The sequence below is a fragment of the Anomaloglossus baeobatrachus genome (assembly GCF_048569485.1).
Source record: "Anomaloglossus baeobatrachus isolate aAnoBae1 chromosome 5 unlocalized genomic scaffold, aAnoBae1.hap1 SUPER_5_unloc_14, whole genome shotgun sequence".
Lineage (NCBI taxonomy): Eukaryota > Metazoa > Chordata > Amphibia > Anura > Aromobatidae > Anomaloglossus > Anomaloglossus baeobatrachus.
The window spans coordinates 599,424-671,512 of NW_027441789.1; the positions used below are offsets into that span (position 1 = coordinate 599,424).

The following is a 72,089-nucleotide window of genomic DNA, read 5'->3' on the forward strand; positions in this document are numbered from 1 at the left end:
AAACGTGAGCTTCTGAATATTCTCGCATAAGAGGCACTGCCATAGGCACCAATATCTGCAAAAAGGAAACAGTAGTTAGGCTAGGAACGCACTTTGCGTCGTCCAAAACGCAGGTCAAAACGCCTATGGTGTAATTAATTGATTTGACCAAAGTTGCCTTTTTTTAGAAATTTAGCGCTGAAAACACATGCGTATTTACCGCGTATTTGATGCGTTTTCATTGCTTTTTGCATGCTTTTCCACCTGCGTTTTGACATGCGTTTTGAACAACAAGACACTGCTAAATAAAGTTTAAACAGTCAAACACAATGAAAAAAGAGAAAAAAAAAGAACAAATATATATTTTTTATTTTAATAAAGAAAAAAGATATATTTCAAAAAATTATAGCGGTAATATAATATTTATTGCAAAAACAGCTATAAATTCTTATTTTTCTTAAATTTAATTGTCGGACTATGTGTGTGTAAAGGGACATATGAAATCATTATTTTGTTGTCCAAAAAGCATGCGTTTTGGAAGTCCAAAACGCATGTTTTCTGCACTGAAAAAGAAGGTAAAATGCAGAAATTTGAAGGAATCTTGGTTTTTGCCATTTCTTATTGACTTCAATGTTAGCAAAATGCACCCAAAGTGGCAAAAACAACTGACATGCTGCTTCTTTGAACGCATGTTTTTTGCCACAAAATATGCAAATTAAACGCAGCGTTTAGAAACGCAAAGTGCGGTCTGAAAATTACCATTTTCCATTGACTTTGCTGGAAAACCAAAACGCATGCCTTTTTGGCATGAAAAAGGTGCTTCTCAAAACGGACCTAAAACGCAGCTGAAACGCAGGTAAAAACGCAAAGTGCGTTCTTAGCCTTAGTGTCTACCAAAGCCAAAATATCTACAGAAAAAAACTTATGGAAATTAAAAAATCTTGAGCCAGAGTTAGGTGGTTTCTTCACTCTAATGTGCTTTCCGTCTATGGCGCCAATACAGTTCGGAAATGATGTAATCTGAAAAAACTCTTCTGAAATGCGCAGCCAATCCTGTGATGTAGGCTGCTTCATGACTTGATGTTTAAGGGTTTCCCATAGCACAGTGCAGGTATGCAGTATTATCATGCCAATGGTCGATCTTCCCAATAAAAATTCAAAATATAGACTGCTGATGGATTGGCCAGTTTGCAAGGTAACTAAAAATGAGAAGGACATGACATTACTATGTATATTTATGAAAGTGGTATATGGTTAACTTACTAATGTTTAATACATACATACATACAATGTGTGTCAAATTTATTATGTTTATTTTTGAAATCTGAAAGAAGTCGTTTTTTTCCATATTGGAAATTTACTTAAAATTTTGTTTAATAAACATGATATTTTGAGTGTTGAATCTGGTATCCTTTTTCTATTGCATGTTTGAATGGGAAAATTAGGCAATGTGACCATGTTATTTGACTCCAAAGAGCAGTTATGGTATATTAAAAGGTAGTATCAATCATACATTGAGGTATGTGTTTACATCTGGGTTTTAGCAGCAGGTGTGAACATAGAAACACATTTCAAACCAACACATTAACATCTGTGTATACATTTTGACACCTACCGTAAAGTAACCAACAAGCGTTCCTCAGAGGAGATGCTGAGCCGCATACAGGTGTCTTGATGCTTCATTTGTTGATACACTAATCCAAGGATGTTGTCAAATGATGGGATGGTGATATGGCAGTATGCTTGGAATTTAGGTGGAAATTTACGCATTTCTCCATAAAGAATATTAAAATGGCCATGCGTCTTCCTTAGTTTGACAAGGAGGTGGATCCACATCCTCTTTTCAACAGGTGGTTCTTCTTCAATCATATGTCTCCTAACCCCAAATCGCCTAGATATCAACCACAGCAAATACATGGTTGCTTCATTGGAGAGAGACATTTTGCGGCGAAAATCAATGTTTTGAAGAGTTTTTAAACCTTATCCAACGATGTGGGACCTCAATTGACCAATTTAGAACACCAGGATCTCATGATGAAGGCTTAACAACGTTATTTGGTTACGAATGCGGATCTGTAAAAACGGACGTCACACGGATGAGATACGTACGTATTGTATGCTAATACGGACCCTCCACACGTACACTCGGAGAGCATATGCCATCATGCGGATGCCATACGTACCGGAGAAACACCCATAAAAAACGGAACACGGACCCGAAAAACGGACAATGTCACACGTACGCTTTTTATGCGGAAGTGTGTTTTAGGCCTAACACAGCAATTAATCTGCAGAAACTATATCACGCACCCTGATAATACGCTGCTTTTTATAGTGTTATTTTTAGTTCTTTTTGCTGCTCTTTTGGTGTTACGCATGCAATATCTTACATACCTCTTGTGTGACCGCTGTTTATAATCACTATCTTTACTCTGCTGTAAGTGCGAGTCCTTTTTTTGCCATTTTTGCAAAAAGTGCAACGTCCCTTTAAGACATTGAACTTTGAATTTATGGGCTACAAATTGTGATACAGGTCTATTAAGACACCCTGATAACATTCCCAGGGTATGATCAGCAGTTCATAGGGTTTTGGTTGTTCTGGTCCTCTCATTAGCTCCATTTTGCTGCTGTCTTTGATGTTTTCAGTACCTAACATCCCTCCTGATTGGGCATTGATTATAGTCATTACCTGCCTTACAATATTTACCTGCTTTCTCTGCCATAGAAAAAAATGTTAAGTGATTTAAGGGTTTTCCAGTGTAGCGTGCTGTACAGACACTCACATGGAAAACCAAGGGGGGAGAAGGGCCCTATATTATTATATTACCTACTCTGTGATACTGGGATCCCAATTCTAGATATTAAGTTACTGCAGTAAAGTAGAGTGGCTGCTGGTGTGCCACAGACGTGAGGTACCGGCAGTGCAGTCACTCTTGAGTGGCTTCTGGTGTGCCACAAAAGCGTGGTACCGGCAGTGCAATCACTCAAGTGGCAACTCGTGGGCCCCAGACGTGGGGTATCACGTAGTAGCCACTATTTACCTTGCGCAGTGTCGAGTGGTGTGGTGCAAGGTAAGGTCCTACCCTTGAAAGCAACATAGATGCAGAGACATAGTTCTTTGTCGTGTGGTTGTTGTCATTCCGAGTTGTTGCAAGGATAAGAACTACACAGAGTAGATCCTCATCCAGTAAGGATGAGGATGTGGAGATATGGACTCCTGCAATTGATGTTGTACAACACATAAAAGGCGCAGAATCTATCAAAGGCTGTAGACCAAATTGGAAAAAGGTGAATGCAGGTATGAATGGAACACTGGATGAACAAATGTGGCGCCCCTGACCTGGTCAGGCACCACTGAGTACTGCACCCAAGTCGGGTCAGTACAATACACGTAATCCTGATGGCTGATAAGCGTGTGGACACACGGAACACTAGTAACTAGGAACACACACACAGCTAGAGGGGACCCCTGAGCAGACTCAGGGAGGGGGCGGGGCCCTCGCCTCCCAGCTAGTGGTGGGTGGCATCACTGGGAACAAGGGAGTTGTGCAGAGGCAGCCAAAGGAGAAGGAAGTGGAGGAGTCGCGTCTGGAGGGCAGAGCAGTGAGCAGGGCCCTTACAGACACTGCACCGTTCGTGGCTGCTGGCGGGGGAGAAAGGGCTACCTGGTAGTGCCGCCCGAAAACTACCTGAGGCCGGAGTGCAGAGAGGTGGCCGAGTACGGGGACTGCCAGTAGACCCTGCCCGCACGGGGTTACAGGTCCCCAGAGCAGGGGCCCATTCAGTTGGCCTGCTAAACCTGCAGGTGGGGGGCACTCCATGCCCTTCACCAAACTAACACAGAGTCCGGAGCCACGTAGCAACGAGAGGGCCCATAAGTGGAAGAAGGCAGCAGCCAGAAACACTTGGTCCAGGCTACAGACAAAGGGCCAAAAAGGGGAGAACTGGCAGAAGCAGCTTCCCTGGGAGAGCCCCACACGACTTCAGGTCGGGGCCACCTCAAACAAAGAGGGCTAGGAAGGCGAGCTAGCAGCCACCCCGACGTCAGCCAAAGGGATACCCGGTTCCCCTCCTGGTTCATCACAGCATCGCCCCAGATACCTCACTCTTCTAACAACAAACAGTTAGTAAAACCCTGAAAGACATTACTGCTGTGTGTGTGGATTACTCTGCGACTTGCTGCACGATACACCTACACCGGGCCCTGGGGCCAGCCTCACTCTCGGGAGGCCACCACATCTGACTGCACCTACCATCAGCCCCAGGTGTCCCTTAAACTGCAGTGGCGGTCGTCCTGACCGCAATACCGAGAGTGGCGTCATGAATTTCCCATTGAAGTTAACCTACCTGTTATCCAGCACTGTGGCGTCCCCGAACAGGATCAGCGCTCCTGGGGCGTCACACAAACATGGCAGGATTTCCTGACTAACTGTAAAGGATGGCTAGAGGACCATAATAAGTTTGACCAGGCCATAATGTGGTATGAAGTAGTCCAAGAAATTACTAGGACTGAAAATAAGCAGAGGCGTATCTAGGGGGGATGCTGGTGGGGTATCTGCCCCGGGGGCGCAACAGTCAGTGGGATACTGTCGGGCTGCCTGATGCGGCTGTGTGAAAGTCTGCCCGGGGGCTGCGTTTACGGCCCCGTAGTGGGAGACGGCCATTCTCTAAGCGCAGCTGTCACACTGACAACCACACTCGTAGAAAGTGCAGCGCGCGGCTCCCAGTACTCAATTGTCCTTGTATCTGTCAGATGCGAGGACAATTGAAGCGGTGATCGCTAGTGCTGACTTACGGGTCAGAGCGACGGCTGTTATGTGATCAGGTCAGCTTATCACATTGCTGACCCGGAAGTCAGGGCCGCAGCGCGGAGGTGAAAGAGAACGCTGATAAGTGTTCCCGTGGAGCTGTGAAGACAAGAAAGAGGGTGGGGGAGGGAACTATCTGTGGACAGAATATGGTGGGAAGAGAGGATGGGGAGGGGGAAAAATCTTGGGACACAGTATAAAGAGAGAGAGTATGAGGGGTGATGCATGGGGAGAGAGAAGATGAGGGGTGATGCATGGGGAGAAAGATGAGGGGTGATGCATGGGGAGAGAGAAAATGAGGGGTGATATATGAGGAGAGAGAGTGTGAGGGGTGATGTATGGGGAGAGAGATAGAGGGTGACGGGTGATGTATGGGGAGAGAGAGGATGAGGGGTGATGCATGGGGAGAGAGAGGATGTGGAGCAAACTGGAAAGAAGTTTGGAGGACACAGAATACACAGGGCACCGTATAAAGACTGGGCAGTATAAGGGGACATGGTGTCAAGGACAGTGTGAAGAGTGTGCTCAGTATGGAAAGAAGTGGGCAGTGTGGAGGGCATGTACCATAAGAGGGAGAGTGTGTGGGTCATTTTTTGTGCAGAGAACACAGTGAGGGGCCATTATTTATTCTGGGGCACAGCATAGGGCAGATATTTTTAAGTAAAAGTATTATCATTCTGCTATATTTAGGGGCATCGTGTCGGGATGTGCTGCAGAAGATCGGAGAAGATGGAAATCTGCAGAAACGAGATGTGAATGTGAAAAGTAATCATGGCGTCAGGATAAGATAAAGAATAGAAAGAAACAACTCAGAGACAATCATCTATAACGTACCTGAATGTAAATGTTTATTTGTGATACTGACTATGTCTCATCATTAGGCCTCGGTCCCACTTGCGCATTGCTTCTAAAGCCCGCTTTACACGCTACAAGATATCTTACGATGTGTCAGTGGGGTCACGTCGTAGGTGACGCACATCCGGCATCGTAAAGTATGTTGTAGCGTGTGACAGCGATGTGCAATTGCGATTGAACGAAAAACCGTTCATCACATGCACGTCATTCATTCCTGACGAATTGAACGTCAAGTTGTTCATCGTACCCGGGGTAGTACACATCGCAGCGTGTGACACCCCGGGAACGATGAACTGCAGCTTACCTGCGTCCTGCAGCTCCCGGCTGGCAATGCGGAAGGAAGGAGGTGGGCGGTATGTTTACATCCCGCTCATCTCCGCCCTTCCGCTTCTATTGGCCGGCTGCCGTGTGACGTCGCTGTGACGCCGAACGTCCCTCCCACTCCAGGAAGTGGACGTTTGCCGCCCACATCGAGGTCGTATGGAAGGTAAGTATGTGTGACGGGGGTTAATCGTTTGTGCGGCACGTTCAACAAATTGAACGTGCCGCATACACGATGGGGGCGTTGCAAATCGCATACGATATCGTATGCGAAATTGCAATGTGTAAAGCAGGCTTTATGTGAGTGAAATTGGACCCCCACTGATCAACTGTTCTTGGTGCAGGTGGCCAGAAATTCTTATTTCTGAATCTGCTCCGTTCTCTGATAAGTGTCCGCGGCCGGGTACTCCACATCCACCTCATTGATTTTAATAGTAGACTGCTGCCACTATCAGAAGACAGAGCAGATCCAGAACTGAGCACTTCCGGCCATCACCAACACGGCACCTAGAACAGGCAAATGGCTGGGGAGCCAGGTGCCAGACCCCGACCAATCAGTCATTGGTGACCTATCCTAAGGAAAGGCCTTCAATGTTAAAGTAGTGGACTATCTCTTTAATAAAGTCTTGTGCCATGTGACAAGTTAAAGGTCACTATGTTTTATTTATGTTGTTAGGAGCATTAAAAGGGTTGTCCAAGTTTGTAATGAGTCTGCAGTCACTCCATGTGTTACTCTGTGACTGCAGCCTTCTAAGTTCTCATAGTGTGCACACTGACAGTTTCCCAGAGTCATAGAGTCCGCTGCTGCATTAACAGAGAACTGTCAGTTAACAACACGTTCTGCAAATCTCTGGGATTTTCCAACACTTTTGCCACTGGATTGTCCACCGGCTGTGACACCTCTGTGACATCCCCTTACTATTTTTGTGTGAAATGCCTACAGCTCTGCCTCAACTCCAGAGGTTCTGAGGCAAAATCATCACATATAAACAACAATAAACAACAGAGAAAGACAGGCATGAAGAATATATATTTACATATGTACCACCCCTGTGTCAGCAGCCGGGCTGCTCGGATCCGGATCCGCGGTGGCTCGAGGGTTCTCCGGACCCGGGTGTCGTGCGGCCACTCGAGTAAAAGGGGGTGTATTTACAGGGGATGATGTGGAAAGTTTGTGATGCCACCCACGGTGTGTGGTAAGGGGGAATACCACCACTGCTGATGGGAGTATCCGGTGGCGATGGAGTGGGCAGCCAGGTGTTTAACCCCTCCGTGGGTAGGGGGGAATGCCCCGGGACTCGGTGAAGGCGACAGGAGGGTGCCGTTGGGGGATAAGGGTCACTTGCATACTCACTCAGTCTAATAACGCTGACACCGACAATTGTAGTAAACCAAAGTTCTGGACACCGCTGCCGCTGGGAGGGAGCACGCCTGGATCCCGTGCTTGTTGGTGTTGCCTGTTAGTCTGTGACCTTTGCCTTGGCACCTTTGTCTTCTAGTTGGTCCCTTTAGTGTAGAACTAATCGGGTCCCTCTCACCAGTATGGCTAACTGGGTGAGCTTGCTCTCAAGGTTCACGCTTGGGATTTTCTTGATCGTGTAGTGGAAAGTTCTAGCCCCCTCGTTGTGCTAGTACCCCGATTTTGGAGTGGGTGGAGAACGGATCTTAAAGGCTCCGTCCTCGTCGGGTAAATTGTCAGGACGCCTGAAGCTACTCCCTGACCTAGGGTCACGTACCTCACCGTGCCCTGGCCCCTGCCCGGAGATGGCACAAGGCCGCCAGCTGTCCTCCTTGACAGTCCGTGCCCCTTGTCACGATCCCCTGCGAGCAGGGTTCCAGCTCCTACCAGGTCCAGACCAACGTCTGTCACCTATTAGTCTCAAGGAGCCGTGCTCCTAACCTCTCCTCTCGAGAGTCACTCCACAACTGAACTGCTCCTGACACTGCTGATCCCCCCTTAACCAACCCCCCAAGTGGGCGACCCTATTCCACTCAGGCCGTCCACTGGTGTGTCTGGTGGGTGTGGTGCAGAGTGTTCCTAAGATTTTGATTAGCTTGTTCTTGGCAACACCAAAGGTTAGGGATCGGTAACCAAGGAGGTGGATACTGCACAGAAGGGCAGATTGCACAGTACCCGGTGACGTCCTGATAGGCCTGGGCATCACATTCCCCCTTGGTTAAGCGTAGCTCATCCCCGACCTACAGGACATCAGAGGTTTATTTTTTTTTTTCAATTGGAAGAAAAAAGGGTAAAACATTTACTTACAAATACATCCCACATTAGGGAGGCTGGTTACTTAAATGTTACTAAACTTTATTAAGAGTTCATCTCCCAACGGTGGAACGCTACCAGTTTCAGTAGTAGCGGGGACTCAACCTGCTCTGTTGCAGCCCCTTCCTGCGACAGTCCAGTCCCAATGTCCCGGATCCCAATAACCCGCCACCCAAACAACCTGACCTCTGGATACCTATCCACGGGTCCATGACCAGGTTAAGGTCCCAGGTCTTGTGTTAGATGACTCTGGTTGGCACAGGAGGCGCAACTATGTACAATACACAAGTTCGTGTTGATCACGCCAGTCCTGTGAAAATGGTCCATTTTTACTATATATATATATATATATATATATATATATATATAAACAAAGTCCATGTACCGGGTGTACACACTGTAAAGAATCTGGTTGCAAATTAGGTAACTTCTGCATTAATTTAAACCCTGATTGACTATGCACTTATTCACTAACCTTTTCTATATGGAAAATAACAAACTGTGAAAAACAATAAACGAAAATACCAATACCTAACAGTTCTATGGCATCGTTAAACCACTGGTATTTTTCAACATTCTTAAACTACCGGGTCCCGTAGCCACGCCTCTTTACGGCCACGTACTACCAAGCTCTAAGCACGAGACACTGCTCTCTCAAATAATCCAGCACAGTCACATATTTTTTTAAGGTTTTACTGAACTGGTTAAGAAGGATGCTGCAGAGCTGGGGTCGTAGAGCTCACTCTTTCACTGTGAGAGTGATCGCTGAGGGTTGTGGGATCTCACAACCTGGAAGTTCCTTTTGGGGGACATTAGGGACACTTTTGGCACTGCATTATATTTAAAAAATTCACTAATCTGTGGCTCTTCACTGTTTTAGTAAATAATAAAAGCAGCCACAGATTTGTTATAAGCACTATTTAAGGGGAAAGTCATCAAACACATTGCACTAGAAACTGGGGGATATTACCCCTGTAACAGTGTCAGCAGCAGATCCCCCATAACAGTGTGTCATGACAACATTTTTGCTTCAATCGTTTTCCCTATTTTTCTCCTTCAAAACCTAGGTATGTCTTATGGTCCGAAAAATACGATGAGTTTAAAAAGAGAGAGAATTTTTCTTTCCCTCACCAATTCTTACTTGAGCAATTGTAGCTGATTTTTGGATAAACCCTTTGAATTATAGTACATCATGATGGCTTCTCCCATGTGACTCATCTGACAACAGGACCTGATTAATGATACAAAAAACATTTGGCAAATTCTGAAAACAAGAGAGGCTGCTCCGCTCTGGTGGTTTTCTGATTGTCGGCAAGACTTGATTTACCAGTTACACATTTCAATTATTGCGGCTTCTTCACATGTTTAACAAGATGTGATTTCTGACAATAACATTTTCCACATTCACAACATAAAAATGGTTTATTTTGTGTGATTTTTTTTCATGGTAAACAAGACCTGATTTCCTAGTAAAACATTTACCACATTCTGGGCATGAAAATGGCTTCTCCACTCTGTGACATCTTTGATGAACAACAAGGTGTGATTTCTGAATAAAACATTTCCCACACTCTGAACATGAAAATGGCTTCTCCCCTGTGTGATTTTTCTGATGTCTAACAAGGTTTGATTTCCGAATAAAACATTTCCCACACTCTGAACATGAAAATGGCTTCTCCCCTGTGTGTTTTTTCTGATGTTCAACAAGCTGAAATTTCCGAATAAAACATTTCCCACACTCTGAACATGAAAATGGCTTCTCCCCTGTGTGAGATCTTTGATGGAAAATAAGATCTGATTTCCAACTAAAACATTTCCCACATTCTGAACATGAAAATGGCTTCTCCCCTGTGTGATTTTTCTGATGTCCAACAATGTGTGATTTCCGAATAAAACATTTCCCACACTCTGAACATGAAAATGGCTTCTCCCCTGTGTGTTTTTTCTGATGTCTAACAAGGTCTGATTTCTGAATAAAACATTTCCCACACTCTGAACATGAAAATGGCTTCTCCCCTGTGTGATTTTTCTGATGTCTAACAAGGTGTGATTTCTGAATAAAACATTTCCCACACTCTGAACATGAAAATGGCTTCTCCCCTGTGTGATTTTTCTGATGTCTAACAAGGTTTGATTTTTGAATAAAACATTTCCCACACTCTGAACATGAAAATGGCTTCTCCCCTGTGTGAGATCTTTGATGCCAAACAAAATCTGATTTCCGAATAAAACATTTCCCACACTCTGAACATGAAAATGGCTTCTCCCCTGTGTGATTTTTCTGATGTGTAACAAGGTTTGATTTCCGAATAAAACATTTCCCACACTCTGAACATGAAAATGGCTTCTCCCCTGTGTGTTTTTTCTGATGTTCAACAAGCTGAAATTTCCGAATAAAACATTTCCCACACTCTGAACATGAAAATGGCTTCTCCCCTGTGTGTTTTTTCTGATGTCCAACAAGTTGTGATTTCTGAATAAAACATTTCCCACACTCTGAACATGAAAATGGCTTCTCCCCTGTGTGTTTTTTCTGATGTCTAACAAGGTCTGATTTCTGAATAAAACATTTCCCACACTCTGAACATGAAAATGGCTTCTCCCCTGTGTGAGATCTTTGATGGAAAATAAGATCTGATTTCCAACTAAAACATTTCCCACATTCTGAACATGAAAATGGCTTCTCCCCTGTGTGATTTTTCTGATGTCCAACAAGGTGTGATTTCCGAATAAAACATTTCCCACACTCTGAACATGAAAATGGCTTCTCCCCTGTGTGTTTTTTCTGATGTCTTACAAGGTCTGATTTCTGAATAAAACATTTCCCACACTCTGAACATGAAAATGGCTTCTCCCCTGTGTGAGATCTTTGATGGAAAATAAGATCTGATTTCCAACTAAAACATTTCCCACATTCTGAACATGAAAATGGCTTCTCCCCTGTGTGTTTTTTCTGATGTCTTACAAGGTCTGATTTCTGAATAAAACATTTCCCACATTTTGAACATGAAAATGGCTTCTCCCCTGTGTGAATTTTTTCATGTCTAACAAGGTGTGATTTACAAATAAAACATTTCCCACACGCTGAACATGAAAATGGTTTCTCCCTTGTAGGAGCTGTCTCATGTTCCACATCCTTTCTGTAACTTTTATTTTGATTACAATTCTGTGATAATTCGTAATTTTGGACTTGTTTGAAAAGATCAGATGATAAAGCTTTCCAATGAAGGACTGGAGGTATATCTGGGACAGCAGCATGCTCTTCATATGTATTATGTGTGATAGTTTGATCATCTGTTTTAAATTTTGAAGATATTAGATGTCCATCTGAACTCCTGATACAGTCATCGGCTATAAATAAACACAATGTTATTATTTTTTAATCATATAATTTCGAAAGTAGATTTAGTTTTTTAACCATAACATCAGAAATTAAATTAGGAAACAAATTATTCTGAATTTGTTTTCCAATTTCGAGATCTAAGAGTTACATCTTCGTTCTCTGGAATGTGCTACAGTAAATAATCTGATTGATTGTTGCAATGTGACTGTAGGATAATGAGGGACGGGGGCTCCTATACTTTCCTCATGCTAGGAGACCTTAGCTATCCCTAACCTCTGGATTACCCCTGAACGTGGAAGAAGGGGTAGGAGTAGGATGGAAATACAGATTAAGACAGACGGTAAAACCAAATTTCAGACACACCGCAAACTCACAGAAATAAACAGTGAGATACTAAGGAGAAAAGCAAGAGCAGGAAGGCAAAAATAACAAGGGTTAACACCACAACTGCTCACAGCAATAATGCACAACAACCACTAGTTTGTATCACAACACCTCACCACACTTGTATAGGTAAATTATAGCTGGCGTTAATGGAATAGTCCAGCCAGCATATACAGAAGGGGAGCGAAAGATACTGGCTCCCCTACAGCATGTAATCAAAGACATTAACAAGGAGCCCAGCAAAGAATAACTCTTGCTAGTTTTACTAAGTATGTGGTTCAACACCTGCGTCTCACTGCATTGCTCACAGACATCAGAGAAGTTAGCAGAGTGCCAGAATCTGTAATTTCCACAGATCCTGATACCGCCATGACAGTTGGCGATGCCTGCAACCGTCTGGTTGTGACATTGATCCACAACATAGACAATTTCAAAAAGGTTTTTTTTCGAAGAAGACAGATGCCAAATATTTAATGGGTTTGTCCGGGAGTGTAACATTGATGGCCTATCCTTAGGCTTTGTAACCAAAGCAGGTAGCAGGGTCTGTGCAGATAAACATTAGGTCTCCAATTCATCAAGACCGGCAATGTACAATGAAAATTGATGTCAGGGACTGGCGTAAGATTTCTGGCATAGGGAACGCCGCAGTTTGTTATGAATTAGAGAAGCGGTGGCATCACACCCTTCTTCTGGCCTAGCTCTGCCCAATTTGGCAAAGCTGGTTAAAATTGGCGTGAAACCTCCAAAAGTTGCACAATTTATTTTTTGTACATTCATTTATTATTGACTGTAGAATGGCTATGACGTATCAATGTTTGGAATCAGCGGTACAAAAGGATGTTGATGAAATAGAGAATCATGACTGTAAGGCACTAGAGTGTTAATAAGTGCTGAGAAAACCGTGCAATGTAAAACCAACAACGGTCATCGTAATCAAAGAAAACATGAGACTATAACAATATAACTCTGCAGTGCAGCCAGGCCAACCATCTGTCCTTATAAAATCCTTCTCTGGTCTTCTTTCCAAGCTTATTGAGCAATTCACTGGGGGCAAAAAAGGGGTTTTCAGGTTCCATCTGGTACCAACCATCAATGATGTATTTATGTATTTACTATTGTCAAGACCAACATAATCCAAAAGCTCAAAAGGACCCATTGGGTAACGGGCCCCCAATTTCATTGCAAAATCCATGTCTTCCTCAGATGCATGACCTCTTTCATGAAGATGCACAAATTCCATTAGGTATGGTACCAAAAGACGGTTAACAATGAAGCCTGGGTTGTGTTTACATGACACAGGCGTCTTTCCCATTGCTTTACTGAAGTTTATGAGAGAGTGAGAAGTTGTTTGGCTAGTCATTGTTGTCTTTAATCAAATATTTTTTATTTTTCATTAAATATACAAAGCCAATGTCAAATTTTCAGCAATAATAAACATAACTACAAACTTTCCATCCCCAACAACCCATCCCCCCTCAGCGTACATATTACCCACATCTATATAAAAGATCTCACATTTGTGCCTTTCAGTGACATATATTGGAATGTGTAGAACCAGGTATCCCTGCTCAGAGACCAACATCTCCCAGCCCTAATATTTATCCATACTGCAACCACGGATTCCACAGTCTATCAAAAAGTGCAAGTGGTTTCCTTTTCCCATATATACTTCTCTCCATCCAAGCAATATGATTAACATATGCGATAAATTCCCCTCTAGTCGGTGGGTCCCCCTGCATCCAATGTTTGGCAATTACTTTCCTGGCCGCATACAGCAATCTGGCTATCACTATTTTAAAAATGTTGTCTACTCTGATTTCCTCCACATAACCTAGGAGACATACCAAAGGTTGTTTGGGAAGTTTGCATCTATAAACTCCTTCTATTTTGTTAAGAACAGTTATCCAGAAAGACGTCAACCTGGGGCACGTCCACATCATATGGAAGATGCCGGCATCGTCTCCATTGCATCTAGGGCAGTCAGAGTTACTCCTCAGTCCCATTTTACACATAATTAGTGGGGATCTATACGCCCTATTCACCACATACAGATGGGACAATCTTGCTGGTTCACTTATTGATAATTTCGGTATGTACTCCAGGACACTTTCCCACACCTCATCAGTGATCCCGTCTATCTCTACCTCCCATTTAGTTCTAGTTCTTACTGGGTGGTTAAGCAAATATGTATGCAATAGATCCCTATATATAGTTGATATGATTCCTCTTGTGGGCACACTACTACACACATATTTCAATACTAAGTCGGCCTGAACCAGCAATGAATTGTTTAACCCTCTGAGCCTCTACTGCATGTGCCATTCGTTTATAGTGGTACCACCCGGATGGAGATATCACAAATTCATCTTGTATTTGTGTAAACAGCTTCTAATGTCTCTGGTCTAGAATTTGCCACATATACCATATACCTTTACGTGCCCATTCCTTAATTTTGCCTATCTTATATATCTCAGAGCAGTTATCATTTTCCCACACCGGAGTGAATTCAGTTATTGCCGTAACCCCCCTCATCTGCTTGATCTTTCTCCAAATTCTGTTCATCAAATTAAGTGTAGGGTTTGTTTTCCCTTGTCTCCCAAATGATCCGTCCTCCAATCCTAACACCAATGGTCGTCGATGTAAAACATGCCCCAACAATCTAGATGCTGGATCCACCGCCACTAAATTCGCCCATCCCCTGAAATGTTTACTCTGAGCTGCCAGATAATATATTCCTGGATTGGGTAACGCTAACCCTCCCTCGTCCTTTGGTCTCTGCAACCTTTCAAGTTTGAGTCTGGCTTGTTTGTTCTTTTATATTAGAGCACGGAACATAGAATCAATCTCCTTAAAGTGACTCTGAGGGATACAGATAGGAGTATTGTGTATCACGTAGAATATCATGGGCATATTACCATTTTAATAAGGTTAATCCGTCCTATTACTGATAAATAAAGCTTATTCCAAGCAGTTATCTTACTACGCAGTTGGTTCAGCAAAGGGACTAGATTAATAGTGATGTAATTCCCAATTGGTAAGGATACCTGTATGCCCAGATATCTAAACTGGTCCACAACCCGCAATCTGTTAACCTCATCACCCTAGGTAGACCCGTCTATTCCCGCGTCCACCTGGAAAAGGTTTGATTTGGTCCAATTTACAGACAGTCCAAAGATCCTTCCGAACCGTTCGATCACCTGCATGGCATGGCTCAATGATGCCCCTGGGTCTGCGAATAATAACAGAATGTTGTCTGCATAGAGGGCTATCTTTTCTTCTAGAGGGCCATATACAAATCCCTTTATGTCTCTGTTCTGCCGTATAGCAGCCGCCAGTGGTTCCCCCGCTAGAGCAAAAAGGAGAGGCGAGAGCGGGCAACCCTGACGAGTACCCCTTTGTAAGTCCACTGTGTGTGACAACATTCCATTAATTCTCACTTTAGCCACTGGTCTAGCATATAACAGCTGTATCCAAGATGTAAAGTTAGGGCCAAATTCCATATGTCTTAGCGCTTCCCATAGATACCCCCATTCCACACTGTCAAATGCCTTATGGGCATCTAACGAAGCTATCACCCTGTGTCCTGGATTGTCCACCGGTAGCTGCATGTTAAGGTATAATCCTCGTATATTCTTCGCCGTAGATCTACTAGGCATGAAACCCGACTGATCTGGGTGAATTCGAGCAGATATCACTTCGGTTAATCGATTAGAGAGTACTTTGGCCAAAATTTTAACATAAGTCGTTAACAGTGAAATGGGCCGGTATGACTCGGGGAGTTTTGGATCCTTATCCTCTTTAAGTATTACTGTTATTATCGCCTCCCTCATAGACGCTGGCAGTGTCCCCCGCTCTCTTGCCTCCTCCAAGACATTCAACAAATTGGGTAAGAGTATTTCTTCCAGAGATTTGTACACCTCCACCGGCAATCCATCCACCCCTGGGGCTTTTTCATTTGCAATGCCATGAAAAGCTCTCTCCATCTCCTCAAGTGTAATTTGGGCCTCCAGACTGTGTCTCTCTGTCTATGCTATTTTGGGTAATGTCATTGTATCTAAGAAAATCTCTAGGTTCTGCTGTATCGACTCCCCTCTAGTGGAGTATAATTACTCATAAAAGGCTGCGAACGTGTCCAAAATATCTTTCCCCTCCGTGACCAAATCTCCCGCTGTGGTGCGAATGCAGTGTACAAAGGATGGTTTTCTCTGGGCTGCCGTCACCACCGACAACAGGTGTCCCACCTTTTCTCCCTCCATATAGACGTTCTCTCTGAAAAGCCTGTTTCCTGCTGCTTTCTTCAATAGCACTTTATTAACTTCTTCCTGAGCTGCTTTTAGCTTTTGCCTATACTCTGGTGTGGGCTGTGCTACCATCTCTGCTTCTGCTCCCTTCAAAGCCTCTAAGCAATCAATTTCCCCTTGTCTACTACGAGACTTACACTGGCAAACGTCTCTAAATAAAAGGCCTCTAAGGTATGCCTTCATGGCGTTCCAAACTACCAAAGGATCCGCACTACCTCTATTTAAGGCCCTGTCACACACACACACACACACACACACACACACACACACAGATAAACCTTTGGCAGATCTGTGGTTGCAGTGAAATCATGGCCATATTGTTCCATTTGTACACAGCCACAAACCTGGCACTGATTGTCCAAAATTTCACTGCAACCACAGATTTGTGTGTGTGACAGGGCCTTAAGGGTAAAATATTCCAGCATCTCACTAGATATACCGTCCATGTCAATACAATTTAACCAAACCGGGTGTAACTTCCATTCTCTTGTTAGCCTCTCCCCCACTCCTCGTTTTATAATAGATATCAGGATTGGACTATGATCCGATATTACTCTAGTCAAATATTCAACATGCGCAATCCCAGAATCCATCAGATCATTTCCCAAGGCCAGGTCTATATGTGAAAGCGTACCAAGGGTCGCGGAGTGACAGGAAAACCAGGTCACCCCCAAATTTCTTATCCTCCAAACGTCTACCAACCCCAATTCTTGGATAAAGGTACCAAACCCTGTCGCTCCATCACTTCGCGTCTCCCGTGATTTTTTGCTCCTGTCCCAATATGCATCTATGACATTATTAAAGTCACCGACCAACAAGAATGGCAAATTCCCCCATTTAGCCAAGCGCTCTCTCACCTCTCTAATTTTGGCACTCGTGTAAGGCAGCGGAACATATATAGCAGTAATGCATAGTAATTGTCCATACAACTTACAGATCACCATTACATATTGTCCCTCTGTGTCTATCCATGTCTCCACTTCTTCATATTGGGCGGATCTATGAACCAACATAGAGACCCCGCTAGCATAGGTAGAGAAAGTAAAATGATATGCCTTTTGCACCCATCGTTTGTTCAGTACATTCGTCGTTTCACTTGTCAAATGCATCTCCAATAAACACATTACTGATGGTCTCTGGTCTAGCATATATTTTATCATTGCATCTCTTCTACCTCTATCTGACAGTCCCCTTACATTCCAACATAATACTTTAATCTCCTCTCCCATATTGAATCACAGGTTATCTTTGTACAGGCATTTTGTCCCTCTGTACGCTGAGTCTTTCCCTTCCCTAGCCCTTCCCTAGCCCTCCCCAACTAAACAACTCCACCTCCGATTTACATCTTTAACTCCCTTATGGGGAATGAGGTCTATCTGTCCTAGACCGGTCAACCTCTCTCCTCTTTTTCTCCCATACCAAACCTGTCTCATCCTAGTGAGCAGAACCCCCTAACTCACCTCCCGCCTTAACCATATTCGTTTTCATTTGCAAATTTCATATAATGTAAACAGTTAACCTGAAAATTTGAAAACTTAAATATTTATCAATCGCCGCTGAACGGCCATAAGAAAAAAGAATTATTATCGACCTCCTGTCATTGTCCAGCTTATTGTTAGTGAATTCCGCTGTCTCATCTAACACTCAGGAACAGGAGCAGGAGATCAACAATGATAACCCGGTAGAAAAAAAAAAAACAAAAAAAAGGAGGTACTGTCTCTACAACAAAGATGGGCCTATGAAGTTTCCTCCTCTTCTAGTGTATGCAATTGCTTATGAATAACCAGTCTTGAATCCCAGGAAAATCACGAGATTGCAATATCGCTCGTAGCTAGCTTCTATCCTTCTCCTGTTGCTTGCGGGCTTCCTTGCATTGATGTCTATCCACTTCATGACTTCTTCCGGATCAAGAAAGAAGTGAACCTTCTCCAGTGCTACTACTCGGAGTTTTGCTGGGAAAATCATGGAGTATTTAACCTCCAGCTCTCGGAGTCGTCTCTTTACCCTTGTGAATTGCATTCTTTGTTTCAGTACAGAGTAGTCAGGGTATATAGCTACTGGGTGTCCATCTATTGTCAGGGTCTCCATATCCCGTGTCTTGCGTAGAATAATATTCCGGTCTCTGTAGTTAAGAAGCTTCGCCAGCATCAAACGAGGTCCCTTGCCAGGTAGCTGCGGTTGCATTGGAACCCTGTATGCCCTTTCAATAGCGTATAGCTATAATCTTCTCTTTAAGTCACATTTCTATGAAGTCAGTAGGATTTCTTCCCTCAGCTCTTTCTGGGATTCCCACCAGTCTTATATTGTTCCTCCTGGAACGGTTCTCCAAGTCGTCTGTTTTTGTGGCCATCTCAGATATCTGCTTCTGGAATTTTCTCTCTGCTTTTTGTAGTGCAACTATGTGATCCTCAGCTGTCCCCACTCTTTCTTCCACAGCACTGGTTCTCATATCAGCTTTCTTCTGATCTTTTTTGAGAGTAGCTATATCTCCCTTTATTCCCAGCACCTGCTGGGTTAAAGTTGTGAGGGCCTGTTTGCAGAAGGAGACCACCTGAAATACATCCTTAATAGTGGGGTTCTTCTGTATTTCATCTGCTGCCTGCTGCTCTCCTGAATCCTCATCCTGTTTATCTTCCCCTGATTCTCCCCTTGCTCCTTCAGCCTCCTCCGGGTCTTCCTCCTCCTCCCGTTTTCTTCCACCATCTTACCAGGCTCCCCCAGAGGTTCCTCCGATTGCCTTGCATACTATGCCAGCTTTGCAGCCGCTTCCATGCGGCGCTGGCAGGCTACGTTTGCCTTCTCTGGCTCCTCTCTGACCTCGGTGCCATCTTGTAAGCCAGGCACTTTCCCGGCTCCCACTTCCTTCTGCCGCCGCTTGGTCATCTCGCTGATTGAGGAGCTGGAACTTTTTCTGCTGGGAGTCGGGTCCTTCCCTTGTCCTCCGGTGCCACTATACCCGTCGGCCATGCAGTGGTTCCGGCGGTGTCACGGTGAGTCAGCGGGAGAGTGTCTCCTCGCGTGCGCTCACATCCCGGTCCAGGCTCCGCCCCCCAGTCATTGGTGTCTTAATGACCTCCACCAGCTTCATCATTGGATTAAAGAAATGCAGCCCTCCGAACTGATCCTGCCTAGTTGTGGAGTTGGCTATGTCAGCTATGAGGAAGTGTTGCTGGCAAATATGGTGTGTTCTGGTGCAAATTTGTCCAGTGTCTTCATTAGTGCATTTTTCACTTCCATGTTTTCTATTATGACTTCTACCACCAGATCATTGCTGTGCACCACGGCTGCTGGGTCTGTGCTTGTGCTGAAGTATCAGAGGGTTTTGCTGATGAATTGTGAATCAGCCTCAGGCTTGTCCGCAAACATCTTCCTAGTGACCATTTTCAAGCTGTCTTCAATACTTTTGGCAAACTTTTTCAAGATGTCATCAGTCTGGTTCACAAAAACAACAGTGTGTCTGTTTGCTGCAGCTACCTGCGCTATCCCGGCACCCATCAGGCCTCCTCTGATCACAGTCACGTGCTTGATAGTCAGCTTGTTCGCAGTGGCGCCGGAGGCCATACATTTTGCTATGAATTACCAGTAAGAGGAGGCCATGTCTGCTTGTACTGCTGGGAGCTGAAGGACATGCGAGTGAGGTCACCACAGTGCACTGTGATGATTTAGTCGCACAATCTTTTTTCACAACTCTGTGTTGCATAAAAAATTGATTGAAAAGTGATTTCTGTCAGAATTCTGGCATAATTGCTTTGAAGAAACAAGGTCTAGATGTCAAATCTCCTTTTGTAGGTGTCTCCAATCCTTCCAGGGTAGTTTGCCAGTAGTTCACATTCTCTAAAGCAATAATTTTATTAGATATTTTTTGTTAGTTTAAAAATTTGGTATTTAAGTGTGCGGCTGTAACTCTTTGTTTCTATTATTCAGACACACACACACACACACACACACACACACACACACACACACACACACACACACACACACACACACCAGCCTGTCTGCTCTTCCGCTTTAGACTCATGCCAGCCTGTGTCCTGGTCAGTTCTTTTAGACTCCTAGATTTAAAAGACCTTTGGATACATCATGTCACATGACTTCATAAAAGGTCCTTAAACAATCAACCTTAGAATACAACTGATGGGGATCCTAAGAAACTGGGGTTCCTGAGAAATTGCACAGTTTGACTCCTCCCAACGCTGGCCCTGACTATAACTAGGGCTTATTTTTAGGGAAACAGGGTGTTCATGAACCCTCTGCAGGTCTTTGAGTTGCCTTCATAACAACATAGAGAAGGGACTAGAAACAAACAGCAGAAGAAGCAGAAGCAAAGAAAATACAGCTGAAAAAAAAACAGAGCAGAAAGCCTAAAAATGTAAACACAAAATTAGTGCAGAGAGTACATAAGTAGATATCTCTTACTGGATAGAGCTGGAGGAAACACATCCTGAGGAACATCGAGATCTTCTTGTTTACAGTCCTGTGGGAGAAGAGGACGGGAACCTCTCTCTGGTGTTGTCCTCTTACTGGATAGACCTGGAGGAGACACATACAGGGACTGAATTCATTCCTTACATACAGATAATTATAGGCCATGTGTATTTAGTCCTGTCAATTACCTGGTGATGTGAGGGGCTGGGAATCCTCCATCATGCCGTCCTTGTACAGATCTTTGTGTCCTTCTAAATACTCCCACTCCTCCATGGAGAAATAGACGGTGACGTCCTGACACCTTATAGGAACCTGACACATACAATGATACCGTCACCCCCGATCCCTTCATAGCGTTACTGTATAATGTCCCAGCATTCCCAGCAGTGTCACCTCTCCAGTCAGCAGCTCAATCATCTTGTAGGTGAGTTCTAGGATCTTCTGGTTATTGATGTCCTCATGTATCAGGGGGTGAGGTGGAGGCCACGTGATTGGGCTCAGGGGTCTTCCCCATCCCTCAGACACAGGGGCCTGACAGCGCTCACTAGAGGTCTTCTTCACTACTGTGTAATCCTGGTTATGGAGAGACACAGTAATAAATCTCACTACAGACATTTCCAGAGTCCTCACCTCTCCAGTTCTGTCCATCTGTTATTCCCATAGATAAGAATGATGTAATGTGACGTCATCAGAATCTCTCACCTCTCTAGTAAGCCGGAAGAGGATCTCTAGGGTGAGGTGTAATATCCTCTGCGCCATCTTGTCCCTGTCCACATCCATCCTTGATGGTTCAATTAGGAGAATTCTCTTATATAGAAGATCTCCACTGAGAGGATCTGATATTGTAGGGAACTAAATGGGGAGAAGATGACGATGTAACACAGGGCCAGATTAAGGTTGGTGGGGGCCCATGGGCAGAAAGTTTGGTGGGGGCCCAATAATGTTAACATTTTTAGCCATAACAGTAGAGCACGAACTGTAGCATTAAGATATAAGTACAGCACCTCAGTCTCACATTCCCCCTTCTCAGCATACTGTGCCCTCCATACTGTGCCCTCACACTGGCCACCATGCTGCCCCTTCTCTATACTGCCTACCTCCTTCACTATATAGTTACTATACTATACCTCTGTCTCACATTCCCCCCTCCTCAGCATACTGTGCCCTCCATACTGTGCCCTCACACTGGCCACCATGCTGCCCCTTCTCTATACTGCCTACCTCCTTCACTATATAGTTACTATACTATACCTCTGTCTCACATTCCCCCCTCCTCAGCATACTGTGCCCTCCATACTGTGCCCTCACACTGGCCACCATGCTGCCCCTTCTCTATACTGCCTACCTCCTTCACTATATAGCCACTATACTATACCTCTGTCTCACATTCCCACTCCTCAGCATACTGTGCCCTCACACTAGCCACCATGCTGCCCCTTCTCTATACTGCCTGTCTCCTTCCCGATCCAGTCACTATACTGCACCTCAGTCTTGCATTCCCCTCCTCAGCATACTGTGTCCTCCATACTGTGCCCTCACACTGGCCACCATACGGCCCCTTCTCTACACTGCACCTCAGTCTCACATTCCCCCTCCTCAGCATACTGTGTCCTCACACTGGCCACTATGCTGCACCTTCTCTATACTGCCTACCTGCTTCATTATCCAGTCACTATACTGTACCTCCGTCTCACTTTCCCCCTTCTCAGCATACTGTGTCCTCCATACTGTGCCCTCACACTGGCCACCATATTGCTCCTTCTCTATACTGCCTACCTCCTTCACCATCCAGTCACTATACTGTACCTCCGTCTCACATTCCCACTCCTCAGCATACTGTACCCTCACACTGGCCACCATACTGCCCCTTCTGTACACTGCACCTCAGTCTCTCATTCCCCCTCTTCAGCATACTGTGCCCTCCATACTGTGCTCTCACTTCTCTATACTGCCTATATCCTTCACTATCCAGTCACTGTACTGTACCTCCATCTCACATTCTCCCTCCTCAGCATACTGTACCCTCACACTGGCCACCATGCTGCCCCTTCTCTATACTGCCTACCTCCTTCACTATCCAGTCACTACATGATACTGTGAAGCCCCGCCGGTGTTGTGTCAGTGCATACCTTCAGGGACTCCACGTAGCTGGTGCTGGTCACAGGTAGGGAATCTTCAGTTTTGATCGTGACGCCACTCTCAGATTTGCGGTCAGAGGGGACCGCCACTGCAGATTAGGAGGCACCTGGGGCTGATGGTGGGTGCAGTCGGGTGTAGTAGCCTCCTGAGAGTGAGGCAAGCCCCAGGGCCCTTTGTAAAGCTGTAGTACCACAAGTCGCAGAATGACCACACACAGGCAGAGTGTCTTTCAGGGTTTTTACTCACGTCAGGTGGCAGGGTGAGTAACCCGGGCGTAGCTGGGATGAACCAGGTGGGAACCAGGTATCCTTCCGGCTGACTGTATGAGGGTGACTACAAACTCGCCTTCCTTAGCCCTTGGTGGTTTGGGGTGACCCCGACTTTGAGTCCCTATGGGGGTCACCCAGGGAAGATGCTCCAAGCCTCTCTCCCCTTCTTGTTTTGCCGTGTGCTTGTTCCCCGGGCCAGGCCACTCCAGCCTCTTGCCTCCTGTGACCTATGGGCCCTACTTGCGGTTACGTGGCTGCGGCTTTTGGTTGTTGTGGTGTGGGCTGTAAGAGCCCCACACCGGCAGGTTTAGCAGGGAAAGGTGAATCTATCCTCGCTTCGGGATCTGCCGCCCGGTTGGGCCTGGTGCTCTCTAGAAGTCTCCTTACTTCCCACTCCGTGCACTCTCTAGCTGAAGCTGGCTTTCAGGCAGCACTCCTAGTTGACCGTTCTCCCCCGTCTGTAGTCACTGCGCGGGCGCTGTTAGACAGCATCAGCCCCACAGGTCTGCTCCTCACTGAGCCCTCTGGAGTTCTCCTTCTAACTGACTCACTGCTCCTCCTCTCCTGTTCTTGCCTACGCCACCTAGCAACCAGATTCTCTTACCACACCCCTTGAGAGGAGATGGAGGCTCTACCCCCTCCACTATTCCAGTGAAGGTGAAGGCTTGCCCCCTCCTGGGATCCCCAGGGGTCCTCTCATGGGTACATGTGTGAGACCTGATCACTATGCGCCTGTGTTCCACACCCCTGTCAGCCTTCTGGATTACCTGTATTGTACTGTCCCCAGCATGGGTGCAGTACTCAGTGGTGCCTGACCAGGTCAGGGGCGCCACATTCCCCCTTAGTTATCACCAGCACGTCCTCGGGCTGCAAGACAACATTTTAAAATGCATAAAACATTAAAACATGTAAAACATTTAAAAGCACCAGGTATCAGACATCACCACCCTCCACCCACAAGTCCGTTAACCCACCCAAAACCCTCTCAGGAGGCAGGTCACCGGTCCTGTTGGTAACCAGGTCTGGGCCATCCGTTTCCCCAGACCTTTCCTCCAATCTTCCTCTCCCGTTGGCCGCGACTTCAGCCACTTCTGGCAGGATGTAGAGGCGGCTTTCATGGGCTGGTGGTTTCAGGGTATACCTGGCCTGGTGGATCCGCGCCTTCAGCCTCTTCTGGCAGGATGCAGAGGCGGCCTCCACAGTTGGTACTGACCAGGTACCCTCTTTGTGGTGGTGAGCCAAGGCCCCATAAACAGGCGTGCTCTCTGGTCGCAGGTGAGCCAAGGCCCTTTTCTACGGACGGGCCCCCCTGGTTGCAGACGAGCCAAGCCCCTAAACAGGCTGGCCCTGGTGGTGGTGCCACTGGTGTAACTATTTACACTGCGAGAGTTTGTGGCTATAGCAAGTTCATAGCCTTAAGTTTATTTCTCACAATAGTTTCTGTGGGCGCATTTCTTTAACGTTGCAAACAAAACTTTTCAAAACTGGTCAAAACTTCTTACTTTACTTTACTTTACTCCTCTTTTTCACTAGGGCGAGGGCACGTAGGGCACTGGCACCTGTGACTTTCCTGCTCTTTGTCTCTGTCTTCATCTGTGGTTGCCTCATCTATAGGTTCTGTGTCCTTCCTTTCTTGGTCTGCATCTGATTCCTTCTCTGTATCTGTTTCTTTATCTCTGTCTTGTCTTTCTTGTCTTTCTTGTCTTTCTTGTCTTTCTTGTCTTTCTTGTCTTTCTTGTTGCAGGGGATGGCTGTAAGGTTTGTTGGGACATAGCGTTACGCCCAGAGCATACAATCCTCTTTCGCCTTGATGCAGGGTGAACTGAACGGAATCTCCCATCTTTAGATTTCTGCAAGGGTGTCCTCTTGGCAGATGAGCGTTCACATCTCTGCGGTTTACAAATATCCCTTCTTTTATTCCTGGTGCTACAATGAAGCCATAACCACTTTTCAAGTTGAAATCTTCCACTACGCCATAACACAGGGGTCCTCTAGCCTGGGCTTTGGACTCTCTCAACAAACGCTTCTCCTTCAGGTCTCTGGCGGTGACTGCTCTCTGTTCAGGAGACTGTGGTGCTGGAGCAAACTGTGTTCTTCTGCGCCGTGTCTTGCGGGCTGGATCCATGCCTGTGGGCTCCCAGGTGAAGCTCTTAGGCAGCTCTTCTTCTGCAGAGGGGGTCAGGTCCTCCTCGTCCCAGCGGGAGTATGGCAGCATTTCCGGCTCTGAATACACAACTGCTACTGGTGGCACTGGAGTCGGAGTCAACCCTTCTGCTTCCTGGCCTCCTCTCCCCCTTAGTTCTTCCTGGCACTCCAGCTGTGGCAGTGCCGGGGATGGCTGCTCTTCGGCCGGCCCAGGTGAGGGACTCCTTGGTGTAGCTGCTGCAGGAGTTAGCAGGAGACTCTTTGGGGTATGCGGAGGGGGGATGTATTGGCTCACCAACCATTGTGGAAATTTGGCCTCCAGGTCAGCCTTCATCTGCCAATATGCAGGGTCTTCACCCACCGTGGGCTGCCTATCAGGGACCTCTGTGGACCGGGGAGCGGTGTCTGCTCTGGCCTTGCAGGCCGGGGAAAATGATAAGGTAGTCTTCTCTTGGCGGGCCGCGCCTGGCATGGCGGCGGCCTGGTCTTGGCGGGCCGCGCCTGGCATGGCGGCGGCCTGGTCTTGGCGGGCCGCGCCCGGGATGGCGGCGGCCTGGTCTTGGCGGGCCGCGCCTGGCATGGCGGCGGCCTGGATCAGTGTCGCTGTTGCAGGGGGCTCTGTGCAGGCTGGGCTGGACGTCGCTGCAGCAGTCTGGGCTTGGCGGGCCGCGCCCTGTATGGCGGCGGCCTGGTCTTGGCGGGCCGCGCCCAGGATGGCGGCGGCCTGGTCCTGGCGGGCCGGGCAGGGCATCGCTGCAGGGACTGGGTCTTGGTGGGCCGAGCAGGGCATCGCTGCAGCCGCTGGGGCTTGGAGGGCCGCACCTGGCGTGGCTGCGGCCTGTTTCAGCGTCGCCGCACCGGACGCCTCTTCAGGGACCGCGGACGTGGCAGCAGGGGTCGGGGCACTTGCGCGGGCCGGGGCATCATTCGACTCACCCGTTGTTGGTAGCACTGGGGTCTGCGTCGTCGCCGTCCCGCCTGACACCCGGCGCGCAGCTCTCCCTTCATAGGCCCGAACCGCCGCGGTCATCTCCTGCAGTTCCATCCGTTCCTCCCGAATCTGCTCCACGACCCGGGTCTCCAGCCGGTTGCAAAACTGGGCCAGCTCTCGGTACCACCAGGCAGCGGAGCCTGGTTCTGGGTTCCTGCGGTCAGACGCCATTTCTTCTGCGCCGTCTTCTGCACGATCTCCCAGCAGTGGACTCTTCGCTGCCTCCTGTAACAAGCTGTCCAGTTTCTGCTCTGCCTCTTTCAGCAGCTCCTCTCCCAGCAGCAGGCTTGTGGCTTCCTTTCCTTCCCGCCGTCTCTCGACGCTTCCACTCTCATAGCTGGCAAGGTCAGAACTCTGCAGGGGATCTCTGGGTAGCCACACCTCTTCGTGGGCGGTAACTTCTTCCAGCGCGGGCTGCTGTTGTTTTTCAGCGCGCTTTTCATGGTGGCAATATGGCGGCGCTTCCAATTTTTCAAGCGGACCGCCCAGGCACATGGTCACCTGTCTGAACAGGTCTAGTCCTTATCCTGTTCGTGACGCCAGATGTGAAGCCCCGCCGGTGTTGTGTCAGTGCATACCTTCAGGGACTCCACGTAGCTGGTGCTGGTCACAGGTAGGGAATCTTCAGTTTTGATCGTGACGCCACTCTCAGATTTGCGGTCAGAGGGGACCGCCACTGCAGATTAGGAGGCACCTGGGGCTGATGGTGGGTGCAGTCGGGTGTAGTAGCCTCCTGAGAGTGAGGCAAGCCCCAGGGCCCTTTGTAAAGCTGTAGTACCACAAGTCGCAGAATGACCACACACAGGCAGAGTGTCTTTCAGGGTTTTTACTCACGTCAGGTGGCAGGGTGAGTAACCCGGGCGTAGCTGGGATGAACCAGGTGGGAACCAGGTATCCTTCCGGCTGACTGTATGAGGGTGACTACAAACTCGCCTTCCTTAGCCCTTGGTGGTTTGGGGTGACCCCGACTTTGAGTCCCTATGGGGGTCACCCAGGGAAGATGCTCCAAGCCTCTCTCCCCTTCTTGTTTTGCCGTGTGCTTGTTCCCCGGGCCAGGCCACTCCAGCCTCTTGCCTCCTGTGACCTATGGGCCCTACTTGCGGTTACGTGGCTGCGGCTTTTGGTTGTTGTGGTGTGGGCTGTAAGAGCCCCACACCGGCAGGTTTAGCAGGGAAAGGTGAATCTATCCTCGCTTCGGGATCTGCCGCCCGGTTGGGCCTGGTGCTCTCTAGAAGTCTCCTTACTTCCCACTCCGTGCACTCTCTAGCTGAAGCTGGCTTTCAGGCAGCACTCCTAGTTGACCGTTCTCCCCCGTCTGTAGTCACTGCGCGGGCGCTGTTAGACAGCATCAGCCCCACAGGTCTGCTCCTCACTGAGCCCTCTGGAGTTCTCCTTCTAACTGACTCACTGCTCCTCCTCTCCTGTTCTTGCCTACGCCACCTAGCAACCAGATTCTCTTACCACACCCCTTGAGAGGAGATGGAGGCTCTACCCCCTCCACTATTCCAGTGAAGGTGAAGGCTTGCCCCCTCCTGGGATCCCCAGGGGTCCTCTCATGGGTACATGTGTGAGACCTGATCACTATGCGCCTGTGTTCCACACCCCTGTCAGCCTTCTGGATTACCTGTATTGTACTGTCCCCAGCATGGGTGCAGTACTCAGTGGTGCCTGACCAGGTCAGGGGCGCCACAATACCTCCATCTCACATTCCCCCTCCTCAGCATACTGTGCCCTCCATACTGTGACCTCACACTGGCCACCATGCTGCCCCTTCTCTTTACTGCTTATTCCCCCCCACTATCCAGTCTCTATACTATGCCCCTCACACTTTTCTTTCCCAATACTGTCCACTTACAATTTTCTCCCACCATACTGCTGCCTCACACTTTCCAATGGTGCCCCCCTGATTGCTGTGCAGGGGCAAATATGCCGCATGCCCCCCAAAGGTACGCCCCTGTACAGTGTACAGGAGAATACATGACTGGTACACGCAGGGCCGGCTCCAGGTTTTTGTAGGCCCTGGGCGAAAGAGTCTCAGTGGGCCCCATCCACACATAGACATGCACAGATACATACACATACAGGCATACGTACCCATATATATTTAAAGAGAAATTCACAAAAACACATATAAACAGACATAAATCTAGACACAGTCATATACACTGACATACATAGATACACATCATACATGCACACACAGACAAATTTTTAAATTTTTATATATATTTCTCATATTGGGAAGCCGGCAACAGTCTCATTCACCTCCCCGCTTGTCTCCATCCAGCTCCGCCTGGGCATGTGTCTGTGCCACGCTGATTGGTGGCAGTCACTAACAGACATGGCCGCACATAGTGCACACTAACACTGTATATACATTACAAGAGAGGCTGGGGACATACACATTACTGGAGGGCATACATATTACTGAGGAAAGGGGTATATATCAATGGGGGGCATACAGCTCTAGAGGGGGGCAGTGGCTCTGAGGTGGGGGGGAAAAACAGCTCTGAGGTGGGGGGTGACATGCAGCTCTGGGGGTATACAGTTCTGGGGTGGAGGGGACATACAACTCTGGGGGAATAGTAGTATGCAGCCCCCATATTCCTCCATATAGTGTTATGAAGCTCCCATAGTCCTCCATATAGTATTATGCAGCCCCCATGTAGCCCCCATATTGCATTATGCAGCCGCCATATGGCACTATGCAGCCCCCATATGGCACTATGCAGCCCCCATATGGCACTATGCAGCCCCCATATGGCACTATGCAGCCCCCATATTACATTAAGCAGTGCCCATATAGTACAATGCAGACCTATATAGCAGTAGGAACCTTCATGTCGTATACAGCCCCCATATAGCACAATGCAGACCCATATAGCATTAGGCACCCTCATGTAGTACACAGCCCCTATATAGCACAGTGCAGAGCCAGATAGCATTAGGCATCCTCACACAGTACACAGCCCCTATACAGCACAGAGCAGACCAGAAAATATTAAGCACCTTCACATAGTACACAGCCCCTATATAGCACAGTGCAGAGACAGATAGTATTAGGCATCCTCATGTAGTATACAGCCCCTATATAGCACAGTGCAGAGCTAGATAGCATTAGTCACCCTCATATAGTATACAGCCAGTATATAGCACAGTGCAGACCCAGATAATATTAGGCATCCTCACGTAGTATACAGCCAGTATATAGCACAGTACAGACCCAGATAGTGTTAGGCATCCTCACATAGTACCGGGTTTACTGTGATACAGACACCAGATGTTATACAATATACATATTATTATACACCATCTGATGTGTGTACACAGTATATCACACTGCTCTGTACACTGTATGTGGTATACCATGTACACAGTATATCACACTGCTCTGTACACTGTATGTGGTATACCAAGTACACAGTATATCACACTGCTCTGTACACTGGATGTGGTATACCATGTACACAGTATATCACACTGCTCTATACACTGGATGTGGTATACCATGTACACAGTATACAGTTAGGTCCAGAAATATTTGGACGGTGACACAAGTTTTGTTATTTTAGCTGTTTACAAAAACATGTTCAGAAATACAATTATATATATATAATATGGGCTGAAAGTGCACACTCCCAGCTGCAATATGAGAGTTTTCACATCCAAATTGGAGAAAGGGTTTAGGAATCATAGTTCTGTAATGCATAGCCTCCTCTTTTTCAAGGGACCAAAAGTAATTGGACAAGGGACTCTAAGGGCTGCAATTAACTCTGAAGGCATCTCCCTCGTTAACCTGTAATCAATGAAGTAGTTAAAAGGTCTGGGGTTGATTACAGGTGTGTGGTTTTCCATTTGGAAGCTTTTGCTGTGACCAGACAACATGCGGTCTAAGGAACTCTCAATTGAGGTGAAGCAGAACATCCTGAGGCTGAAAAAAAAAGAAAAAATCCATCAGAGAGATAGCAGACATGCTTGGAGTAGCAAAATCAACAGTCGGGTACATTCTGAGAAAAAAGGAATTGACTGGTGAGCTTGGGAACTCAAAAAGGCCTGGGCGTCCACGGATGACAACAGTGGTGGATGATCGCCGCATACTTTCTTTGGTGAAGAAGAACCCGTTCACAACATCAACTGAAGTCCAGAACACTCTCAGTGAAGTAGGTGTATCTGTCTCTAAGTCAACAGTAAAGAGAAGACTCCATGAAAGTAAATACAAAGGGTTCACATCTAGATGCAAACCATTCATCAATTCCAAAAATAGACAGGCCAGAGTTAAATTTGCTGAAAAACACCTCATGAAACCAGCTCAGTTCTGGAAAAGTATTCTATGGACAGATGAGACAAAGATCAACCTGTACCAGAATGATGGGAAGAAAAAAGTTTGGAGAAGAAAAGGGAACGGCACATGATCCAAGGCACACCACATCCTCTGTAAAACAAGGTGGAGGCAACGTGATGGCATGGGCATGCATGGCTTTCAATGGCACTGGGTCACTTGTGTTTATTGATGACATAACAGCAGACAAGAGTAGCCGGATGAATTCTGAAGTGTACCGGGATATACTTTCAGCCCAGATTCAGCCAAATGCCGCAAAGTTGATCAGACGGCGCTTCATAGTACAGATGGACAATGACCCCAAGCATATAGCCAAAGCTACCCAGGAGTTCATGAGTGCAAAAAAGTGGAACATTGTGCAATGGCCAAGTCAATCACCTGATCTTAACCCAATTGAGCATGCATTTCACTTGCTCAAATCCAGACTTAAGACGGAAAGACCCACAAACAAGCAAGACCTGAAGGCTGCGGCTGTAAAGGCCTGACAAAGCATTAAGAAGGAGAAAACCCAGCGTTTGGTGATTTCCATGGGTTCCAGACTTAAGGCAGTGATTGCCTCCAAAGGATTCGCAACAAAATATTGAAAATAAAAATATTTTGCTTGGGTTTGGTTTATTTGTCCAATTACTTTTGACCTCCTAAATTGTGGAGTGTTTGTAAAGAAATGTGTACAATTCCTACAATTTCTATCAGATATTTTTGTTCAAACCTTCAAATTAAACGTTACAATCTGCACTTGAATTCTGTTGTAGAGGTTTCATTTCAAATCCAATGTGGTGGCATGCAGAGCCCAACTCGCGAAAATTGTGTCACTGTCCAAATATTTCTGGACCTAACTGTATCACACTGCTCTGTACAATGGATGTGGTATACGATGTACACCGTATATCACACTGCTCTATACACTGGATGTGGGATACCATGTACACAGATATACAATGTCCTGCACTGATCACACCTGGGCCTACAGCACCTCACATATCCTATATGTAATATGGGCCATATAGTGTAATGTGTGCTGCAGGCTCAGATGTGATGTTTGTGCTGGAGCTCAGTGTGAGTTATTGCAGGGGAGGGATGAGGCTGATGACCCGGCACTGACAGCCCAACCTGATCTGCAGCAGTTCACACTCCTGCAATAACTCACACTGATCCCGGGCAGAGCTGCTGCTGACACTATGGAATCCCGTCCTGCTCCCTCCTCACTGCAACCTCTTGCCCGGCACCATGATGGATGACGTCACACTCACCATCATTCACTGAGTCCTCTGCTCCGGTCCTCCCACAAGCTCCTCTATGGCACGAAGAAGCAGCAGCAGGCGCGCGGTGACGTCATCCTTGCAGACGCAGCCCACACAGCGTGCAGTGGGCGTGTCTGCAGCACAGTGACGGCCGGGATTGAAAATCTTTAAAGGTACAGTGCAGTCCTCAACACTGCGGCGTTAATAAAATGGTGGCCGCACTGATAGTGGTGGCGGCCCCCTCAGAAGCTCTTGTGGTGGGGGCCCCAGGGCTGGAGCCCCGCCTATAATCCGTCCCTGATGTGACATCATAAAGAATCCTGTACAGTATTATAATTACAGGAGACTTTATATCTGATCACTGGCCGCAGAAATAACGCTAACATATATGGCATGAAGGAGGTGTGCCGCCCCTGCAGTGGATCGAACTGCTCGGATCTAGGGGTTGGTGATTACTCGTGGCTCGCGGGTCTCCTGACCCGGGGGCCGGGCCACACTCAAATGTGAAAGGGGGATATTTACAGGGCATTAGTATAGTTTATGATGCCACCCATGGTGTACGGTAATTGGGAGTACCACCGCTGCCGTTGGGAGTACCCGGGTGATGGAATGGGGCAGCAAGGTGACGTTGCCCTCCATGGGTAGGGGGGGTAGGCCCTGGGACTCTGGATAGTGGTTATGGGGGTGCAGTGCGGGGATCAGTCGGGTACTCATTCAGCAATGAAGCTGATGCTGACAACAGGGTAAACCAAGTCTCTGACTGCCGTTGCCTCTCGAGGGGAGCATGTCCGGGTCCCGTCCCCTGCAGCACTGCCTGGTGGTCCATGACCTGGCTCCTGGCACAAAATTAGAGTGTCCCTTGTGGCCCGGTAGCTTGGCGCTTGCCGGGCCCTACTCCCCACTGTGGCTAAGTGAGAGAGCCTGCTCTCAGGGGCTCACGCTTTGGATTTTAGTGGGCCGCTTACTAGGAAAGCCCTATGTCCCTCGTTGCGCTAGTAACCCCGATCTCTGAGCTGGGTGGGAACAGTCCATAAAGGCCCCGTTCTCCTCAGGTTAATTGCCGGGTTGCCTGACGCTTCTCCTCGACCTAGGGTCCGTGTACCTCGCCATGCCTTCGGTCCCGGACCGGTGATAAGACCAGGCTGCTGGCCGTCCTCCTCGACGGGTTCTAGGCACCTAGCCTTAATCCCCTGCGACCGAGGGTCCTACTCCTCTAGGTCCAGACCACCGTCTGCGACCCAGTCTGCTTCTTCCCTGGGAGCTCCAACTCCCAGCTTCCTCAGAGCTCCTCACAGCTCGAGGGTTACTACTCGACTGAACTGACACCTCCCTGCTTGGACGGCCCTATTCCTACTTAAGCAGCTCACTGGTGTGCCTGACAGGTGTGGTGCAAAGTGTATCTAGGATTTGTGAATGCTGGTGGAGGCAGTACTGCAGGTTAGGTTCCCAGAACCATGGGGGTTGAATACTGCACGGGGAGGGCAGTTTGTGCAGTACCCTGTGACGACCCGAATAGACCAGGGCGTCACAAAGACAGTTCCTGGTTTTGGGCTGCAGAAACTGAAATGAAGATTCTTGATCCAATAATATTAAGAAGCGGCTTTTACTTGACATGTATGGCACGTGACACTTTTATACTATTCATCTGTTTGCTTGTTTTAGTTTTTTTTTTGTATGTTTGCAGGTTTTTAGCTTTCCAGATTTTTTTGTCTGATTTTTAAACTGCAATATTTTTTCAATATTTGCAAAATTACTGCATAATAATGACCCTGAAAAAGACGTGGGTGTGTGGGTGGACGAGAAAACCAACCAGTGCCAGGAAGCTGCTGCCAAGGCAGATAAAATAATAGGATGCAGTGAACGAGGCACAGATGCTCCGGACAAGAACAGTTTTGCCTCTATACAAGTCACTAGTGCGGCCACACTTACAATATTCTGCACAATTTCGGGCTCCAGTGAATGAGGAGGACATAACTGAACTAGAGCGGGTGCAGAGAAGAGCAACCATTAAAGGAATGGAAGGTCTGCAATAGGAGGACAGGTTAGCAAGCTTGGGGTTATTCATTTGGAAACACAAAGGCTACGGGGCGATTTTATTACAATGTACAAGTATATCAGGGGCATTACTGAGATATTTCTAATGAGCTTTTTACAACTGAGGCCTGCAATGATGACAAGGAGGTTCAATCATAATCACAGATGGGGATTCTTTACTGTAAGAGCAGTGAGAATATGGAACTCTCTGACACATGATCTGATAATTCTTCATAGACTACAAACATTCAAGGCGGGCTTGGATGACTTCCGTAAAAAGTATATTATGGCAGGTTATCCCTACTAGATTTTGTGATGGGACATTGATCCAGGGAACTAATCTGATATTTTTAGTCATGAAGGAATTTTTCCCCTTGTAAGGGTATTCACACCCCCGGAACGTTTCCACTTATTTTAGCGTCATACCCACAAATGTAAATGTATTTTATTAGGATTTTATGTGATATACCAGCAATAAGTAACAAGTATTTGTGAAGTGTAAAGGAAATGATAGATGGTTTTCTACATATTTAAAACTATAAATCTGAATATTGTGACGTGCATTTGTATTAAGCCCCTTGTAGTATGATGCCCCTGAGTGACCAATTGCCTCCAGAAGTCACATAATTAGTAAATTGAGTCACCTGTATCATTTATTCTCAGTATAACTACAGCTGTTTTGTGAAGGTTTCACAAGTTTTGTTTCAGAACATTAGGGCTCAAAAAGCATCTTGAAAACCAAGAAACCCACCAGACAAGTCAGGGATAAAGTTGTAGAAACAAGTAAAGCAAGGCTCAGTTATAAAAAAAATAGCCAAAGCTCTGAACATCTCACTAAGCACTTTTCAATCCATCATCCAAAAATAGCAGGAGTATAGTGTGAAGACATGAGGGTCAGTGGGTACGGTCGTCCGCTGGCCTGGCTGTCTTCAGAAAGACCACTCTGACCAGGGCTCATCCCACTGAACGCCCGCACTCCTTCCTTGTGGGCAGAACACTTCTCAGACAACACAGGGTGAGGGAACCACACCTTGGTAAGACGTTACTGGTTCACCAACAGGAAAAATCATATTGTACATTTCCAGAAAGATCACAAGATGGTACAAGTGACAGAGTCTCATCCATTTGTTGGCTCGCGAGAGATTAGAATCTTTGCGACTTCGGGGCTTCCTGGGCTAACTATCCCAGTCAGCAGCGCCTCGCTTTTGATGAGCACCCACTGAGAGGAGATAGCGGCAAGCTTAGAAAGATGACTGAGAACAGCAAAGATATGTAGCCAGGCAACTGAACTGTCCTCACCTGGGTTCTCCAGGCACAATTGTGGGCTCAGCATTGAGCAGTGAAGCAGATCTGTGATCTTCTAGCTAAAAATGTGGATTTTAGGCTGAAGTCCTGCAAAATGAAATGTGGAAAGAGGAGCAAAGCCCTTTTTATACCCCTCAGTTCTCATTTCAGAGTACTGTATCTTACAGGATTGGTGGGAGATGGCTGTTCTCTCATTGGTTCAATTAAATTCGACTGCATAATATTCCTCTAATTGACATAGTCAACGAGGCTGAGGCAATCAACATTTAACAGACAATAGGGCTCTGGTCAGTCTGACATGAAACAATGGCTAACTTCTCTTGATTTGGCAATCAAAGGCACAATATGTGTGGCCTAATTAAGAACAGTTCACCCCTCACACAAATCTCAAGATGCTGAGTTGTCACATATAGCACAACTGCAAAACGGCAAAGACATGGCCGTTCACCTAAAAAACATCCCAAGCAAGGAGAGCACTAATTATAGAGAAGCAGCCAAGAGGCCTGTGGTCAGTGGAAAAGCAGGAGAGATCCAGAGCTCAGGGGGAGAATCTGTCCACAGGACAACTATAAGTCATAAACTCCACAAATTTGGCCTTTATGGAATAATGGATATTTTTAAAAGCAAAAACATAAGAATTAAAAATTGCTTCACAGACGCCTTCATCCAATTTACCTGAGATAGAGCTGTTTTATAGAGTAGAAAGGGCAAAAATGTCACCTCTAGATGTGCAAAGCTGGTAGACACATCCCCCAAGAGACTGGCAGCAGTAATTGCAGTGAAAGGAGGTCCTGCAAAGTATTCACTCAGGGGGCTGAATACTAATGCACATCGCAATTTTCAGAGTTATATTTCTTAAAATGTTTAGAAATCCATGTAAAATTTCCTTTATACTTTACAAGAATAAACTTACTACTTTGTGTTGTTATCACATAAAACCCCAATAAAATCCATTTGTTTGTGGCTGTAATGTGAAAAAATGTGGAAAAGTTCACCGGGTGTGAATAGTTTTTCAAGGAACGGTATGTCTACCTTCAACCTAAAAACTAGGAAATTTTGTCACGAATGTTCTCCAGTCCACACCCGAGCTATTTTATGTAGACCAAACACTTTGGTTCAAACTTGTCGCCTTTTATGAAAACAAGAGACTTTTTGCACTAAAAAGTCACAAACACAGGTCACAGGAAAAATACAAAGCGTTTCTATTGTGCGCAAAACTCATGATCCACTTGGACCAATATGAAGAATCTGGAACAAAAAACATTAATTAGTACGAGAAGATAAAAAAGTGACTTAGAAAACACCACAATTGATGAGTTGGATGTAAGTTTTGTGGTGCGGAGCCCGTTATACCGGCAGACGGGATGTGACCGGAGGCAGAAATATTCAGAGAAGGGAAAAATTTTACACTTTCTAGATAAATCCTCTCTTCCCGGGATGTAACGGCCTCTAATGCCGGGATCACACGGCCGGATAAAGAATCATCACAGCTTCATCCAGAAAACTAGGACAAGTCTTTTCTTATTTGTCATCCATATACAATCCGGTATTTACAGCCGCTATTAATAATTTACAAGACCATTTACAGCTTCCTCCATTACAGAACTGCAATGTATCCGTAACACAATGTCTGCTGTATGGCGGAGCTGGTGGGAACCTGATGGTTTGTGCAGACACAGACCTGAATGGACGAGTCTCCTCCGATTTACGGACGGCACTAGAGGATGCTGGGATTATTCTCACACGCAGATTCTGTCAGTGAGAAAGAAAATCCCCATCTGCACCGCCACATCCAATAACAATGGTCTGAGGGCGAGACGTTGTGTTATTTTATGGACAGAACTGAAAATACAGTAGTGTGAACGAGGACTAAAAGGAATCATCAATGCTCTTATCTCTCCTAATCCTGCCATCTCCACCACTCTCATTACACAAGTATAACACATATAATACTGGAGGATAAAACAAGACTGAGCACAAGACCTTCACAGCCGTCTACACATCATAGGGGGATTTCATGGCACCTTCTCTCCATCTACCTGATGATCCTGAGGAACATCGGGATCTTCTTGTTTACAGTCCTGTGGGAGAAGAGGACGGGGACATCTCTCTGGTGTTGTCCTCTTACTGGATAGACCTGGAGGAGACACATACAGGGACTGAATTCATTCCTTACATACAGATAATTATAGGCCGTGTGTATTTAGTCCTGTCTATTACCTGGTGATGTGAGGGGCTGGGGAACCTCCATCATGACGTCCTTGTATAGATCTTTGTGCCCTTCTAAATACTCCCACTCCTCCATGGAGAAATAGACGGTGACGTCCTGACACCTTATAGGAACCTGACGCATACAATGATACCGTCACCCCCGATCCCTTCATAGCGTTACTGTATAATGTCCCAGCATTCCCAGCAGTGTCACCTCTCCAGTCAGCAGCTCAATCATCTTGTAGGTGAGTTCTAGGATCTTCTGGTCATTGATGTCCTCATGTATCGGGGGGTGAGGTGGAGGCCCCGTGATTGGGCTCAGGGGTCTTCCCCATCCCTCAGACACAGGGGCCTGACAGCGCTCACTAGAGGTCTTCTTCACTACTGTGTAATCCTGGTTATGGAGAGACACAGTAATAAATCTCACTCCAGACATTTCCAGAGCCCTCACCTCTCCAGTTCTGTCCATCTGTTATTCCCATAGATAAGAATGATGTAATGTGACGTCATCAGAATCTCTCACCTCTCCAGTAAGCCGGAAGAGGATCTCTAGGGTGAGGTGTAATATCCTCTCCGCCATCTTGTCCCCGTCCATATCCATCCTTCAAGGGGCAATCAGGAGAATTCTCTTCTATAGAAGATCTCCACTGACAGGATCCGATATTGTAGGGACCTGAATGGGGAGAAGATGACAATGTAACATCATAGAGAATCCGCTGTAATAATACAATTACTGGAGATAATAAGGAGAAACATATAATGAGAACATTCTGGGGGAACACTATATTTTGTGGGGGAAGAAAGGGCCCGAGGACCGAGGGCAGAAAGGGGCCGAGGACTGAGGGCAGAAAAGGGCCGAGGACTGAGGGCAGAAAGGGGCCGAGGACTGAGGGCAGACGGGTTCCTCACTTTCACTATAGGGAGATAAGGTATGCACACCAGTGACTATGTAAGGGGAATACATGAAATAGCAGAAACTGCTGTGTGAATACTGACTTGAAAAATCCAATAGCTATATGTAAGAATGAAAATGTGAAAAATGGAATCTGCATTACTGCCATGAACATATGAATCAAGAGAAATTTAGCTACTGAATTGATCAATGCAATAGAGCCCCAACACTACGCCAAAGTATTTCTCTACGTTGCGGTCCCTAGCTAGTGTGTGTCCTCTCATGCAGTTAAAAAACTTACCGTGTATGGGAAGCTGAGACCCAGGCTATTTATGCGTATGATATGGATTGGCAATAGGTGTGGTTGGGGAGGGTTCACAAACGAAAAACTAACGAACCCTCCCCAACCACACCTATTGCCAATCCATATCATACGCATAAATAGCCTGGGTCTCAGCTTCCCATACACGGTAAGTTTTTTAACTGCATGAGAGGACACACACAAGCTAGGGACCCCAACGTAGAGAAATACTTTGGCGTAGTGTTGGGGCTCTGTTGCATTGATCAATTCAGTAGCTAAATTTCTCTTGATTCATATGTTCATGGCAGTAATGCAGATTCTATTTTTCACATTTTCACTCTTACATATAGCTATTGGATTTTTCAGGTCAGTATTCACACAGCAGTTTCTGCTATTTCATGTATTCCCCTACATAGTCACTGGTGTGCATACCTTATCTCCCCATAGTGATGTTTTTTAGGTTTTTGCACCCAGTTCAGACTTAGAATGGTGTTCCAAACGTTATTCCTTATTTGGGTTCCTCACTTCCGGCCTCTCATAGTTGGGGCGTTTGTATCTATCAGAGGAAAAGGAACAAAAACCTCACAATTCATAGAAATCAGCGAGAGAAAAACACCAAGAAAGTCTCAGTGCTAAAGGGGTTAATGTCACCTGTGACCAATAATGGGGAATTTCCACACACCTCCACCTGCAGAGCCGCTGTCACAAGTAACAGTCATGTGGTTTCTGGCTATAGAAGGTCACAGCATCTGGCTGCGCAGAATGCTCCCTGACTTTCCATTGTTCCTGCTGTCAGTATTAATTTCCTGCTGGATTTCTCTCCCCCTTTTGGACCCAGCAGGAGCTCGCCTTACACCAGATCATCAGCATTGTCTGGGTGCTTAAATACCAGTTACTTCCTTGGACTGATGCTGGTGATATTTTTAGTTCATTCAAGCCTTGGTTGTAAGCAGGTGGCTTGTACTCCTCTGTGGTATTGCTGCTGAACGTCTACCTGTGTCACCTGTAGATAAGCAGTTCATGCATTTTCCTGTGTCGTGTTTAGTGGGGTTGATGAAGAGCTCGTCCCACCCGTTCCCTATTTAGGGCCCCGCAGTAGTTATAGCTAGGGTCAGGTATCCGGCTCGGGGCAGAGGTGCAGAACCTATCTATGGTGGTGAGGACCCAGGGACCAGCAGTAGTTATAGCTAGGGTCAGGTATCCGGCTCGGGGCAGAGGTGAGGAACCTATCTATGGTGGTGAGGGCCCAGGACCAGCAGTAGTTATAGCTAGGGTCAGGTATCCGGCTCGGGGCAGAGGTGCAGAACCTATCTATGGTGGTGAGGACCCAGGGACCAGCAGTAGTTATAGCTAGGGTCAGGTATCCGGCTCGGCGCAGAGGTGCGGAACCTATCTATGGTGGTGAGGACCCAGGGACCAGCAGTAGTTATAGCTAGGGTCAGGTATCCGGCTCGGCGCAGAGGTGCGGAACCTCTCTATGGTGGTGAGGACCCAGGGAGCAGCGGTAGTTATATCTAGGGTCAGGTATCCGGCTCGGGGCAGAGGTGCGGCACCTATCTATGGTGGTGAGGGCCCAGGGACCAGCAGTAGTTATAGCTAGGGTCAGGTATCCGGCTCGGGGCAGAGGTGCGGAACCTATCTATGGTGGTGAGGGCCCAGGGACCAGCAGTAGTTATAGCTAGGGTCAGGTATCCGGCTCGGGGCAGAGGTGCGGCACCTATCTATGGTGGTGAGGGCCCAGGGACCAGCAGTAGTTATATCTAGGGTCAGGTATCCGGCTCGGGGCAGAGGTGCGGAACCTATCTATGGTGGTGAGGGCCCAGGGACCAGCAGTAGTTATAGCTAGGGTCAGGTATCCGGCTCGGCGCAGAGGTGCGGAACCTATCTATGGTGGTGAGGACCCAGGGACCAGCAGTAGTTATATCTAGGGTCAGGTATCCGGCTCGGCGCAGAGGTGCGGAACCTCTCTATGGTGGTGAGGACCCAGGGACCAGCAGTAGTTATAGCTAGGGTCAGGTATCCGGCTCGGCGCAGAGGTGCGGAACCTCTCTATGGTGGTGAGGACCCAGGGAGCAGCGGTAGTTATATCTAGGGTCAGGTATCCGGCTCGGGGCAGAGGTGCGGCACCTATCTATGGTGGTGAGGGCCCAGGGCCCAGCAGTAGTTATAGCTAGGGTCAGGTATCCGGCTCGGGGCAGAGGTGCGGAACCTATCTATGGTGGTGAGGACCCAGGGACCAGCAGTAGTTATAGCTAGGGTCAGGTATCCGGCTCGGGGCAGAGGTGCGGAACCTATCTATGGTGGTGAGGGCCCAGGGACCAGCAGTAGTTATAGCTAGGGTCAGGTATCCGGCTCGGGGCAGAGGTGCGGCACCTATCTATGGTGGTGAGGACCCAGGGACCAGCAGTAGTTATATCTAGGGTCAGGTATCCGGCTCGGGGCAGAGGTGCGGAACCTATCTATGGTGGTGAGGGCCCAGGGACCAGCAGTAGTTATAGCTAGGGTCAGGTATCCGGCTCGGGGCAGAGGTGCGGAACCTATCTATGGTGGTGAGGACCCAGGGACCAGCAGTAGTTATATCTAGGGTCAGGTATCCGGCTCGGGGCAGAGGTGCGGAACCTATCTATGGTGGTGAGGGCCCAGGGACCAGCAGTAGTTATAGCTAGGGTCAGGTATCCGGCTCGGCGCAGAGGTGCGGAACCTATCTATGGTGGTGAGGACCCAGGGACCAGCAGTAGTTATAGCTAGGGTCAGGTATCCGGCTCGGGGCAGAGGTGCGGAACCTATCTATGGTGGTGAGGACCCAGGGACCAGCAGTAGTTATAGCTAGGGTCAGGTATCCGGCTCGGCGCAGAGGTGAGGAACCTATCTATGGTGGTGAGGACCCAGGGACCAGCAGTAGTTATAGCTAGGGTCAGGTATCCGGCTCGGGGCAGAGGTGAGGAACCTATCTATGGTGGTGAGGACCCAGGGACCAGCAGTAGTTATAGCTAGGGTCAGGTATCCGGCTCGGGGCAGAGGTGAGGAACCTCTCTATGGTGGTGAGGGCCCAGGGACCAGCAGTAGTTATATCTAGGGTCAGGTATCCGGCTCGGCGCAGAGGTGAGGAACCTATCTATGGTGGTGAGGGCCCAGGGACCAGCAGTAGTTATAGCTAGGGTCAGGTATCCGGCTCGGGGCAGAGGTGCGGAACCTATCTATGGTGGTGAGGGCCCAGGACCAGCAGTAGTTATAGCTAGGGTCAGGTATCCGGCTCGGGGCAGAGGTGCGGCACCTATCTATGGTGGTGAGGGCCCAGGACCAGCAGTAGTTATAGCTAGGGTCAGGTATCCGGCTCGGGGCAGAGGTGCGGAACCTATCTATGGTGGTGAGGACCCAGGGACCAGCAGTAGTTATAGCTAGGGTCAGGTATCCGGCTCGGGGCAGAGGTGCGGAACCTATCTATGGTGGTGAGGGCCCAGGGACCAGCAGTAGTTATAGCTAGGGTCAGGTATCCGGCTCGGGGCAGAGGTGAGGAACCTATCTATGGTGGTGAGGGCCCAGGGACCAGCAGTAGTTACAGCTAGGGTCAGGTATCCGGCTCGGCGCAGAGGTGAGGAACCTATCTATGGTGGTGAGGGCCCAGGGACCAGCAGTAGTTACAGCTAGGGTCAGGTATCCGGCTCGGGGCAGAGGTGAGGAACCTATCTATGGTGGTGAGGACCCAGGGACCAGCAGTAGTTATAGCTAGGGTCAGGTATCCGGCTCGGGGCAGAGGTGCGGAACCTATCTATGGTGGTGAGGGCCCAGGACCAGCAGTAGTTATAGCTAGGGTCAGGTATCCGGCTCGGGGCAGAGGTGCGGAACCTATCTATGGTGGTAAGGGCCCAGGACCAGCAGTAGTTATAGCTAGGGTCAGGTATCCGGCTCGGGGCAGAGGTGCGGAACCTATCTATGGTGGTGAGGGCCCAGGACCAGCAGTAGTTATAGCTAGGGTCAGGTATCCGGCTCGGGGCAGAGGTGCGGCACCTATCTATGGTGGTGAGGGCCCAGGACCAGCAGTAGTTATAGCTAGGGACAGGTATCCGGCTCGGGGCAGAGGTGCGGAACCTATCTATGGTGGTGAGGGCCCAGGGACCAGCAGTAGTTATAGCTAGGGTCAGGTATCCGGCTCGGGGCAGAGGTGAGGAACCTATCTATGGTGGTGAGGGCCCAGGGACCAGCAGTAGTTATAGCTAGGGTCAGGTATCCGGCTCGGCGCAGAGGTGAGGAACCTATCTATGGTGGTGAGGGCCCAGGGACCAGCAGTAGTTATAGCTAGGGTCAGGTATCCGGCTCGGGGCAGAGGTGAGGAACCTATCTATGGTGGTGAGGGCCCAGGGACCAGCAGTAGTTATAGCTAGGGTCAGGTATCCGGCTCGGGGCAGAGGTGAGGAACCTATCTATGGTGGTGAGGACCCAGGGAGCAGCAGTAGTTATAGCTAGGGTCAGGTATCCGGCTCGGGGCAGAGGTGAGGAACCTATCTGTGGTGGTGAGGGCCCAGGGACCAGCAGTAGTTATAGCTAGGGTCAGGTATCCGGCTCGGGGCAGAGGTGCGGAACCTATCTATGGTGGTGAGGACCCAGGGACCAGTAGTAGTTATAGCTAGGGTCAGGTATCCGGCTCGGGGCAGAGGTGAGGAACCTATCTATGGTGGTGAGGACCCAGGGACCAGCAGTAGTTATAGCTAGGGTCAGGTATCCGGCTCGGGGCAGAGGTGAGGAACCTATCTATGGTGGTGAGGACCCAGGGACCAGCAGTAGTTATAGCTAGGGTCAGGTATCCTGCTCGGGGCAGAGGTGAGGAACCTATCTATGGTGGTGAGGACCCAGGGCCCAGCAGTAGTTATAGCTAGGGTCAGGTATCCGGCTCGGCGCAGAGGTGAGGAACCTATCTATGGTGGTGAGGACCCAGGGACCAGCGGTAGGTTTAGTCTAGTTTAGTTTCCCTAGACACAGGGTTTCCGTTACCTTCCTTTTTGCTGTTCGCTTGGTGTTTCCCAACCCCCGCATCTAGCGTAACAGCCGCACAGTATACATGTGTCTGCTCTGTGCTTCCAGGACCTGTGATGATGTCACATGGAGGGGAGGAGTCAGGGGTCACATGATCAGCTCCTCAGTAGTGATGGGTAAAATGCGGTTTTTTGGTGAGCCGGGTCTTTTGGCTCCGAAAACGGCTCTTCATTTCCTATTACCTTTGGCTTTAAATTTGAAGCCAAATTCTGGTATGTTTTACCCCATGATTGTACCTTTTAGTAAAAATCTACATGTGACAATTTATGACATAAAACAGAATAGTTTCCAGAATATCCAGATTTTATATTATTTGCTGTAAAAACTTTAACAAACACAAAATGAACATGCAAAATAGCAACAAGATCCTAATTGTCAGCGCCACATTGTAGAGCCCCATTCACACTTGGCGAGTTCGCTGTGGGCTGTGTCTGCTGCAAACAGTCTGCAGCAAATCTGCAGCGTCAGATGTGGCCTCTGCATCCAGGCGGATTTAGAGAAGGAATCTGCTGCGGAATTCCCCCGTCCATTGACTGCAATGAATGTGGCATATCGGATACTCTGCACATAGTGACGCTGCTGAAGCCAGTTTCACACCTCAGGGGCCACACGTCACATTCTGAAGTTTTCCATGAAGTGAGAATGTGTTTTGGATAAAGCCATTGCCGCTGTTGGCTTCTGTAAATGCCATGGAATTTCCACGCTGATGATCTGCTGGAAACTCCGCTGCAAATCCACAAAGTGTGAAGGCAGCCGAAAATTGTCTTTAGGGCCCATTGGATAAACTAAGTGCCATAGCCTGGATGGACGGATGCAGTTTATTTCCTCTGTTATTAGCTGTTTTGGAAAAGACTGTTTTTTTGGTGTCCCATCAAGGACCAATGTCTTCTGCCATCACTAATATAATGTCAGTAAAGGGGTTGGATCAAATGGGCACGTGCCATTAATTGAGGAGAACTTTTTAAAATAGGTATATTCTCCATATACTTATTTTAAAAATTCTGCTTCAATCCTGCTGGTATTCCATAAAAACCTATGTAACTGTTTACATGAGTTTCCATGGAAGTTGTCCTGTGCTGGAGCCCTATTCAGCAAAAGACACACAGGATGCGACCATGTTGTTGGCCAGCGCTCGCTGACTGACCGCATGTGTGGCGCCCTGGACAAGCCAGGGGCCACAGGTAACAACACACACACCCCCACCCCCAGCAGGTCACAGCAGACATCCCCAGTGAGACCTGATTTCCTCCCTCGGGTTCAGACAGTGTAAAATAGTGAGTTTATGGAGATTGATTCATAGACTGGATTACATATATTCATAAATATATGTATATTATCGCCCATCCCTTTAAGGAAAGTCTGTGTGTTGGAAAATGCTAAACCAAGAGTTTGAGATGGTAAGAACCAAACTCATCTGTTAGTCGTCCATCAAAGCCATCTGACATTGTTTGTCAAAGTTGTCAAAGTAGTGCTATATATTGTTTAGAATGTTGGGCTAAGAACTGAAATAGCTATGAGAAACGTTTTACTGTAAGTTACTGTTACACTGAGGTCAAAGCTCAGCGAGCTTCAAAGGAATTATAAATAAGACTGAAGTAGGTTTTGTTACAGGTCTCTAGTGCGCAAGTACACTTATTTCGCGGGTAAAATGTACCACGTGACATGATGTAATGCTAAACCTAAAATAAGGATAGTTAGTTTTTGTGTTACCATGTAAAGAGATAAGGACAATCCAGAGGAGGGGTTTTGGGTTATAAAAGAAGCCCACACTTCAAAGGTAGGGGGGGAAGGAGGGAGAGGCAGAAGGTGACAGGAGAAAGACGGACCCATCCGACCAGACCATCTACAGACCATCCCGAGACGGCTTACACACTACAACGATGTAAGAGATATGAACTGTTATTTTTTCTATCTGTCTCCATCTATTAACTCAAGCCAAGACAGTTATTTTTCTCTAATGACTGTAACCCTCCAACTCTTATCTGAATAAATCCATAATATGTTTTTGACCTATCTTCGCTCCAATCATTATATACTGGCTATGCAGTTGTCGCCGTAAACCCATTATTTAACATTTGGCGAGCACCAGCCTGAATGATTGTGAACCACAGCTGTTTTCTGTGAAAGGTGATTTTTTTCACGCTGCCTATTCTTGCAGAAGGACTCTTTTTCTTTTTTTTTTTCTCACGTCATTCCCTGCCCTTTGTCCGTGAGGGGGGGTCAGTGAGTAAAACTTTCTGTCCAAGCTGCAGGCGAACGACGATACACTGTGTCCACATCAGAACCTAAGAGAGGGTTAACGTGACAAGCTGCTCGGAGGTCGTATGTGTCAAAGCCATTCCAGGACCATCCTTCCAAAAGTCGGTTGGAGCATCTGAGGACCATCCATCCAACAGACGGTTGAAGCCATTCAAGGACAAGCATCACATACTGGTGAGAAATGGATTTTATTCATGATTATTTTAGTAACTGTCATGTAGAGTATTCTTTTGATCATACACATAGTGACGCACAGTTATGGTCAAATCTGTACCGGCAATGTGAACTTGAGAATTCTAAGCTAGATAAAAAGTTTTTTACTATAAATCGGTTACAGAAAAAGATACAGAATGTATTGGGTATGGTATACACTTACAATTCCATGGTGGGTGGGGCACAGCCATATGCACGCACTATCTGTATGGTGACTGACACACCCATAACAACAGGCACGCCCAATACAACAGACACACACGTCACAGATTCAGAAACAACAGATTGTCCAAATTGTTCGATATTAGCAGAACATATCGAACATCTGGAGGATCAGTTGGAAACAAGAGCAGATTTAATATCAAAACTACGGAAAGATATTAAATATGTATCTGTTAATACGAGACAGAACAAGACAGAAGCTTTAGGTTCAGACGTACCGGACGGGCTGAATACGGCCGAGGACGAGACTCTGAATGAGGAGGAACTTCGGAAAAAGAAGTTACATGATAAGGCCGCCCGTCTTAACATTAAAATCCATGACCAATTGATGAAAATCATTAAAGACATACCGAAATATGATGATAAAATGGACGCCTTCCATAATGCGGACATTTTTGAGTCACATTCCGATAAATATAATCTAACAAATGAACAGAGAAACAAGATTTATAGGGTATGGCTTCCCTCCCACATGGCAAAAAGGTTACAAGCAACACCTAGGACTGACGAACACAATGACCTGATCCATGACACAAAGGAAGATAGGCTGAGACAGTTGATTCTCTTTACCACAGGAGAGTCTACCCCAACAGTCGAATTGTTAGAAAACCTTAAGACACACATACAGGAGGATCCGTTTGTCTTCCTCGTGAAATTCGAGCAAGGATATCGTTTGATAATGGAAATCGGATCTGATCAAGAACCGCCTTCCATGATCAAGGCCTTTGTTAAAAAGTTTAAATATTTGGACCCTGCTTCATTCGAAATAGCTTCTAGGATGGAAAGTCTACAAGAGGTCACGTCATTTATTGATAGAATACGTAGACGAATGAAGCAAAATCAGGTAAAATCAAAAATAGCCATGATAGAAGGGAACACTGACACATTAGTATCCCAGGAAAAACAGATCAAAAACAACAAAAGACCGGTGTTGAATTCTAAAAACAAGAATTCAGGGGGGGGTAACAGGAAAAGCACAATTCATTGCTTTTTTTGCGGCCTACCCGGACACCTGAAGTGGGAATGCAAGAAATTCCTGAGGGCGGGAGTTGAGGAAAGGCTGGGTAAGGAAAATGGACTGATGCCAAACACATCCAGTGCACCTCCCCCATCTTCAGCACCTCCACCTTCATACACGCCCACTCGTACTGACAACAGAAATAACCAATCACCATACACGCCCACTCATACTGACAACAGAAATAACCAATCACCATATGCACCTCTGACCAGACAGATAAGGGAAATGTCCATTCAGGGATTGGATGGAAGGGGCAAGACACCTGCTGCTCTTCTCCCTTCTCCATCCTCCTGACTAGCAAAGCCGGTCCCCAGGCTGCATCCACTGGAATTCGTCACTCGAGTTTCAATGGATAGCTGTGGTCGACCATTTTTAAAGGTAAATCTTGAAGGTCAGGAAGTAACATTTCTCCTTGATACAGGTGCGCAATTGAGTGTCACAAATGTTGATTTACATTTAAAGCCAGATTCCCCTGTATGCACAATTGTTGGTTTCAGTGGTAAAAATGGAACAAAGGTGACTTTAGCGCAGGATGTTTCTTTGGAAATACCTGGTTTTTTGAAAACGAAAATGGATATTTGGTGTTGTCAGGATACTGAGAATATAATTGGCACTGATTTTATGGAAAAGCATGGCTGGATTATTGATTTGGGTAACAAAACAGTATGGAAAGACTCTAACGGTTGTAAGGCGGTAGTTATTGATCCAGATGAATATAGTCATGTCGGGACCATTTGTTTGACCGATGTAGTGTCAGCAGATCATTTGTGGCCTGAAACTGGTGGTGACGAAGTATTGACTGAGTTAGTACAGCGGTTTCCTTCTTTATGGGCTCAGTACAGGAATGAGGTTGGAACAATGAAGGATGTAATTGTCAAAATTGAAGGCCGAGACCCACCTCCTCAGCGTCAGTATAAGTTGCCTCCGGAGTCAGTTGCTCCGATGTCGAAGATTATACAGGAATTGTTGGCTCAAGGTGTAATACGAAAGGCAAATTCGGTTTGTAACAATCCATTGTGGTGTGTTCTGAAAAGCGATGGTAGCTATAGGATGTTGTTGGACTTGAGGATGTTCAATAAGTGTACTCCCAATGTAGCACCGATTGTAGCTGATACACATGACATGATGTCGAGATTGGATGCTAAGGCAAGGTATTTCTCAGTATTGGATATCAGTAATGGTTTTTTCAGTATACCGATTGAGCAAAGTTGCCAATATCGATTTGCATTCAACCACCTCGATCAGCAATATGTATGCTGTAGGCTTCCTCAGGGGGCTAGTATGTCGCCAAGCATTTTTCATCAGGCGCTAGCGAACGTTTTGTCGAAATTTTCTCGTCCGGAATGTTTATTGCAATATGTGGACGATATCTTGTTGAGTACGGAGGACAAGGAGATGCACGTGATCTTGCTGGCAGAATTGTTTGAGCTGCTGCATGATGCAGGTTTAAAACTGAATACCAAAAAGGTCAAGCTGATGCAGACTGAGGTCAGGTTTTTAGGAGTTCTGCTAAGTCCAGGTACACGGCGACCCCTACAGGACAGAATAGAGGCAATTGCATCTCTTCCAATTCCAACATCACACAAGGCACTAAGACATTTTTTAGGACTTGTAAATTACTCAAGGGATTTCATTGAAAATTTTGCTGACAAAGCCAGACCTTTGTATGATCTTTTAAAAGGTGACAATGATGATTATTTTGGTCCCTGGAGTGTTGAACAGGAAAAAGCCTTCACACAATTGAAACATGATCTACAACACGCACCTGCGTTAAGTATGGTGGAAAAGAACGCACCTTTTGCGCTTCAAGCACACACTTCAGAGACAAGTATCTCTGTGGTTTTGCTGCAGCTGCAAGGGGGGGAATGGAGAATCTTGGGTTACTTCTCTAAGCTTCTCTCACCTGTTGAGAGGGGGTTTGAGGTGTGCGCAAGACACCTGGTGGGAGTGTATTTTGCGATAAAAATCACTCAACACATCATCGGGTTCCAAAAGGTTATTCTCCAAACGCCACATTCCACACTGAAACTTCTCTTTGAGAAAAATATCCCAGGTGTGTCAAATCAGAGATTTGCCCATTGGTTGCTCTCATTGTCTCCAAATCAAATTGAGGTAGATTATAAGGCCAAGTATGTTCTTCCTCAATTGATGCAGTATGAAGGACAAACCCATGATTGCATAGAAACGTTCCATGAACCAAGTCCATCTCTCTTCAGACGACAGTCGGAAGACGCAGATGAACCTGTGTTTGTAGACGGTTCTAGATTTTTTCTGGAAGGACACTATCACACAGGATATGGAATTTTCTATTCCAAGCGAGGACAAGTGGTAAAACACAAGTTACCGAGTCATTTCTCAGCTCAAAGGGCAGAGATAGAAGCGGTAAGAATGGTCCTACAGCTGAATGAAGCTGATGATCAAACTCCAATGGTAATCTACAGTGATAGCTCCTATGTTGTCAGATCCCTAACCGATTACCTGCCTGTTTGGGAAAGGAGAGGCTACGTGGACTCGTCCAACAAAGCCTTGTTGCACCGCGAAACTCTAGAATCAATTTTTGAGATGGCATCTAGGGCCCCAAATAGATTTGCTATAGTGAAAGTCGCTGCACATCAAAGATCTGATGATGAGTTATCTGTAGGAAATGCAACCGCAGATGCTCTAGCCAAAGAAGCTGCCCTGACAGGAGAGGAAGTGTTTGACTCTGAACCCTCTGAGAATTCAGCGGTTCAGAGAGCAGACACGTACATACCTTCATTTGCAGAAGAACAGAGAAAAGATCCTTCTCTTGTTATTTTTCTGGATGATCCAAAACCTCCTTTCATCTGTGAAAATGGGGTTTTGTGTCACAGTTCAAATGAAGAATTGCGTCCAGTTGTACCAAAACATCTACAGGTAGAATTCACTCGATACAACCATGAGAGTTTAGGTCACTTGGGACAACAGAAATTGTTAGTCATTCTCAAGGAGAAATTTTATTGGGAAAAAATGGACGAAACAGTTCAAAGTGTTGTACTATCATGTCTCATTTGTGCCCAAATAAATCCAAGACCTAAAGGACAGAAGCCACCACTTCTACGGATCGCACCTGCAGATGGTCCATGGTCTACACTGCAGATAGACTATATTGGTCCTTTACCCTCAGGTAAACATGGTCTCAGGTATGCATTGATTGTGGTAGATGTGTTCTCAAAATGGGTAGAAATATTACCTGTTAGGAAAGATGATGCTTTGTCCACAGCAAGGGAATTGGTACAACATGTCTTTTGTACTTGGGGGATCCCAAGGATGATTACCTCCGATCGAGGTAGCCACTTCACAGGTAAAATCATGCAAACTGCTTGTGCTATTCTAGGGGCGCGACAGCAATTTCATGTCCCCTATCATCCACAATCTGCGGGAATTGTGGAAAGAATGAATAGGACAATCAAGTCCAGAATTGCAAAGATGCTTTTGGACAAAGGTAACACTTGGGTTGACAAGGTTCCTTTCATACTGATGAGTATAAGAGGTTCAATCTCTTCTACAACTCAATTCACTCCGTTTGAGTTGATGACGGGAAGAAAAATGCCATTGTGGTTCCCACATGAGCCATTTTTATCCACTCCACAAAAAGATGCTATCTCAAGGTCCCAATGGTTGAGATCGCTACAGGAGAACCTGAAAGCGATTCTGCCATATGCGGCATCGAGAATGCAGAAAAAGGAGCCACCCTATGAGTCCAAATTCAAGAAAGGTGCTCTAGTGATGATCAAAACCTTTCGCAAGAGTGGACCATGGGAGTGTAATTGGGAAGGTCCTTTTGAAGTCCTTGAGACTATGGGACAAGTCATGATTCTTGTGCACCGAGTGTCAAATGTGGTAAAAAAGACCCGGAAAACACAAAAAGTGTGGGTTCACGTTGACCAGTGCAAAATATTTGTGACAAAATAATGATACTGCATTTCTTTCCAGGAAGAAATGGTTTCCTATACGAACTGGAATAAAGAACCTAAAGACTGCGAAGGAAAGATGACATCAAGCCTTCTGGAGAAAGAACATCTTCCCAAGCTCAAGACCAGCTTCTACGTGATGGGATCTACGTTCCTGCTGCTTTGCTTTATTTTCGTCATTGTTTACATGTTACATCAAGGAACAATCGCCAATGATGTGAATGAACAGACTAGAGAGATTCAACATTCTCGAGGACCAAGAGGATCAGATACACGGAACTTACTGACAGAGGACATCACGGACAATTCTGTGGAGATAACAGGAAATATCTGCATGGGATATGGAACAAAATGTTGCATTGAATTACATTTCATACACGACACAGACATAATATTACATGCGATTGCAGGACCTAAAACTAGATTCACACAATTACAAGGAGAATATGTACACAATAATAAAACTGGTACATGGGAATGTTCTCCTACAGATGTACTATACTGGAACATAGAGATCAGAGGTGATGAACCTGCTGTATGGTCCGGTGATATTACAAATGACATGATTGCAAAGGGAAAGTTTGGAAGATCCAAAACAGAAATTTTGTTAAAAACTCAGGGTTTTGGGAAAATTCTGGATCCTTCTTTACTCTCCATCACAGAAGGAGATAAAGATTGGGTCAAAACATGGAATTTCCAGATAACACGGGAACCTGTGCAAGTTCAGGTATCTGTAGTGTTTACCGCTACTAACACTATAGTTCCGGAAATAAGGGTTTCCCCACAGACAGTACATAATAAAGTAAATACATTACCCATAATGTTAAAATGTAACACAAGGTTGAAATTGCCTTCTGAGTCTTTGTTGACATGGACCAAAAATTCATCATTTTTGGGAAGTTTTTTAAACAGTCCAACTAATGTCATTCACAGAGGTCAGATTGGTAATATCAGGTGGATGGATGATACGTTCATTTTTTCCATAGAGAATCCATCTTCCAGGGACTCTGGAATTTACCAGTGTTGCGTTGAAACAAAGACACATTACAGACATTGTAAAGATGTTAGTGTGAATATTTGGTCAGCAGCAGATAGTGCATGCACAGACACGAGGTTCATGCCGTCTTCTCCTTTCCAAATTAATCAATTTCAGTCCAAGTCCTTATTAAGGGATGGAGAATTTATGACAATGGTGTGGATTTTCAATATGTCTCATTGGAAGATCTCTACCAGGTTTCCTCAGTGTCAATCACATCTCATAAACATGGAGATGGGGATAGAACAGTGGTTTGGGAAAAGAACAGCTCAGACTAGGAGTAAGAGAGGAGTGTTAGAAGGAATTCTGGGAGGAATTGGGACAGTGGGAAGTCTGACTAATGCCATGAATATACAGACACTTAAGTCAGATTTGGATAATATTGGTTTTATTGGAGGAAAAGGTGTAAAGGTTCAGAAGAGTCTGAATCAACTTCTTGAAAAGATGGTAATGAATACAGCTGCTGTACTAGGCTCTTCCGTGTCACATCTACAGGATGCTACATTAGCCCTCGTGGAAAGCACACACGAAACACAAGTGGCTAAAGCGTGCCTGGAGATACAGGTAGAGTACTCTTCTAATTTGAAGCTGATTGCACAGGCTTTACAGAGTGGAATTACTCCACTGGGAATACTGCGAAATTTACCTGTAGAGTATGATTTTGCATTGAATCATACGGATTTGTGGGTAAATAAGTGGTTAGGATGTGAACGAAACATTTGTGTTGGCACATCGCTAATCCCGGTGATTGGAAGAGAGGGGACTATTGTTCCTGTTACAGTTTTGGGTATACCTGTGAGCAACACACAACAAGTGTTCTATCAACTGCAGTACACAGATTTTGCATTTGATGGAGTGAACACTGAACAAGTAGACATTTCTTCATGTTTGCATTTTGTTTCTAAGGTGATGTGTTTACCTGGACAGGATAAGGTGATTTATCATTCATGTTTTCATAATCATTCTTCTTGTCATGCGAGAATAGAGACTGTACAGACATTACATGATCTGGTGACTCCAGTAAGTCCAACTAAGATATGTTTTCAGGTCATGTCTGAGACAGAGAAGGTTTCTGTTTACTATTCTACTTGTGTACATAAGGAAAACCTACCTATGGGTTTGTATTGTATAGAAGGAGATGTGAGATCTCTTTCAAAGAAGGAAGGAAGTTTTAATATCACTTCTATAGGAAAGAGAAACTTAACGGCATTTCCGATACAATTCAATTTATCACAGATAAATGATTTTCCTTGGGATATGTGGACAAGTGAAATAAAGAAAGACAAGGGTTTGTTAGATTTATTAACGAAACAGTTAAAGGAAGCAGAAATTATATTCAGACATGAACAAGGTGAATTAAGTGATATTGAACACGAATGGAATGGAATGTCAGGTAGAACTTGGTGGAAGAGTTTTAGTAAATCTGTACATTCCTGGTCTCAGTCATCTTTTCAGTCAGCGGTTGGTAATGTTTTATTTAATCCCATCATAATCATATTTTTATTAGTTTTGATGTGTATTATATATCAAGTTTTTGTGATGTGTAGAATTCAGAAGATATATAGGAACATAAAAATAGAAATGAAAAAGGAAGATAACATTCTTAGAGGAATGTTAAATCGCAAGATGACTTTTTGACAGAAAGCTGCAGATTGGTTTATCAAGTCAGATATTGGTCTAGAATTTCCAACAAGAATGTATGTGATACGAATGATGACACGATTGAGTTAGGGTTTCCCGGGGTTCATCAAATCGCCATAAAAAGGGGGGACTGTAAAATAGTGAGTTTATGGAGATTGATTCATAGACTGGATTACATATATTCATAAATATATGTATATTATCGCCCATCCCTTTAAGGAAAGTCTGTGTGTTGGAAAATGCTAAACCAAGAGTTTGAGATGGTAAGAACCAAACTCATCTGTTAGTCGTCCATCAAAGCCATCTGACATTGTTTGTCAAAGTTGTCAAAGTAGTGCTATATATTGTTTAGAATGTTGGGCTAAGAACTGAAATAGCTATGAGAAACGTTTTACTGTAAGTTACTGTTACACTGAGGTCAAAGCTCAGCGAGCTTCAAAGGAATTATAAATAAGACTGAAGTAGGTTTTGTTACAGGTCTCTAGTGCGCAAGTACACTTATTTCGCGGGTAAAATGTACCACGTGACATGATGTAATGCTAAACCTAAAATAAGGATAGTTAGTTTTTGTGTTACCATGTAAAGAGATAAGGACAATCCAGAGGAGGGGTTTTGGGTTATAAAAGAAGCCCACACTTCAAAGGTAGGGGGAGAAGGAGGGAGAGGCAGAAGGTGACAGGAGAAAGACGGACCCATCCGACCAGACCATCTACAGACCATCCCGAGACGGCTTACACACTACAACGATGTAAGAGATATGAACTGTTATTTTTTCTATCTGTCTCCATCTATTAACTCAAGCCAAGACAGTTATTTTTCTCTAATGACTGTAACCCTCCAACTCTTATCTGAATAAATCCATAATATGTTTTTGACCTATCTTCGCTCCAATCATTATATACTGGCTATGCAGTTGTCGCCGTAAACCCATTATTTAACAGACAGACACACCAGGTGGGCGGAGTCAGGCAGATGGAGACGCCCACCCAGGAGTCTAGCTGGTCTGAGGCAGGAAACAACAGAGTGAAGTCCAGGCAGAGGAAGAGAGAGGAGGTCTGCAGAGAGGCAAACGCAGTCTGGGGCCTAGGTTGGAGCCTAGGGCCCTCGTGTAGAGAGTGAGGCAGACGGTAGTGGCCGTCTGCGGGAGTTGGGAAGACAGTCTTGGTGGAACCGTAGGTAGCCGGGGCTGGGCGGTGCCCCACCGGTACCGAACCGGGGAGCCAGCTGGAAACCGGAGCGCAGGAGGAGCGTACACGAAGGGGAAGGAAAGGACTTACACTAAAAACCTGGGGTCAGGGGAAAAGCACCGCGGCCGTCTGTGGGACCCATCCATCCAGCCGTTTGTTTTACCGGAGACTTTGCATTCATCATTGGCTGAGTGAGTACCACTGTGCCGTGCGGCACCGCGCTGCCCCCGCGACCCTGCACCTCACCAGGCCCCGTAACCCGCCTGCCATCCCTCCCTCACCGGGCCCCGGGACAACCAACCCCCCTACCCACGGAGGGGAAAAACAACATCCAAGCTGCTCCCTGTCATCACTCCCGGGATCCCCATCCAGAGCAGCGGTGATGTCACAACCTCACCACAACCGTGGGTGGCGTCACGGACAATACACCTAAAACCATCCCCCTTTTCACTCACGGGCGAGGAGCGCTGCTTGAGTCCCCGGGATCCGGCCCACCACTCGAGCCACCACCAAGCAGCAGCAGCCGGACCCGAGCAGTGGGTGAGCGCAGCGTCCCCTCCCCGCCCGCGACACATGGACCATGTAGCACCCGTTGTGGGCCGGGCGGTGACAGCACGGAGCTGTGCGATCGGTCCCCGAAGGCCAATCACGGAGTTCTGTGCGCATGTCATGCGTGCGCACAAAACTGCCTGTCGCATCTCCGGCCCCACCCCCTGAGGCTGGGGCATAAGAGAAAATGCAGCGCTGGAGCCGGGAAAGGTAAGAATTGAGCCTACCCCTTTAAACCTGATAATTTCCAAAATAACATTTTGTGTATTCTGTTTAGTATGAAAACAATAACAAATATAAAATGTGCAAAAATATAACAAATGCTCAAAACAGCAGCAGAAAACCAATTTAAAAGTGCAACATGTTAAGATTGTCATTAGGGCAGATTGGCATTAAGAAAGACCAGATGCTGGAGCTTGGATGGGCTGATCCGATTTCTTCTCTCTGTTATTATTTGCCCTGCTTTGGAGAAAATCCTCTCTGAAGGGACTGATGTGGCTACGATGCACAGTCTTCTGGTCATCACCTTGACAAGCCGTGGGTATATTGAAGCCTTGCTCTCCCACCACGTCAATGGGTCTGCTGCTCTTTGGATCAAGGGTTCCTCAAGATATGATCTTACTTCTAGCATTGCATCTGCTGAGGGGTTTCTTCTTGCAGCATCTCCTGTTGCCCTTTCGTCAAAGACCCTCCAAACAGCAGACATTTGTGGTTGTACTTGTGGAGCCCCTGCTCCCACTTCATCTTCTGGGCCTCCTGATGGAGGGGGCTGGCTGGTGAGCCTGCATCTCGCTGCTGCTGCTGCTGATGTTATTCTTTGCAGTGCCTCATCAACAGCTCTATCACTAAAGGCCAGCTTTTTGAACCTCGGGTCAAGTAGTGTAGTTTCTGACAGTATAGTGTTATATTCCATTCTTTGGAACTTTCTTTCCATAGAGGCACACAGGGCAGCTACCAACTCTTTTACTTTCTCTGTATTTATTGCTCCATCTCTGGTTGGCTGTCACTCTCTGCAAACCCCTGCACAGCAGCAGCATTTTAGAGGCTGTAACATAGCTGCAAATGGATAAAAGTTACTCACAAATTTGTAATGTGAACTTTATTTCTTATATAGTACTACTGCCATTGACCTCTACCATACAGTCAGTTATATGATGATAATTTGCAGTATTGCATTGACAAAACAGGTTATGAAACTTGGGGTCATTCAGTCTGGAAAAAAGGTTCTCTACATGTACAGATATATAAATAGACAGTACAGAAGAGATTTTCCTACTGATCTTTTGCCTTCTACTCCTGTACTAGTGGCATTGGCATCCTATACTTCTAGAGAAAAAATGTTTCACCATCATCAGGGGATTCTTTACTGTAAGAGCAGTGAGATTATAGATCACTCTGCCACACAATGTGCTAACTAATTCATTATCACCCGCCTAGACTACTGCAACACCCTCCTCGGCGGTCTCCCTTCCAACGCTCTAATCACCCCTTCAATCTATCCTCAACTCTGCTGCCCGGCTAATCCATGAGCAGAGAAATCGTTTGTGCAATAATTTCTCCTATCGTTTGCTTTTAAAGGGAACCTGTCATCAGAAATTTTGCTTTAAACCTAAAAGTTTCCCCCTCTGCAGCTCCTGGGCTGGATTCTAGCGAGGTTCCTGTACTTTTTGTGGCCCCTTTTAAACCAAATTAAATACTTTATAAACTTGTACCTTTTGCTATGTAAATTTTGTAAATCGTCCATGGGGGCGGGCTCTCTGGTGACCGTTGCTGTTCCTCCAGCAGATTTACGCCGCCCCCAACGCTGAATTTCATATCTCAGGACGCCGCCCCTGGGCGCCCGTGGTCCCGCGCATGCTCTGTGCGACTGTAGCGGGACTGTGCACTGTGTGCACGTGTGACCGCTGGTGACGTTTTGAGCAGGCGGTGCTGTAAGTGTCATCAGCAAGTGCCGCCCATAACCTCGTGACCGCACTTTCCCCTCTTCCTCCAGCGTTCTGCGCAAGCACTTGCTGGCCAGATGATCCGACGTCACCTATTTCCCATCTTGTCCTGCTGCAGGGTAAGATGGGAAGGAGGTGACGTCAGGTCATTTGGCTGGCGAGCGCTTGCGCAGAACGCTGGAGGCAGTGGGGGAAAGCGCGTCCACGAGATTATGGGCGGGCACTTGCGATGCAATCACAGCGCTGCCCATAATCTCGTGCTTGTGACACACGTCACCAGCGATCCTGGCGTGGGCGGCACCTCGGGTGCAGTGGGCGGCGTCCTGATGGATGAAATGCAGCGTGGGGGGACGGCGTCAATGTGCTGGAGGAACAGCAACGGTCACCAGAGAGCCCGCCCCCATGGACGATTTACAAAATTTACATAGCAAAAGGTACAAGTTTATAAAGTATTTAATTTGGTTTAAAAGGGGCCACAAAAAGTACAGGAACCTTCTAGAATGCAGCCCAGGAGCTGCAGAGGGGGACACTTTTAGGTTTCAAGCTAAATTTCTGATGACAGGTTCCCTTTAAACTATCTGTTTCCATGCACAGACATCGTTTATAGTAAATCTGTATTATCCTATGAGCCAAAACAATATGGCCTCATAGGATAGCTTGGGGCCTGGGGTGCAACAAGATATTTACCTTCCAGCACTCCCCTGGTATCTGGGTCCTGTCTGGTATCTGGGTCCACATGCTACTGGCTCTTGTCGGGTTGCCATCGCAGAGGAGAAGCCGCTGAGCCCTGCTCCTCCGACAGCTGGACCCAGATACCAGGGGAGTGCTGGGAGGTAGCGCTGCAGGTCATTACTTATGAGCCAGCAGGAACCACTTGCCTTTACACAGAGCAATGTCCCACTGAACGATTAGGCTACTTTCACACTTGCGTTGAACGGTATCCGTTGCATTGCGTTGTGTAACGGATGCAACGGATGTGTTGCATATAGTGACACAACGGATGCAACGGATGCTGCAAAACAACGCAATTCGTTTTGATTTTTTTTTTTTTTTTTTCCCGGTTTTACCAGCGGCAGACTATAGTGAACGATCAGCTGATCGTTCCCTGCAGCCGGCCGCTGGGTGATCAGCTGATTGCTCCCAGTAGCCGGCCGCCGGGTGATCAGCTGATCGCTCCCGCCCGCCGGGTGATCAGCTGATCGCTCCCGGCTGCCGGGTGATCAGCTGATCGCTCCCTGCAGCCGGCTGCCGGGTGATCAGCTGATCGCTCCCGGCCGCCGGGTGATCAGCTGATCGCTCCCTGCAGCCGGCCGCCGGGTGATCAGCTGATCGCTCCCTGCAGCCGGCTGCCGGGTGATCAGCTGATCGCTCCCGGCCGCCGGGTGATCAGCTGATCGCTCCCTGCAGCCGGCCGCCGGGTGATCAGCTGATCGCTGTCACTTGCCGGCGCCCGGGCATGCCGGCGGGCGGGCGCTCAGCTGAGCGCTGTGACTTGCCGGCGGCCGGGCATGCTGGTGGCCGGTCATTCAGCTGAGCGCTGTCGCTTGCCGGCGGCCGGGCGCTCAGCTGAACGTTCGGCCACCGCGAGCCAAAATAAAGTTTGATTTAAAAAAAAAAAAAAAAAAAAAAAAAAAAAGAGCATGCGCAGTGAAATCCAGAGGATTCCGCTGCTCAAAATAACGTTACATGCTGCGTTCCTCCCGCTGGGCGGAAGCAACGGAGCGTCGCCCAGCGGAAGCAACGCAGCTCCTTTTGGTACAATCCGTCAACCATACAAGTCTATGGGAAACAGCGGAATCCGTTAACGGATTCCGCTGTTTCCCAAAAGGGCGGATTGTAACGGAAGGAAAATAACGCAAGTGTGAAAGTACCCTTAGTAGTCGTTTTATGCATTTATACAGAACAATTTCTCTTTCAGTTGGGCACATTTTTGCCTGACTGAAAGTTAAACTGTGATGTGTAAAAGGGTCCCAAGATTAAATGATGGACGTGTGTCTTTTTTTTCAACAATACAAATAATATAACAGTAGTTGTTACTCTACCTTCCTGAACTGATCTCCACAGTGACCTGGTGAAAGGGCTCCAGAATAGTGCATGCCTCGCTCACGACTTCCCATTCTTCTTGGCTCAGATTTTCAGCAGCTGCGTTGATAATGGCCAGGGTAGATATGATTGCATCCTTGGACTCCAGAAGCCGTTTAAGCATATGAAATGTGGAATTCCATCTTGTGACACACTCTTGTTTGGGCCTCAGTTCAGGCATACCCATTTGCTGTTGAGTACACTTTAGCTTCATTGTGGCTGTTGTACTCCTATGGAAAAATTCCACAATTGATTTTACTTTGTCCACAGTGGGTTTTATCTCCTTCAGAGCATCTCTTACCATTAGGTTAATTGTGTGTGCAAGGCACGGGTGATGGTTCCATTTTAGGTTTTTAATGGCTTTGGTTATATTAGCTGCATTATCAGTAACACAGCAAATGACTTTGCTTTCCACTCCCCATTCTTTTGCCACCCTTAGAAGTTCATCTGCCAGGTTCTCTGACGTGTGCTTGTCAGTAAACTCAAAACAGTCCAGAAGACAAGAGACCATTTTATAATTGTCAGTGAAATGACATGTTACTGACATGAAGGACGTGGTGGCTCCGGATGTCCAGCAGTCAGTTGTCAGGCAAACTGCTGCAGCCATTTGAACCTTTTCTTGTAATGAGGCACGTTCACTTTCATATAGCTTTGGAATAAGTGTTTGGCTGAGTGTTTCCTGCTTGGAAGAACATACGTCGGATTGAGAGCATGGGCAAAATTTTTAAATCCCTTGTCCTTCACAATTGTCATTGGTTGGAAGTCTTTTGCAACCATCTTAGCCAACTCTCTATCAACTGCACTCTTTCTTGCTGGGGTCATGACTTTATCTGGCATAAATTGGAGTATAGATCCAGCGGCGTAGCTACTGCTTTTGCCGCCCGGGGCGGTCGTCAAATTTGCCGCCCCCCTCCGTTGGCCGTTGATAATCCAGAAATTTTAAAATATTTGGAAAACCATCAAAATATTTATTTTTCATGGACCTACAATCAAAGATCTAATTGTAGACTGCTGCTATTAGTCCTAGACTTTCACCTTTTTACACACATGTAGGCCTATTATACACACACACAGTTCTGCTGCATACATACAGACACACACAGCTCTGCTGCATACAGACACACACAACTGTGCTGCATACAGACACAAAAACTCTGCTGCATACATACAGACACACACAGCTCTGGGAGTCTATCCTGGTAATAGACTCCCACGATCTGATTGGCCCGTTCCCATTTAAAAGATTCCACGCCAGCCGTCCCTGTACACGCCCCCTGACGAAGGATTTCCGAAACACGTGTTGGGTCGGCTGGCTGCCACACTTGTACAGGCTGATGACTTCAGGTATATCCTCTTTAAACCTTGGGCTCCCTATATTCTTATTTGATCTTGGTGCCATTTAAGCATGGAGTTCCATTTCATGTACTATGGAGATAGGGATGTGGGGAGATGTTAGCTGACATGCATCACCATGACCATCATGCACTTTATCATAGACCTTGATAGTACTCATGCACTTTATATTAATAGCGTCTATTATAGGTGCCATATGTTATAATTATCTCATGGTGATGATTTTCTGCTTACATCTGTTCCATATTCCTTTTGATAGTGCCATCTAGTGACCGTTTCTCATATTACACTTGGTGTATTTAATGAATTTTGTTAACAGTACTGTGTGTCAGCCTCCCCTTTTTTCTATCACCTATTTTAAACCTTGATATATTTTACTGATATTGTAATAATAAAGTTAATGATTTTACTATATTATTGTGGTTGTTGGCTATTTCTTCTTTTTTGGTCTCAATATATTTATTATAGCCTTCCGGTTTATAATTGGAGTGTATGTATGTTTTGTGGTGACAGCCTTTGTGCACACCACAGTGCTCCTATTGGTCTTAATTGGTGTAGCTTTCTGCTTTTTTCTGTTATTACAGATTCTCGTACCAATTCCACTATGGACTATAGGTCCAGGGAATCGTCCTGGACTGATCATCTTTCTAAGGTTTTTAATGGTGATACTGGTCTTAATGGGGGTAGTGGTCTGGATACTACCCTTGAACTACAGAAAAATTTAAAAACCATGATGTATAAGCGGACACGACTTTGGTGGAATGGTGGTTTCCTAAAGAATTATTTCCAGAAACGCCTAGTTCCAAGGGGATTACGCATTCAAATTTTCCCCTCATTTCCAGTGGAGGATAAGAATTTTGTTAACCAATGGGAAGAACTGTGCACTAGCACTTCCTTGAAATTTATTGAGCTTCTAATGGATCTCAACAAACAAAAGTTGGGTGAAGTTGAGAAAAATATTGATGAACAGATCAGTATATTTACAACTAATGCTACCGCTGCTCAAGTTACCAGTTTCAATTTGAAAATGGAACAGAACTTTGATACGTGGGAAAAGGAGATTCAAGATAATCAGTCTAGAAAATTGAATCGGGACCTCCAAGATGTTCAGAATAACAGAGTTTACAGATGGCACAGTAGAGCTATTAACCCCACATTCAGGGGTAGATCAATCTCTATTTCTTCTATTTCATCTGGAGGTCAATCAGATATTACTACAAGTTCTGTGACTACAAGATCTAACACTACAAAAAGAAAATGGAATCAAAAACATAATGGGAATAAAAACACTATTGGTGAAAGTTCTACTGATGCCTTGAAGGTAATTAATTTGTCCCATCATGTTTTTTCTGAAACTGAGATTTCAGTTCTATCAAAAGGTTTCTCCTTTTCCCCGTGTAACAGTTTCGATTTGTTTGCAGCGGTCAAAGATCTGAACATCTTTGCTAGGTCATTGATACACAAAAAATGGTTTCATGATGAGGATTTGCGCAAACAGTTTCCATCTACCCAGGAACAGGAGGCTTTGAGAATTTTGGAGGAGTTGGCGATTGAGCACTCTACTGATGTATTGGGTAAGATTCCCCAGTCTATTCGGTCGCGTTCCACTGCATTCCTACCTTTGTCAGTTTGTCCAACAGTGGACATATTTGTTAAATCTGTTGTTGAGGAGCTTAAGAATATCCCTGGGGGTATTTATAATGACAATTTGACCCGGCAGGAGAGACTGAGCCTGAACAGACTGAAAAAACTTCCTGACATAATTTTCAAGCCTGCTGACAAGGGTGGGAATGTGGTGGTATGGCCACGGAAAATGTATGAAAATGAGGTTTATCGTCAAATTGGGGATACTAAATGTTATAAAAAACTGACATTTAACCCGCTATCCTCATTTAAGAAATCTTTGGATTCATTGTTACAGCGGGCTCTCAGCGGTGGTATTATCAATCAAGATCTCGTTAAGGCCCTCACCATGATTGATCCGGTTATTCCTACCTTATATTTACTTCCGAAAGTACATAAGAATGAGAGGAATCCACCGGGTAGACCGATAATATCTGGGATTGGGAGTCTGACTGATAATGTTTCAAAATATATCGATAGCCAACTCCGAGGTCTGGTTGAGTGCTTACCTTCCTATTTGAAGGATACATCAGAATTTTTGAAGAAGATTGATGGATTATACGTTGAGGAGGACATGCTTCTCGTCACTTGTGACGTGGAGGCTTTGTACACTAGTATCCGCCATTGTGACGGCATCCAGGCAACTAGATTTTTTCTACGTATGGGTACCATGGCGGATGTTCAGGTCGATTTTTTGATTGGTTTGCTGGATTTTGTGTTGCATCATAATTTTTTTACGTTTAACGGCTCCTTCTTCCTGCAGCTCCAAGGTACCGCAATGGGTGCGGCTTGCGCACCGGCGTATGCAAATCTATTCCTGGGGCTGTGGGAGAGGGAGCTGTTCTCAGACGAGTCATTGTCATCAATGGAGCGGGTCATATTTTGAACCCGCTTCATTGATGATATTTTTTTCATTTGAAAGGGCTCGTCTGATGAATTGGTATCATTTTTTCGTATTATTAATAGCAACCAGTTGAATATCCGCCTGACCTTTCGCTATGACCCAGTTACAGTTGATTTCCTGGATGTTACTATCAAGCGTGACTCCACCAATCTTCTCCAAACGGATGTTTTCCGGAAGCAAACCGCTGTAAATTCTCTTCTTCATGCACGCTCATCACACCCTGGTCATGTCATCAAGGGAATACCTACCGGACAATTTCTCCGAATTCGACGCATATGTTCGGGGGATGATGATTTTGAATTTCGAGCTGGTGAGATGAGACAGCGGTTTAAAAATCGGGGCTATAAGAAGAAACATGTTGATAGGGCCTATAATAGGGCCAAGGGCTCCAATCGTCAGGAATTATTATATAATTCGAAGACACAGAGTACGTCTGGTCCAATCCGACTTATTATGGACCATCATTCTCAATGGTTTCAAATGCAGAAAAGCATTGACAAATTTTGGCCAATCCTTATGACTGACCCTATTATCAAGCAATATGTTTTGCCCCATACGAGTATTACAGCTAGACGAAGCCGCAATATTGGTGATCTATTGGTTTCAAGCCACTACGTTCCAGCCCCTTCAAGACCCTTTTCACAGTCACCTGGACCTAGATGGGGATGTAAGCCATGTGGAAAGTGTGTGGCCTGCCCTAACATTGAGACAGCTCATGATTTTACTAACTCTTCCGGGAGCAAGACCTTTAGGATTACCCATAACATTACGTGTACAACTAAAGCTGTCACGTATTATGCTACGTGCCCATGTCCCCTCATATATGTGGGCCTCACTACAAGGGAGCTCAAGGTGAGGGTGCGTGAGCACGTTCGTGACATCAATGCAGCCAGAACCGCCACGGATGCCAGTGGTCTTAAAACCATACCCCGCCATTTTTTGGAGTATCATCATGGGGATTCATCTTTGCTTAAGGTGAGAGGTATTGATCATATCATCTCTGGCATTCGTGGTGGGAACATTATGAGGAGGCTTGCACAACAAGAATGTCGCTGGATCTGGAAATTAGATACTATATACCCTAACGGACTTAATGAAACCATCAGTTTTGCACCATTTTTACCTTCTAATCAGTGAAGTGTCCTTTTTTCTTTTTTCTGTTTTTTTGACCATTACCTCTTTTAAAATTGGCTCTATATTTATGTGATTTTAATATTTGCTTATGATATATATTTTTTATTTGGATATGTTGGTTTGGTGTTTTTGTTTGTTTTTAATACTGTTCTTTTTAATTTTCATAGTTTTTTCTACTTACCGATGGGCTTTCTTTGGGGCTGCAGTATTTATTCGGATTGGAGTTGAGTGATTCTCTTCTGGAAAATAAAAGAAAGAAACAGAAAATTATGTATTTAATATACAAATTCATGTATTACATATATATTTTATATATATTTTTTGATATTCATTTTAATTAATTTATTCTCTCTGGATGTTTTTATTGTTTTCTCACTTTTATCCTGATTACTCACAAAGAATTTTTTCTATTCATTAGTATATATATGTATATATATATATATATATATATATATAATCTTTTTCTACTTATTCTGCACTATTTGTCATTTGCATTGATTCACATGTATTTTATTATAAGTATATATTTCTTATTGTATTTACAATTATTTGCACTGTTTATTATTCACATTCAGTCATCTCTAGTTATATTTATGTGTTTTACACATGTGTATTCAAGCCTATATGTTCACTTTTTTCTTTGGTATTTTCTTGATTTTCACCTATTCTAATAGTTTTCGGCACATTCTAAGTTATATGGCAATTATTGTCAGGTTTATAATGAAAATTATATGAATATCTTATTGAATCTCTTCCTTACCCATATCCGATTGAATCCGGGATGTGCGCATGCGGTGATGGTGCTGGAGAGCGTCACGGCTGTGGGCGTCTCTATCTGGCATGGATCGGATCACGTGATCGGTCCGCGGTCATGTGACTCGTCACGTGGCGGCGGCCGCTCGCGTCATCCTCTCCATTTCCGGATGACGTCCGCGGTCAGCTGACGCTTTTCCGAGCGGCGTCACACGCATGCGCCCGATAAACTATCCTGGTAATAGACTCCCACGATCTGATTGGCCCGTTCCCATTTAAAAGATTCCACGCCAGCCGTCCCTGTACACGCCCCCTGACGAAGGATTTCCGAAACACGTGTTGGGTCGGCTGGCTGCCACACTTGTACAGGCTGATGACTTCAGGTATATCCTCTTTAAACCTTGGGCTCCCTATATTCTTATTTGATCTTGGTGCCATTTAAGCATGGAGTTCCATTTCATGTACTATGGAGATAGGGATGTGGGGAGATGTTAGCTGACATGCATCACCATGACCATCATGCACTTTATCATAGACCTTGATAGTACTCATGCACTTTATATTAATAGCGTCTATTATAGGTGCCATATGTTATAATTATCTCATGGTGATGATTTTCTGCTTACATCTGTTCCATATTCCTTTTGATAGTGCCATCTAGTGACCGTTTCTCATATTACACTTGGTGTATTTAATGAATTTTGTTAACAGTACTGTGTGTCAGCCTCCCCTTTTTTCTATCACCTATTTTAAACCTTGATATATTTTACTGATATTGTAATAATAAAGTTAATGATTTTACTATATTATTGTGGTTGTTGGCTATTTCTTCTTTTTTGGTCACAGGGCAGATATAGCAGAGCTGAGCCTACACCAAGCACAGGGCAGATGTAGCAGAGCTGAGCCTGCACCAACACACGGCTCCTGGGGGCCCGCACACGCAGCTCCTGAGGTGGGGAAAGCCCATGCAGCTCACTGGGGCCCATAAACCGGGTGGCTGGGAGGGAGTATACAGGTCAAGGGGGGGAGGGGGGTAGCACTTACTGCTTGGACACGGATGAGAGGGGGCACACACAGCGCCGGAGGGAAGCGCAGTGCTGGGGGTCGCTGGCTGGCACTCCTTCATCTCTCTGGGACAGAGCAGGACACTGGGTGGTAGCTCCTGTGACGGGGTATGCGACAGAGCAGTAAGGGACGCCAGGCCAAGGAACAATCCAAGAAGATTTAATGAGGCAGGGAGCATAAAACATGCAATATTAAAATGGTTCTTTAGAGTCCACACAAAGGAAATAGGTCCGGGGGCGCCAAGGAGAATGCAAAAGTCCTCAAAGTCCAATCATCCATGTACGGGCAATAAGGAGCTGGCCTTAGCACAGGTCCTCACCCTTCACTCAACAAAGCACAATCCCACGTGGCCGCGGATCTCCAGTCTGTAACAGTCCACACACACAGACCCCAGGATCCAGCCTCAGCTATATATCCTAGTACGTCTCCATGCGAGATCCAACTAACTGAACTAACATGTTCTTCTCCTCCTGGGATCAGCCCCTTAGGTGGGCACACCTCCCCCTGGCCATTTGATGCATGAATGGACTTTAGACTGCTGGCTCTGTTCTGTTTACCAAGTTGTAGATTGGAGAAGTCCCATGCTGAGAAGAACAATATATATATGCAACCTCCACCAAATCAATGACAATAGCTACTGCTGAAGCCTGATTGCAATATGATACAGGCTGGGGGATGGTATGGTCACTTACATCCCAAGACATAGTACTACAGCAAATACAGAGAGAAGGTAAAATACATCACATGGCATCTTATACAAAAATATGGGATGGAGAAAACTACATACATCATGACAATTCCTTCCCCTCCCAACTTGTGTACGTACTAGGGACCTCTACAGGTCGCTGGTTAAGTACACGCAGGCATGGCTGACAGGACTCAAGGCTCCTCTTGCCTGGACAGTCCATCTGCATTTTGGGTGTTGGCTCCAGGTTCTTTAGTGTATGATGAAGATGTAGGGTTGAATGTTCGGGTCCCGTTTATATCCTCCTTCACTTAAACTCTGCTTCCTGCACCCACAAATCGGCATTGTAGATCTCCCACATCATTTCCTAGGAGTATGTCTGCAGGAAGGCCGCTCATCACACCGATTATGCATTGTTTTGCCCCAAAGCCATAATCCAGGGTCACACTCACTCTTGGAATGTATCTTTGAGTACCTCCAGCCAATTCAATGGCAATTCCTGGTCCCTTTTGAATTGCTTCTGGTTGAATTACTCGGGGATCTGCGATGGTGAGAAAAGCCCCAGTGTCACGAAAGCCAACAACTTTTTGGCCATCCAGCCCGACCTCCTGTAGATGTTTATGCTGAAGATCATAAGAATGGGTGGCTGTGGCTCGCACTCCATAGACTCCTGGTAGGGAAGTCAAGATATCAGGGTCACTTGGCAAATCATCAGGGCCTGAATCCAGCTCTTCTCTTGCTGAAGATGTCTGTAGATAATGGACAGGCAAAGGTGGTCTGCAGCTGTTCTGCCTCTGAACACCTGGACAGTGAGCTTGCAGATGACCAGGCTGCCCACATTGATAACATCTGCGCTGCGTCTCACTCCGTCCAGTTTGCCTTCTGGAAAAGTAGCTAGGAGACCTTGGTGACTGATAGGGAGGTGCAGGTGCTGGAGGTGGTTGTCTATTTGGAGGATGACTCCACTGGATAGATGGGCATGTGGCCCGCAGATGTCCGGGATGCCCACAGCTATAACATCTCCGCTCTTCTACTTTCTCTCCTCGTCGTATTCCAAAAAATGTGGTAGAAACAACTGGAGGCACGTACACACGGGTATCCACATGAGGTGGTGATCTAGGTCGAGGAACATTGGACACTGAAGGACAAGGAACCTCTGGTGTTGGGGAGCTGGTCATTTTTGCTCCCTCTGCTAGCAGCTTCTTCCATTGAGGCTTGATAGTGAGCACCTCATCAGCTAGAGCAGCAGCTTGTTCCATTGTCTCTGGTCTCCTCTCGCGCACCCATTTCCGGATCTCAGTAGGGCACTTGGCATAAAACTGTTCTTTTAGGATGACCTGGAGGAAGGTCTCCCAAGTTAAGGCCCCCTCTCCCTCCAGCCAGCGATGGCATACGTGTTTCAGTCTGTGGGCAAACATCTTGAAAGACACTTCTCCATCACAGGCTAATGTACGGAACTTAGTCCTATAAGTATCTGGGGTCACGGCATAATGTTCCAGAATGGTCTGTTTTATCTCCCCATACTCACAATTCCACTGGGGGTCCATAGCTCTATAGGCGTCGGCAGCTCCACCCTCCAAGAGGCCCACCAGGTGTCTGACTCGCTCTCTTTCTGGGACTTCCATTAATCGGCACTGATGCTCAAAGTCCTGAAAGAAGCCCTCAATGTCACCTGCAGCTTCATTAAATGGCTTAAAGTCCTTGCGGGACACTCTGGAGAATTCCCTCATAGTTGGTGCTGTGGTTAAAGTTTGTCTGGAGCCTCTAGCTGCTTCCACAGCAAATCTCCTCTCCAGCAATGCCCTCTCTTGAGCTCTGCGAATAGCATCCATCTTATATTCAATGGTGACCTCATCTCCCAGCAGTGCCATCTCCTCCTCATACCACACAACCCATTGACTTTTTTGGGTATTTACCTCCAGCTCCCGTCTTTCCTCCCTTTGCTGTGGAAATTGTTCCTCGGTGCCATCTTGCAGGCAAGCGTTTTCCAATGCCTCAATTAGTTGCTCCTTAGAGAGTCCTTTGTAACCGACTCCTAATTCACGGGCCATTGTTTGTAGGCTGACCACAGTCCAGTTCCTGTATCCTGAGGTTCTGAATCCAGATGTTAATGGGCCGTTGTCCTCCATTCTTTCTGCTCTGATCCCGCCGCTGCCACCAGTTTGTGACGGGGTATGCGACAGAGCAGTAAGGGACGCCAGGCCAAGGAACAATCCAAGAAGATTTAATGAGGCAGGGAGCATAAAACATGCAATATTAAAATGGTTCTTTAGAGTCCACACAAAGGAAATAGGTCCGGGGGCGCCAAGGAGAATGCAAAAGTCCTCAAAGTCCAATCATCCATGTACGGGCAATAAGGAGCTGGCCTTAGCACAGGTCCTCACCCTTCACTCAACAAAGCACAATCCCACGTGGCCGCGGATCTCCAGTCTGTAACAGTCCACACACACAGACCCCAGCATCCAGCCTCAGCTATATATCCTAGTACGTCTCCAGGCGAGATCCAACTAACTGAACTAACATGTTCTTCTCCTCCTGGGATCAGCCCCTTAGGTGGGCACACCTCCCCCTGGCCATTTGATGCATGAATGGACTTTAGACTGCTGGCTCTGTTCTGTTTACCAAGTTGTAGATTGGAGAAGTCCCATGCTGAGAAGAACAATATATATATGCAACCCCCACCAAATCAATGACAATAGCTACTGCTGAAGCCTGATTGCAATATGATACAGGCTAGGGGGAAGGTATGGTCACTTACATCCTGACATAGTATGACAGCAAATACAGTGAGAAGGTAAAATACATCACATGGCATCTTATACAAAAATATGGGATCGAGAAAACTACATACATCATGACAGCTCCGCCCACAGATGAAGCTCAAGCCAGCAGGGCACTGTGGTCTGCGTGCCTTAAAGAGACAGCAGACACAGTTTCCTGCTGAGGGCTCCGTTCCCCGGAACTCGGCCCGGGGGTAGCAGAACTGAAGGCGAGTGGCCAAAATGCCGCCCCCCTGACAGGTGTCGCCCAGGGCGGACCGCCCCCTCCGCCCCCCCTTTGCTACGCCACTGTATAGATCTCTGGGGTGTTGCAGGTAAAGGTCTAGCTGATGCCTCAGAGGTGGTTGCAGACACTGCAGCAGCAGTTCCAGTAGTTGCAGTGGTGCTTTCATGTTCCTCAATCTGCACTGTTGGATGTACATTTCTAATATGTCTGTGAAGGTTGGTGGTAGACCCTGCTCGGTATGACAATTTTATCTTACAAATTTTACATTCTGTTTTTGTGTTGGCGATGTAATCAAAATGCGACCAAATCCTACTTCGTTTGCGGCTGTCACTCATCTTGTTATCCACTGTACGTGCACTCCTCTTCTCTCTGCAGGCTATCAACCTCCCTCTTTATTTATTTGTGGGTATTTTAAAAATAGTCTGTGAGGAAATTAATACCCAAGTTCCTCACCAATATGGTTGCAAAATTGAGAGGATTTGATTTGATGACATGCACCTCAATCTGCATGCACTACTGTGTGTTACACTCTGTATCCGTCCACGTCCATCCAGGGTAGGGCAGGCTGCCAGGAACACAGCGTGTGTGTTAAAAATAATCACAAGAGGGCAAGGCTTAGGATGCAGAGTACAGTACAGTACAGTCAGTGAGCTGTGACTGGCTGGGCAGTGGTCACATGCTCCTTCTTCATCTACATTAAAGGGAACCTGTGAGGTACTTTTATGCTGGTCTCAAGAAGAAGATGTGATAGCAACATTAAGAATTGACAGATACACTAATTCCAACACTGTCACCATTAGGGCCCAGTTTGGTAGTTTTTCTGAACTTTCATGTAAATGGGCAGGCAGCTTTCTGCATTGGTGAGACACTGGTCTGACATATTAATGAGGTCCTGCATGTGATTAAAAGCCACTAAACTCATTTACCGCACAGGCACATGCAACAGCTGCTGCACAATTGGGTTCGGCTGGGCCCACATCTTCACAAGTAATGCTAATCTATGCAGCAGAGGCTGCGTCCACACTGTAATTATGTATACGATTGTCATATCTGGCAATTAGAGATGAGCGAACATAATATTGTTCGATTCCATTATCGAATTGAATTCAAACATTGTTCGATAGCAGTTTTGCTATATTACGCTCGCAATTGCGAACGCAACAGCATGTGTCGCGGGCGGAGGAGGGGACGCTGCACTCTCCCACTGCTCGGGTCCGGCTGCTGCTGCTGCTAGGTGGTGGCTCGAGCGGTGGGCCGGATCCCGGGGACTCGAGCGGCGTTCCTAGCTCATGAGTGAAAAGGGGGTTTTGATTGTGGAGATTTGATATTGTCCGTGACGCCACCCACGGTTGTGGTGAGGTTGTGACACCACCGCTGCTCTGGACGGGGATCCCAGGAGAGGTGACAGGGAGCAGCTTTGATGTTAGTTCTCCCCTCCGTGAGTAGGGGGTTGGTTGTCCCGGGGCCCAGTGATGGGGTAGGGATGGATGGCAGGCGGGTTACGGGGCCTGGCGAGGTGCAGGGGCAGCGCTGTGCCGCACAGCACGGTGGTACTCACTCAACCAATGATGTACACAGAGTCTCCGGTAAAACAAACGGCTGGATGGACGGGTCCCACAGACGGCTGCGGTGTTGTTTCTCCCGGCAGGTAGATGGTGACTGCCTTTCCCTGCACCTGTGTAATGTAAACGGTTCCAATGGGTTCCCACCGGTAACCCGCTCCCCAGCTTGAAGGTTGCCGAAGGAGCCCCTTTTGCCCGCAGGCTCTGGCCCTGGGAACTTTAGGGTTTCCGCTCTCTCCCACCCAAGCAACCTGGCCCTGATGCTGCCCCTAAGCAAATGGGCAGCACCCCTTGACCCCAATCCAGCACAAGTTACCCGAGCGGGTTTGG

At 46.4% G+C, this 72,089-nt stretch overlaps 2 protein-coding genes and 1 pseudogene across 2 annotated transcripts; all 3 read right to left on the reverse strand.

The window, feature by feature from the left end:
* Positions 1 to 7,372: 7,372 nt before the first annotated feature.
* LOC142258852 (uncharacterized) lies at positions 7,373 to 37,279 on the reverse strand. The gene is made up of 6 exons (XM_075331428.1): positions 37,194 to 37,279; positions 21,394 to 21,543; positions 21,085 to 21,264; positions 20,880 to 21,003; positions 20,683 to 20,796; positions 7,373 to 11,586 (listed from the first exon to the last, which is right to left on the reverse strand). Exons 2-6 carry the CDS (start codon positions 21,469 to 21,471, stop codon positions 9,593 to 9,595), a joined length of 2,490 nt encoding a protein of 829 aa, XP_075187543.1. The 5' UTR covers positions 21,472 to 21,543; positions 37,194 to 37,279; the 3' UTR covers positions 7,373 to 9,592.
* On the reverse strand, positions 11,557 to 20,160 carry LOC142258853 (hydroxyacyl-coenzyme A dehydrogenase, mitochondrial-like; annotated as a pseudogene).
* Positions 36,320 to 43,636, reverse strand: LOC142258866 (gastrula zinc finger protein XlCGF66.1-like). Its single transcript, XM_075331438.1, has 5 exons — positions 43,548 to 43,636; positions 37,889 to 38,038; positions 37,580 to 37,759; positions 37,375 to 37,498; positions 36,320 to 36,402 (listed from the first exon to the last, which is right to left on the reverse strand). The coding sequence occupies exons 2-5, from the start codon at positions 37,964 to 37,966 to the stop codon at positions 36,320 to 36,322; spliced, it is 465 nt and encodes a 154-aa protein (XP_075187553.1). The 5' UTR covers positions 37,967 to 38,038; positions 43,548 to 43,636.
* Between the last annotated feature and the right edge of the window lie 28,453 nt (positions 43,637 to 72,089).

Excerpts from the sequence above, each read along its gene's own strand:
- LOC142258852 (XM_075331428.1), bottom strand. The coding sequence starts at position 21,471 with ATGGATGTGGACAGGGACAAGATGGCGCAGAGGATATTACACCTCACC. Across the intron at positions 21,265-21,393 it reads TCTTCCGGCTTACTAGAGAG|GATTACACAGTAGTGAAGAA; the intron begins GTGAGAGATTCT and ends CTCCATAACCAG. Across the intron at positions 21,004-21,084 it reads TTGAGCTGCTGACTGGAGAG|GTTCCTATAAGGTGTCAGGA; the intron begins GTGACACTGCTG and ends TGTATGTGTCAG.
- LOC142258866 (XM_075331438.1), bottom strand. The coding sequence starts at position 37,966 with ATGGATATGGACGGGGACAAGATGGCGGAGAGGATATTACACCTCACC. Across the intron at positions 37,499-37,579 it reads TTGAGCTGCTGACTGGAGAG|GTTCCTATAAGGTGTCAGGA; the intron begins GTGACACTGCTG and ends TGTATGCGTCAG. Across the intron at positions 36,403-37,374 it reads CCAGCCCCTCACATCACCAG|ATTCTTCATATTGGTCCAAG; the intron begins GTAATAGACAGG and ends TTTTTGTTCCAG.